Source organism: Andrographis paniculata, unplaced genomic scaffold (assembly GCF_009805555.1).
Source record: "Andrographis paniculata isolate CXL003 unplaced genomic scaffold, ASM980555v1 Contig82END, whole genome shotgun sequence".
NCBI lineage: Eukaryota > Viridiplantae > Streptophyta > Magnoliopsida > Lamiales > Acanthaceae > Andrographis > Andrographis paniculata.
The window spans coordinates 680,280-740,843 of record NW_026137620.1 but is presented as its reverse complement, the minus strand read 5'-3'; the positions used below and the strand labels follow the sequence as shown (position 1 = coordinate 740,843).

Here is a 60,564-nt window from a genome sequence, read left to right as displayed (position 1 = left end):
CTGAAAGTACTTGTAAGATATACTCACTCCGTCCAAGCTAAAAGTATACATTTATTTTTGGCGCGGAGATTAAGGAATAATAGTATTTTAATTATAGTGTGTAGGTAAAAGTAGTGAAATGACATTTTTGCCTTTACTTTTTTGGTATAAAAGTAACGATGTGATGTAAAGTAGGGTTATTTGTGGAAAAAATAGGGTATTTAATAAAATTGTTATTTTGTAATCGTATATCCCGAAATAGAAATATGTATAATTTCTAGTTGGACAGAGGGAGTATATACTAATATATATATATATATATATATATTTAAACAATAAAAATAGCAAAATATATAATTAGTAAATGAAGAGAGCAAATATTTAATTTTATTTTAAAGAAGCCTGATTTTTTATGTGGTAAGTTAGGACAATGATTGGATTTATGTTTTTATTTTTTCATGATGTTTTTTTGGAACATTACGATAATAATTAAATTTAGTCACGCATGGTTGAGTAACAGTTGTGTTTGTAGGCCCTAAATTCTGCATTACTTGAAACCTTACATTTATTTATTTATTTATTTTCTGTTACTTTAAGGTTTCTTTTTTATTTTTATTTTTATTATTTTCCAAAAGAAGGAATTAATATATAAATTCTTTTTGGGCTTCTAGAGATTTGTTTGCATGCTGACAAAGTATATGGAAAAATCTCCACCATCGATTCATTGCCTACAAACCTATGCATGTTATTAAAATCCTAACCTTGCTTCAACTTGAAGATACATATCTAATTTTAAGAAAATAAAAAATATATATATATATAAAATTTTAATTTTTAAAATAAAGAAAAATAAAAAGTGGTATTACCTTCGTCCGATTCTAAGGATCTCATTTACGTTTTGAATTATTAATTTTTAAATATTAATTATTATATTAAAATAAGTACAAATACTAATACAATGATATTTGTACAAAAATATAATAATATTTTTAATGTTAAGTATAATGACGCAATAGATAAATATGAAGCAGATGAATAAAATGCTTTTTTACTAAAAATGAAAAGAATTTAGATGATAATAAAAAGAAATTGAGAATAAATTTGAAAAATTGAAGGACTTATGTAATTATTCTTCTGCATGAGTCATATGTATTTGTTTGATTTTTATACACAAATTTAAATATATTAATATTTTTTATATATATAAGTATAAAGTTTTTTTTTTTTCTCTTGACATAATAATAACAAAAAAAAAAAAAAGAAGAAGGTATATTATGATATTTAATTGGAATATATTTTCAATAATATATATAAAAAAATACATTTAATTTGGATAAATGAAAATAAAAAATTAACATCTCATTTTAAATCAATTTTAAACACAATTAAAAAATTGTTGAATTTATTATTAAAATTTTTTGATATTGAATATTGGTTGAATGAATTTATATGTATATTATTTATTTATTTAATATTGATTATGATTACACAATATATTAAAGTAAATTAAAAAATTGCTGGATTTAATTATCATGTTATTAGTAAGTCATTATCATATCCCATTTGTATATATTGTACTCCCTCCGTCCCAAACACTCTGCAATATTTTCTTTTTTGTTGTCCCAAACTCGCTGCAATATTTTTAAATTTAGAAATAATTAATAATATTTATATACATATATTAATATATATTTCACTTTATTTCATCACATCACTCAAATAAAAAAATAAATAATCTTTTCTCTCTCCAGTCACATCATTTAATATCCAAATTATTTCAAATTACCATACTTAATACTTCCCACTTAAATTTCCGTGCTCAAACACAAATGTTACATGGTGTTTGAGACAGAGGGAGTAATTGTCATTTATTTTGTAGTGATGATTCGATTTATATTTTTGTATCAATACCAAAAATAGCACAAGTAGATATGTTCTATCTATATTTTTATATGGATTCTTAAATATTTTATACAAAAGTACTATATATAGTTAAATTTTATTTTATTCAAAACTTCATTGTCATATTTATATAATAGGAGTGAATTTATTTTGAAGAATTGAATTATAATATTATATTTATGAATTAAATAATTATGGGATTAATTAGTACAATATTTATTTTATTTAATTAAATATGAGATATAATAGATTTTTAGTATAAATATTACTTGAATAAATTAATCCTCATCGTCTAAATAGGATTTATTGTTCATAATTAGCATATTAGCGTAGCAGATTTTAATAAATATTGAGGTTTAATCCTTTATAGTAAAAACACCCTAAGATGACTAAAGACTTTTATACGAAGAAAAGGTCTTTGTTCGCTCTGTGTTTTAGGTAGAACAGTTCTTCATAAATATTATTAAAAATGCAATATAGACGCTAAATACAATATATAATATATTCTACATTTATTCACAAAATATTTTTTTATATTATTAATATAATTTTCTATATTTAACATAAAAAAATACATTCATCCAAATACACAAAATGAGCAAAACCTTTGTTTGTTCGTGAAGTTTATACTTTGTTTTTTTTTTTTTTTAATGAATAGCAAAATTTTAGATTGTAAGTTTCTTTTGATTGTTTGGAAAAAAGTTTTAATGTGAATTTAGTATTAAAATAATATTTAATATGATATTGTATGAGAAAAAAAAAATTTTTTTTTGAAATTACAAATTTCAAAAGTTACATATACATTTTTCTAAAAAATTAAAATATTATACTCCCTTCGTCCAAGAACTATAATCTGGGTTGTATTTGATACGAGATTTAAAAAATATTGATATTATATTGATAGTGGGTAAAAAAAATACAGGTAAAAGACTTTTTTGGCCTTATGAGTGTATTAGTGTAAAAAATAGTGACAATTGTGTAATAATAATGAAAATGTGAGTAGTTTTATAATGATATGGTTATTTATAAAAATGAGACTATTGTTTTAAAACAGACAAAAATAGTAAACAAGACTATTGTATTGAAACAGAAAAAATATATATTTATCATTTTCATATTATATACACAATTATTTATACCTCATATAAAAAAATATTTATTCAAACTATTTTACAAAACAAATAAACCTCCTGTTTACCTATGATTTCAAATTTATTGTTGTATTATTCACACAAAATTACTCTCTACAAAAAAAAAAAAAAAAATAGATTCAAATTATTTTTTTATTAAACTATTTTTTAACTTTAATTCTTTTATTCAAAATATCGTATTCAAACACATATATTCATATCATATTTTAAACACTTTTTTTTATTTAAAATTTTATTATTTACAAATCCAGCAGTAACAATTCAAAAATACTTTCAAAACATCACTAAATGTAAATATATTCCTTAAAAATATCAAATTAAACATACAAAACATGTTTAAAATACACATGCTCACTAAATATATATATATATATCATTATCATCTAAAATCGAATTGCTCATAAAATCTCGATAGGATATATCAAAATGCATACATTATTACATTATTCAATTCTGATTCTGATCGTGATATTGATTCTGATTATAATAGTCGAAATACTTGCCATAATCTTCTTCCCCTTCCCATCCTCCAAATTGATTATGCTCAATATTCTCCTTGTAATATTGTTGTTGATGAGACGAAGAATTAACCGAATAATCGTACCCGAACGACGGATTATTATTATTGTTCCCGTAAAGAGCCGTCGTCAAATAAGGTAACTCCGCATCGTTGCTCGAAGACAACAGCTGCGCGTATTGTTGAAGCCCCGGGAATGCGTCGTGCATCGAGCTAACACCCGGTCCGGAGCTTGCTCCCACGACCGGTGCACCTAAACAAGTTTTAAAAAAAAATTGAAATAATTTAATTTTTTTTTCTCAAAATAATATACTCCATTCTTCCAAATCTTATGTATTCATTTGATTTTTCGCATGAATTTAAATATATAAATATTTTATAGATAATAGTACAATAAAAAAAATATATATAAAGACAATATTAGCATTAAACAATAAACAATTTACCTTTAGTAACATTATTTATAATATTATGTAAAATATAGAAACATGTTTTTATTGAAATAAAAAAATATTTTTATTAAAAAAATGATATATTTAAATCGGACAAACAAAACTAACAAAATAATTATATATGACTCGAACGGATCAAAATACGTGATATAAAAATACTATTTAAATTAAAATAAAAATTAAAACCAAAACAAAACGAAGACGACAAAAAAAAAAAAAAGAACGAACTCCATATAATTTAACATTTCATTAAAATTAAAATTCGTGTCTAAAAAAATAAAATAAAAAATTAGGCAAACAAATTCTTAATATTTTAAATTATATAAAAATTATTCCATCTAACTACTCATTTTGATTTTATAAATTTAAATCCAAAGCATAACTAATACATCCATAATTCTTAAGAACGAACTAGCTAGTATATATTTTAAAATTAGAAATGTATCTATCTTTAGATAATTTTTTTCCCAATGTTTCATTATTAATTCAATTCTTATAAAAATAAATTTTTTTATATATAAAATATCATATTAAATAACTATTAGTAAGTATATACATATCAATTACAAAAAAAAATAATTAAAAAAATAAAAAAAAATTGTAGCAAAAATTTTGATAATTTAAATTTTAAAATTACCTTGATTATATATATCGATTTGGGGATGATCACTAATATAACGCAACTCGGGCGTGCCTTGGACACGCTCGGGAAAATTGAGTTTGGCCTTAGTTCCTTTGAATTTAAGAGCGGCGTCATCGTATGCTAAAGCGGCATCTTCAGCCGTATCGAATGTTCCGAGCCAAACGCGTGCTGCTTTTTTAGGATCGCGGATTTCCGCCGCCCATTTGCCCCACGGCCTTTGCCTTACGCCGCGATAGTGTTTTTTTATGGTTCCTAATTAAAATATATTAGATAAAAAAAAATTAAAATTAAAATAAGTACACATAAATTCAAGCACAAGTAGTATGTGATTTTTCAATTATTGCATAATTAAATACTAGTGTGCAATTATTTTTTTTAGTGAGAATTATTGTGTATATGGAATGAAATATTTGCGTTGAATGATTGAAAATGATGTTAAGGATGTTACTGGCAGAAAAAGTAATGATAAAATAATAAATTTCTGTAAAAATATATAAAAATATATAAGAAATTTTTATTTATTGAACATGAGAAAAATACATTTTTTAAAATTTCGATTTTGTTAGGTAGAATAGATTTGATATCTGACCAAAATACATATATATATATATATAATACTCCCAACGGTCTTGCTTTTCTATTTGGAATGTCCAAAAATTATTGTCCTCTTTTTATTTTTATACACAAAATTTACTCTTTTACCCTTACTTTATTTACTCTTTCATTTTCTATACACAAGATTAAGGATAAATTTGTTATTTTATAACAAAAACTCTAATTACCTGAAAATGCATAAAAATATCAAATAGGACATTGGAAACGGACATAGGGAGTATATATTTATATATAGATAGAAATAGATGAATGTGTTACAGATAGAGGGAAATTGAATTTCTTCATAAATTATACCTTGTCCAGATTTATTAGTTAGTTTTACTTTTGATATAATATTATATATATTAATTTATTTTTATATGAAATAAATTTTACATATTATATTTAAAAATATAATGATTCAAAAATTTTTATTTCAATTATATTTTAATATAATAATTTAAGCTGAAAGAAGGATGAAGAAAGAGAGAGAGAGAGAGAGAGAGAGAGGAAGTGAGATAGTTGTTTACGCAAAGTAACATAGACTATGCATACAACAAACACAATATATATATATATATTTAGAGAGAGAAACATATATATATATATATATCGAGAGAGAGAGAGAGAGAGAGACCTGGATCTTGGCTAGTTTCTTGATTAGCCTGCGGCGGCGGCAAGGCGGAAGGAGGGACAAAAGCTTCATCAAAGGTGGCGGCGGCGCCGCCGAGAATTCTAGTGAGGCCAGGGAACATTGCGGCGGAGCTAACACCGGCGCCGCCGCCTAGCTCCGCCGTGGCTGACCTCTTTCCATGCCGTGAATGATCCACTTTGCAAACACACTATTCAAGCTAATTAACACTACCCTCAAATAAACCCTAATTTTTCATTTAATCAAAAAACCCTATTTAAGAATAACTAAATAAATAAATTTAAGAAACAGTCGATGGGTTGCTTTCAAGATCGATGAACAAAGATTGGTCTGTCCCTTTTAATTGGAAAACAAATATTTGAAGGGAAAGAATTGGAAAGTAGGGTTGGGAATGAGGGTTTTTATGGGCATTTGGATATGTCTACATTTTTATTTTTATTATTATTATTATATTTGATATATAATCAAGAGTAAATTAATTTAAAAATAAATAAAGCAGAATTAAAGTAAGGGGAATATATATAATTGATGGGGGAATATTAAATAAGGGGAAAAAAAATATTAAAAGGGATATGTATAGAAGGTGATAATACAAAATCCATGCAGATAGATATGTATGAATTATGATCATATCTGACTGCCCACCTTTAATTTAAATTTTAAATTATAGAAAGGGACAAATAAATAAAATAAAAGTGAAATTCATGAGAACAAAGAAGACGACATAAATAAAATAAAAATTAAAATTATAAAAATAAAGATAAGAACTTAGCCAAGTAAAGGATAAGCATTAGCTAGATTTCATCATATCTTTCTGATTTCTTTTACTACAATTTCATAGATATACATATATATATATATCGGTTAGAGTGCTGATTTAAATTAGTCAATAATATGTCAAATATAAATTGTTGGCATGAAATCATTTTATATTTTAAAAATTTTTACTTTTATACCTTTTTTTTATTTAACGCAAATATTATCATTTATATTTTTATACTTAAAGTTTAATATTAGAATTTTATAAAATGAAAAATAAAATGACAATTTTTTTCTTAGACCCATTTAGTTTTTAATAACATTATTTGTAGTATATTTTTAATAAAATAAAAAGTATTTTTACTAAAAAATTAAATATATGTGTTAAATTTTTTCATGGCAAAATAGTTACATAAAGTATGTATTGTTGAATTATATTTTAGGGTAAACTGTTTTTTTAGTCTCGTAATTGGACTCATTTATCATTTTAATCCCGTAAGTGGAGCATGTCGCAAACTAGTCCCATAAGTGATAAATTTTTGCTGTTTTACGGCGCCGGAGACGCCTACGTGGCTCGCCGGAGATGATGTGTCCGCCAGGTGTCCCGCCAAGTCAGCGACACCTGGTAGACACGTGGATTTATTATTATTTTTTCATTTTTTAATTCTTTTTTTAATTGGACCAAATAAAAAAATACAAATAAAATTAAAAATAAGTTTTTAAAAAAATAAAAAAAAAATTCACGTGTCCGTCAGGTCAGCAACACCTGGCTGACACGTCACCTCCGGCGAGCCACGCAGGCATCTCCGGCGCCGGAGGACTAAAACAACGAAAATTTTTCACTTATGGGACTAGTTTGCGACAGGCTCCACTTACGGGACTAAAATGATAAGAGGGTTCAGTTACGGGACTAAAAAAACAGTTTACCCTATATTTTATGTATTGTGAAGGTCCCAGTGACTAATACCCTATCAACACTATAACATCAACTCTATGTATATTGAGTTTAATTAGTTGATGAATTAAGATGTAATATTTTAATTTGTATATAAATTAATATATTTAATAATATATCAATATTATAAAAGCACCGTATTTAATAATAAAAAATAATATGTAAAAAAATTGCGTTATTGAACTATTATTAATTTTTTGGGATTTGATATATAAAATATTGAATATGTTACATTACTACTTAAAATTTAATAGTAACAACGGGTGTGTTCTTTTAGTGAAAAAATTCTACACATTTCTCCAAAATTTAATATATTACATATATTTATTTTTTATAATTTTACACAATTATTTATATTTCACATAAAAAAATAAATTTTAAAATTATTTCACAAAATAAACACATAATATACTTTTATATATATGGTCTATGGTAATATTTATTTTCTCTGTTCTTCAATTTTATGCTTATTTTTTTTATAAAATTTACAAAAGTAAATATAAAAAAATTATAGTATATTAATTAAAAAAATAACTTAGAGCGAATAATATTATTTTATCAATGCTATATGGAACTATAACGACTACTAAATTATGAATATATCAATTTTAGATAATTCAAAATATGGTAAAAAATTAATATATTAATTAATTAATAGCGCCGAGTGAGTATAATAACTAAGACAATGTTCAATATTGTATTGATGTTTTAAACACATCGTTCAATTCATACTCCCTCAGTCCCAGATGTCTGCATATTTTAGGAGGGATGTAATTAGTAGATAATTAAGAATATATTAGTGAAAATTATTATTCTATAATATAAATAATTAAAAATTAAGATTAAGATAATTAATTAGTTTAATTAAAATTAAAAAAATAAAATTTAAAATGAGATTAAAGTGTGTAATCATTTTCCAAAAAAAAAAAGTGACATGGTACGTGAGACGGACAAAAACGGCAACATGGACATGGTATCTGGGACGGAGGGAGTATAATATATTACTCTCTCTGTCCCGAAACTATAGTCTTGGTTCTATTGGACACGAGATTTAAGGAATATTGATATTATATTGATAGTGACTAAAAAGTATAGGTAAAAGATATTTTTGCTCTTTGTGAGTGTATTAGTGTAAAAGGTAGTGGCAATTGTGTAATAATAATAAAAAAATAAGGGTAATTTTATAGTGATATGATTATTTATGAAAACTATTATTTTGAAAAGGACAAAAATATAAATTGCACCATGCCTAGTCTTATTAAATACATGAAAATCTTAGCAATATAAATAACAAAGTACATAAATACATTATATAAATTTATAATATATACTCCCTCCATCCTTTTTGAAACAGGTATTTTTGAATTTTTGTAGTAAATTAAAAAATAATAGTATTTTATTAGTTAGTAGAAATATATAAAAAAAAAGTTGATATTTTTTGTTTTTGACTTTATGTAAAAAAATATATGCACGTGTAATGATATGATTGTAATTTAAATAAAAAGTAATAATATTTTGATATTAGTGTATAATTACTTTTACTAAAAAAAATAAATACTTTAAAATTGGACTGACGAAAATAATAAAAAAGATATTTTGAATCGGAAGAAGTGAGTAATAATAATTGATACATACATATGAAAATATATTTAATTCCAAACGCACATGTGACATGTGACACTACTGATCTTATTCCACCAAATATATACTCCCTCCGTCCCAGGTACCATGTCCATGTTGCCGTTTCTGTCTGTCCTACATACCATGTCATTTTCATTTTTTGGAAAATGATTACATATTTTAATCTCATTTTAAATTTTTAAATTTTATTTTTTTAATTTTAATTAAACTAATTAGTTATCTTAATCTTAATTTATAATTATTTATATTATAGGATAATTATTTTCACTAATACATTCTTAATTATCTACTAATTACACCCCTCCTAAAATACCGTGTCTACAGTGTAGCAGACACGATATCTAAGACATAGGAGTATAATTTAATATCTGTGCTATTACTTAAAAAAAAATTGCAGTGCATCACTTAAAATTTAAAATTGTATCATCATCCAATAATTTAAGTTAACTATTTAAAATTTAAAATGTCATCAATATTCATATAATTAAATTCAATTCCATTAAATAATTAATTTTATATTTTAAAATATAAAACTATAAAAAATAATATTATTGTATTATTATTTTTTTATAAATTGTGTTTTTTTAATTTATTTTATTTTTAAGTTTATAAATTTTATGGAAAATTTTTATGGATTTGCCGCAACTTTTTGTCATATATTTGTATACATGCGAGTCTCTCATAATTTAAGTGGACTTTAAATATTACTTGCGATTTTAGTGATATAATTCGTGTAAAAAAAAAATTAATCAAAACCTTTAATAATTAAAAAAATAAATAAATTACATGATCAAATTATATGTAGCAAAAATACATTATTAAAAAAATAAAAATTTAATAAAAACTACAAATGAACTATAATTATTAAATTCTTTTTTGGACCGGCCCAGAAACAGAGTAGCCCATCTAAACGATCAAGTGGGCTGTAGTAAATGTGGGCCGAAGCATTATTGGGCCCAATTAAACTGTCTTGGATAAATAATAACAATAATAATAATAATAATCCCTTAGTCTCACGTTGCCGTCACTAATACATTCTTAATTATATACTAATTACACCTCTTGTAAAATACCGTGTCTACAGTGTATCAGACACAGATGTGGGATGAAGGGAGTAATAAGCAAGTATATAAATAAAGTTCTTACAAAATATTATTTGATTTTATTTTCCCATTGATAAAAATACTTGATGAAGTTTTTATATTTTAAATCCAATCGGATTTGGGTTGCGGGTTTTACTAAAAACTTGTCTCAGACCTACACTCGAATTCAGATGTTTAAAATTATTATTAATATATATTTTATATAATATAATTTATATTATATATTTATTTAAAAAATTAAATATAAAATAAAATTTTAATTCTTGAATCAAATTTGCCTTCGCGTTTGTTTCTTCCTTAATTTATTTCACAATTGGAACTATCGTCGTCGTCTCGCTTGCCATCAACTGCCATCGTTGTCCCTATAAATTTCTTTTCTCTGGAGCCGCTAGGGACTCTGAAGCCTCCGTACAGACTCCTTGGCCCCTGGATCATCTGGAGCCTCTGTCCTTGCATACTTCTTTTTATCTTGAGCTGCTAGGGCCTCTCGAGCTTACTCAGAAGCTTCTTTGTCTAACTCTGAATTTTATGCACCCAAAATAATACTAAACTTTTCCTTAAATTTTCTTGAAAGTGCCCTCTTAATGCAATCGCTGAGGACATCAATGTCTTAAATAGGTTTGGCCTCATGTTGATTTGGAGTTAGCGACTCCATTTTTGGAGCCTATCCTCCTTGTCCCCACGTTTGGACCGTCCTCATCCATTGGAGATAAGCCACATACGGATCGAGATATTTCCATGGTGGTGTCGGCACATTCCACACAGGTTGACCGTTTAATTGCCTTGGTGGAATCATTCCAAATGCTGGAAATTCACTTGTCTCTGCTAAAGGCTCGGTACTGCTCTCCAAGCCTTCAGCAGCTTGATGGCTCCAGCCTAGTCCTGCCCGTCCCGGCCCTGAGGCCGGAAGCATAGGATATTCTTTAACAATTACGTAGTTTTTTTCAAGCGGTACAAATGAACCCTATATAAGCCCTGACATCGTCACTCGTAAAATCCGACATTGGTCCCCCTGGGCGTGCCAATTGTTGGTTCCGAAAAATGAATTTTCATATGGCTTCAAAGTAGATTTTTCCGAAAGGGGCTTTGAGCCTTTTTTTGAATATGATGCGCACTGTGGTGGAGCCGCTGCACTATTGCGAGCCTTACCAGCTAAAATTTTAGAAATTTGACTCAAATTTATTGGAATTTGGATAGAACAAGTATGAAAACATAAATACATAAATTATAATGAAATCAACAAAAAGACAACGGAAATTAAGATATAATTGTATAAAACTAAGAACATATGGATAAAATACTAGGAAATTGAAAGGATAACGTGTAAGTTTGGATCAAATGTGTGTTCTTGTGGTTGTGTGAATTTTACTAAATATAATCCCAAGAAAGTGAAAGTGTAACTGCTTCCTAAATTCTAGAAAGTGGGTTAGTTATTCCTTCAAACCACTATCCCGAAGTGGTTTTGGACATGATCTCTGACGGTTCATCCTATGTCTCATGTCCCTTAATGACATTTGACTTTTCTAAACTCCCCTTGGTGGCTGGAATAGCCTGGTAGCAGGTGGCTCTGCGAACTAGGAGGCTTCTAAACTAGGGCAACTTTGAAGTGGCTCGGCAGACTAGGAAGCTTCACATTCGGAAGAATCTGGCCTTTTTTTAAGCGGCTCGACAAACTAGGAGACTTCACATTCGGAAGGCTTTGGCCTTCTTTGAAGCGGCTCGGCAGATTGGGAGGCTTCACCTTCTGGCCTGCTATAGAATTTTGGAGCCTCTTACTATTTATTCTTCTAGTCAAGCCTTCTTTATGTTCAGGTGCTTTTAGATTCATATGCAATAATATAATTTAATTATTTATCTAAAAACGAAAGTCAATCAACAGTTGGGACTGAACTATGTGTGATAGAAAGACATCGAATTTGAACTCGTTATATTACAATTACAAATTAATCCCGGCAGCATGTGCACTTACTTACCCATTTATTTATGGTTTGTTTCTTTTGATCTAAACCTCTGATCTTTTATTATTTGGACTATGTATTTTTCGAAAAATTATACTATTTTATCTCAACAAACATCCCATCAAATATTATTTTAATATCAAATTCATTTCAAATTTTTTTCCAAACCAATAAAAAAAAACACCATCCTAAGCATATGTAACTATTGGATAAAGAAAGTTGAAAAAGGAAAAAAATAAAAAGTCAGAGGGGTATTCTGCATTTACAAAGAAAGTGAAGGGCGTTTTTGCATTTATCCTTCTGTCATTAAACTTTCGTAATCAGCGACAGTGATTAATCGTCTCTGGTTCTCTGCTCCAGTCGGCTATGGCTGCTCGATTCATTTGTTGACGACACAGATCGCGATTCTCTCTCTATTTCCGGTTAGTTTTCACCTGCTTTAGAGTTTGAAGGAACGGAAGCATTTGGTGGCTGTTTGTTTTAAATTCTTCGTAATTTTCCTTATTATTAATTTTCTTTCTGAGTTTCTTCTCATCGGCTTTGATTTCGTTTTGTATGCAAGCTGTTACTTCTGATAGTTTGTTTGTAGTAATTTTTGTGCGGTTTAGTTTAAGTGCTCCGTTTGTGATGTTTCTGTGGATTCTTTTCATGAATCACCGTCATGTGGGTGTATGCGACACAATGATAATTGCTCCGTTCTGGAAGTAATCTTCTGAATTGCTTCTGCGTTTAATCCTTATGAGTGAGTTGAGTTGGAGAATTTGGTATTGGTTAGTGAGTGCTGAAGTGTAACGTAGGTTGAAAGGCAATGGAGAAGAAGTAATTGGCTTTCAAAGGCCATATTTTGGGCTGCTGAATCCTGATTTAGTTGATTTAATCCTTAGATTACTTGAGCCATGGGTAAATTTCTGTAGAGATCGGGTGCACACTGCGTTATGCTGCTTATAAATATCTCTTTAATTTGCTAACTTAAATTGAAGAGTTACAATTTTAATTAGAACATGTAATTGATGTAGCATATCACTAATGAGGAAATTCGAGATCACCTAGCCTCTGTTGATGGAGTTGTGATGTCAGGTTGCTGATTTGCTTGTTAGAACAGCTGAGGATTTTGATAGATGTGTGTTCTTTAGGCAGATTTTTCCAGATTTCTACTATTCACCAGATTTTTTTTACCCAAAAAACATTAAATCAAATACCTAATTTTTATTTGTTAATTGTTATATTATACTAAAAATTAATTTTACATTGGAGACATCACATCAACACCTATTTATATCAGATCATAACTAGTCTGACTCAAAATTTTTACTATACAAATCTCAACTTAATATCCAAACCCCGAAACAAACACGTATAAACGAATTGGATCATTAGATTGAAGGAGAGGGGGCATTAGAGGGGAGAAGATGGCAGCAACAAGAAACATTAGGAGATAGATTGGCCACACGCATCCTGTCCAGAAAAGAATTTTCTATTTTCAATTCGTATTTTTGTAATGAATCTTCAAAGAGTCCTTGGCACTGGGATTCAAACAATGGATGCTAATTACGAATCTCATCTTACTTGAAAGTTTGGCTAAAAATGGTAGGTTTACCGAGGGTTCACTTCTCAGTAAGACCAGTGTTTAACATGTTAGTGATTTATAGTGTGTTTAACATGATGACCGTGTCAAATATTTCTGATTAGAGTTGCAGTATGTTGTGTCGATATTTGCATTTGACACCAGTCATGATCCTTCATCATTCAAATGCACCAATACCATCCATGCTTTCCTTTATGCAGGGTGTTTTTCTGGACATAGCTTCTTAGCCATACTCCAAAATTAATCAGAGAAAAGTAGATTCTCTTCACTCACTGCTCCGAAGATGCAAAACCAGGATGGGAGCGTGGCAGATACCGAAACAGGAACTATCATGCAAGTTTCTGAAGTTAACAACTGTGGAAAGGTCAGGGATGAGGATATTATGCAGCAAAAATCTGCCATACAGGCTGAAGAAGCTGGGAAAATTCCATTTGTCGGTGACAAGGTAATGAAACCCTTAAATCGTTTGAACATACTGCTTTTTACTAGATATTCACATATGGCATGAAATGCTAGCAAAACTTAACCTTTTGATTTCAATCAATTTAGCATTTACAATATAATGACCAATCCAACATGCAATCATTTCTCTTTCTTTTTCAACAACAAAAAAAATGTTACTTCTGCATATCCTTCCAAGGTATGAAAATTATCATTGGCTATTATATGTTCATCTAATATTGCTATATAACGTCTGCAAAATTCATCTGTTTATGTAATGTGTTTCTGTAAAAGTGTCAACGCCCTCTCATGTACAACTGAGATAGTTTTGTTTAAAAAATATTGATCTTATATATAGGTTTAGATTTATATGGACACTGTTTGAGTTGCGAAAGATAATTTACATCCTGATCATCTTTGAAATTCCTAACTGAAATTTCTGCTTATGATATGGCATCCCCGTTCCATAATTTTCTGTAAAAATGTAGCTTTTAATATTCAATTTTTCCGTTTGTATTGTATATGATGTTGGCACCAAAAGTTTAGTCTTACTTTCTGAAGCATCCAAGTTCCTATAGTATACAAAAGCTGTTACAAGCCATTCACACAAGCCTTATGTGTTAGATACTCGTTGATTTTAATTTTTCCCACGAGTGATGGTTTTTGTTATGCTATTGCAGGAGCCTTTATCTTCATTAGCTGCGGAATACAAATCGGGAAATCCAATTTTGTTGGAGAAAATCAAGGTCGGCATATTTTATAACACTGTTTATTTTGGTGCTATTTTCCTAATTGGTATAATTCCCACAGGTTATTTCTGAAATATATGCTGCAATCCGACGAACTCGGGGAGATGGGAATTGCTTCTTCCGCAGCTTCATGTTTGCTTACCTTGTATGTCTCGTATATTTGCTTTCTTGACACCTTTAACATAATATCTCCACCTGAATTTGAGCATTTTGGGTACTTCTGATTCCGAAAATGTTCAACAATTCAAAAAATTCAGGAGTATATTCTGGAGTCACAAGATCGTACAGAGGTTGATCGAATCAAGAACAGTGTCGAGGAATGCAGAAAGACACTTCTCAGCTTGGGCTATGTAGAATTTACTTTCGAAGATTTTTTTGAGGTATTGTTATCGTAATTTATACATTTTTTTGTTCCGATGCATCATTATTGATTTTTATGTTACTTCAAAATGAAATTTTTGTTGTTGCTGGGATTTTTTAGCTCCATTAATTTAATTTATCTTAATTGCTCGATTTTTTAATCTGCTGAAGCTAAATTCCTCGATGCATCAACTTTATTTACAGCTATTCCTTGAGCAACTTGACAGTGTTCTTCCGGGAAATGAAGATTCAATTGAGTTCAGACTCTCACTTTATTTCTACTGCTCTTCGACATTTTCTTTTCTTCTTTACATCTCGTCGCCTGTATGCTAATTTATTTATTTTTCTGTTAATACGATCACAGCCATGACAAACTTGTACAAAGATGTAGAGATCCTTCAGTGTCCGACTATGGTGAGTTGTCCCTTTGGAACATTTCTCGAATATCAAAACACACATCCCGCACATGATCTTTCGGTAACCTTTAGATATACATTCATCTTTCGATTAATGCTTTTTTTGTTGTCCAGTTGTCATGTTCTTCAGATTTATCACCACCGGTGAAATAAGAAAGCGTTCGGAGTTTTTTGAACCCTTTATTCAAGGTTTAACAAATACCTCTGTCGAGCAGGTTAGTCGCATCGAAACTTTCTGCAACATCAAACCACCTAGATCATTAGTCACTACATGTCTTTTTTGCTGCAATTCACTTGTTTTTTAAACATGGATCTTATTAGAAATCGTATGATGCGTTTGGATGTGCTTTGAAGTGTTTTAAAATGTTTCGGGGTTTTCTGAATTTGAAATTTCTTTTACTTAAAAATAAGTTTTTGAAGTAATATCTCAATGAAAAATAGATTTTCATTGTTACATTTTGCACATCTTGTGTACTTGTATGATTCAATTTAGTACTCTCTCGCTTCCAACTAATTTGTCCGCTCTAGGTGGAGCATAGAGTTTTAAGCATTATGAAGTATATTAGTAAAAATAATTATAAATTAAAATTAAGATGACTGAATAATTTAATTAAAATAAAAAATATATTATAAATTATGAATTTTAAAATATGATTAAAGTGTATAATTATATTTTTTCTTTAAAAAAAATGACAAATTATGTGGAACAGTCGAAATAGAGAATATACAAATTATGTGGGACGGACCGAGTAATTTTCTTCTAAAAATATATATTATGTTTGTACTTAGAAACAGAGGTCCTATGCATATTTTATGCAATAAGGGTCTGTTTGGTTTTGTTGTCGATTGATGGGTTGTATTTGTATTATATTAACATAAAATTGTATGCACTATGTTATTATATTACTTGTTGTCTTGTGCAGTTTTGCAAGTCATCGGTGGAACCGATGGGCGAAGAGAGCGACCACGTCCACATAACAGCTTTGTCAGACGCATTGGGCGTCCCGATCCGAGTAGTGTACCTCGACCGAAGCCACGACGAGAAAGGTAACGTGAGCGCAAACCACCACGACTTCATCCCCACATCGGAAAATGCTAAAAATAATAGCGGAGAAAGCACGGCGGCGGCGGCGGTCGGAGTCGAACCGTTTGTGACGTTGCTATACCGGCCGGGTCACTACGACATCCTCTACTCCAAGTAAGTTCGAATTTCTTCCATTTCTCTAATGAACTTAGCTGAATTGAATTGGTGTTCTTGTTGAAGAATGGTTTATTATGCTTTTAACTTGTTAAATTTTTTATAATAAAAGATATAATTATGATCTTCCTCTTCAACAAATTAGGATGTGATTTTGTTTGTAGGTTTTTCTTTTTAAGTCAGATAACAATTTATCTGAAAAAAAATAAAAAAATTAAACTAATAATTAATCAATTATTTATTTATTTATTTATTTATAATATTATAAAATTTATGTAATTTAAGTCTTTTATTTAAAATTAAACATTAGTTTTGGACTAAATATGTTTGGTGCAAATTTTACATTAATATAAAGAAATTTTAACGCAATAAATAAAATATATGGTGTTTTGTGTATTTTTATTAAAATATAAGTCATATTCTATTGTTTATTTTATTTTGGTAAGATGTCATATTCAAAATTTATTCTCTTAAAATGTACAAGGACGAACAAATGCACGTAAGTTCAATGCAATTCTAGCGTGCATCACATCATAATAAATTTAAAGAGTACACGTATTTTCTACGCAAATTTAGTATGCCTCGTCACAATAAAATTACGGGTGTTTTTTAGTTTGTGTTTTTCAAGTGTATATTTTTTCATAAATATTAGTAAATTAAAAAATAATATTTTTTCCTTTCATATTGGATATTTGGGTCATTGGACACCAGGATTTAGTAGATAATTAAGAATAAATAATTATAAATTAAAATTAATATAACTAATTAGTTTAATTAAAATTTAAAGAATTTAAATTAAAAAATTTAAAATTAAATTAAAGTATATAATAATTTTTTAAAAAAAATGACATGGGATGTGAGATGTAACGTGGACATTGTAATATTTTATTGGTGTTTTTGTAGTAAATTAAAAAATAATAATATTTTAATATGTTATTAGTTAGTAAGAGTGTATAAGTGATTTTGATATTATTGGATTTGACTTTTTTATAAAATAATTATACATATAATGATATGCTTCTAATTTAAATAAAAATTAAAGGTATATTTTTATATTAGTGTATAATTGATTTTACTAAATAATAATAATAATAACAAATGTACTTTTGATATAAAAAAATAATAATAAAAAAAAAAAAAAAAAAAGGGAGCTTCTGAATCCAAGTGGAGTAAAGATTTAACGGCCTTCATAATGGTCCCTTCACACCAAAATTGTTCTAACAGCAAATCACATGTACTTTCCATCACCAAACTGCCTCAATCAAATACACAGCGCCCAAAGATACACGGGAAATATATCAAGCAGTATATCGTTTCCGTACAGCCAATTTTCGCCATAACCCGAAAACTCTACACATCCTCGATCTCCCGTCATGCAAAAATTTCTCAATGTCAGTAAAAATTCGCATGAAATTAGCATCCTTTCGATCTTCCGTTCACCATAAACTTACGAGACCATAATTACAAATCGCAAAATTTTTCCGGGCAATTTACTAGGCCGTTCGTTTAGTTCGATCAATCTTTTTTACGTTTTTTTTTTCTTCTCCCTAATAAGTTAGTAGAGATCACCAAAAAGAAGGCATCAAACTCAGTCTGAATCTTTGCCTGAACTCGACGACGAATCTCCGTTCGAATAATCCTCCCCGGTTAGAGCGTTTTGCGGGGCAATGTTGTTGTGGTTCTCCTCGGAGGTGTTGGCTCGGATTTTTCCGGGTCGGGGTCGAATGTGAGTGCCCATCGGGAAAGGAACCTGCGTCGATCGTAAAGAAAGATCAATATTAGAATTTGCAAACTATATACTTCCTCAATCCCTCAACTATCTAATTCATTTTTCTATTTTGATCTTTCTAAAAACAAAATATATATATTTTTTTTAGTAATGGTAATACTTACCTATTATTAAAATTACCTTTAGACTTACACTATATTTTACAAATATACCACTACAATAAATTTTTACTTTGAGGAAATTTTAGTCTTTTTACTTTCATTTTCTATACATTTCAATATAATATTAATATTCCTAAAATCTCGTGCAAAAAGCAAACCGATAGATAAATATAGGACGGAGTGAATATGTTAATATGGTATCAGAGCAGAAAGAAAACTCATAAAGTAAAATCCTCTGAACTAATCATTTGGGCATATTAAATACTCTCTTCATCCATTAAAATTAGTCAATTTTGGTCCGGCGAAAAAAATTAAGAAAAAATGATATTTTATTGAAAAAATAATACGTAAAAAAAATAGTTAAGAGATATTTTTGAAAATTTAGTAATAAAAAGATATAATGTAATAAAAATAGTGATATTTGTCATAAATAAGTTGAATGAATAGTAATAATTAAAAGTTGATTTGTTAACATTACCAAAATTAGTAATGACATAAATTTAACGGACGGACTAAAAAGAAAAATAGAAATAAATTCCGCGGACATAAGAAGTATATATTTGAAGTAATTCCAAATGTTGTTTCAAGAAAGATCGGAACTTCCGAAGTTAAAACGCTTCGATTTTTTATGATAAAGGCGGATAGACACGTACGTCCGAGTTCGATTTCGTCGAGGATGTAATAAAAGGTCGACATACCTGATCTCCGGCATTCGGGCCGTCAGTATGGAAGAGTATTGGCCGGCATCGCTTGTCCTCGTTCATCAGGCTCGAGTTTTGGAAGTGAGCGATGAGCGCAGCCCGGCCTTGTATTCGAGCGTACGCCAACGACGCTACTTTCTCGCTGTTGAATTTCTCCCATTTCTTCCCGTTGAACGTCTGCGTAAGCAAAATTGTATTATGCTCGATTCATCCTTACGACGTTACGACTATTTTTTTCATAAGGGAATGCGACGTACCTCATAGAATGAAACGATTAGGGACGGATCGATCATGTTTATGAAAGCGTATCCGACGTTGCACTTATTCTGCGACCGACATTAAAAAAATATGAAATAATCAAATTTTTACAGCTGGATGAAAGTATAAGTAGCCGTACCTTAAAATCGATGGGTAAATAAATGAAGTCGTAAGTCCCCTTATGGCGCTCGTCGATTGCAGCCAAAAGCATCTTCGAGGTATACCTATCACGGAAGCCGTAAAAAAATTCGGTAAAAAGTATCGAAAAAAGGAAATCGGAAAATAATCGCGACGTACTTGTTCGGGATGTTCTTGATCATAAGAGTCGTCCGCTTGTCTTCTCCACGAACGATACGCTCGACGTCGAGCTCGAACTGTTTCTTGTTCTCGCCTTGGGCCGAGCTGCTTTCGTTCCTGCGATTACGAGTCCGTTCGTTAGGAGAATCCAAAGAACCCATCATAGGATGATGCATTTGTCCTCTCGCCGCTGCCGCCGCCGCCGCTGCCGCTGCCGTCGTCGGGAAAATCACGGGCCTTGGGTTATGGGGGTGCATTGCAATGTTCTTCGACGGGACCGGCATGTCGGAATAGCTTCCGCCGGTGCACGGGTACATGTTGTGAGGGACGAACTCGATCGGGTGTGGCGGCAAATTACTCGAAAGCCTCAAGTTCATGTTCCCGAGCGAACCCGGGTGGAATACCGCCGAGGCATCGGGCGAGTCCGCGGCGTATGTAGCGTGCCGTCGGTCCCAAATAGATTGGTTGACGGATGGCGCAGACCCTACTTGATGGTCGTTTAGCGGCACAATCCCATTTAGCATATGCGACGGGGCTCTAGGAATCGCGCCGATTCCGTTGACGAACGACGGCGAATTGGGCCACATAACTGCCTGAGGCTGCTGCGGCTGTGGCGAATTGCTCCACATGTAGTGACGTCGGGGAGGACCGCTCCCGTTTCCTGGCGAACAAAAAGCTAAATCGAGTGCGTAAGCGTAATTTTAGATTCGATTCGGAATGTAAAGAAAAAATGAAATCTTTTTTCGCGTCGAGATTACCGTCGGTCATTTCGATGGCGAGTCCGTTGGAGTTAACTCGACGAAACTGCTGGGTATCGATCATCTGCGAAAGTCGGGGACTGATGTTCGAAGCGATGTTATTAGCCGAACCATAAGGAAGACCGTTGGCTAAGCCATCGTGATACTCGGGAAGCGAGTGAGGATGAAGATTCGGGATACCAGGGAGCTCGTATTTCAGGAGATTCGGAATGTGGGTCGGTTTGGTAATGCCAGGACGGGATACGGGTTCGACTCGGGCCTGAGACGGTAGGCTGTTGGAAGCACTCGACAACGCTGCGGGACGAACGACGATATCCAGGATTGGATTTATGTGGGTTCCGTTTGTGGTCACCGAGGAGAGCATCGTTCGGTTATCCGAACCGAGCGGGGTTTCGCCCAACGACAATGATCCTGATGATACAATCGTCGCAGTTTTATTAATTACTATCGACTAAAAACCGGCGAATTCTGTAAGGAAATGAAATTACCTGAAAATCGAGTCGACGAGCTTCGCTGTTGCAGATGAAGACCCGGTCGGAGAGGTTCGACTTTAATGTTCTTTCCCGCAATGTTGGTCGCGTTCATCGCACGGAGTGCGGCTTCCGCCGCTCTAACATCGTAAAATTCGATAAACTTGTGATGGGGTAACTGCGGCGCATCGCGAATCTACATATCCAATGCCAAATCCAAGAGTCAGCATTTCGGTTTATTGCGAAAGGTAAAAACTCGGAAATTTACCGGAAGAAAAGTTACCTCCTTGACTTCACCGTAGGCGGAGAAAATCTCACGGAGTTCGCCGTTTGAAACTTTAGAATTGAGGTTGAAAACCAAAACAGTGCTCTGATTTACACCCTTTTCCGGTCGATTCTCCTGGAAAATACAGATCAGGCGACGATTCAGACAACATAGTAGTTCCGGCGACGCGAAAAGAATCAAAGGTTGCAAGTACGGCGCGCACCTTAGGAACCGAGAAGTGTACATCGAGTTTCCGACCCATCAACAGTTTGTTCTGTAGCGCGTTCATAGCGTTGCAGGCGGATCTTACATCATAGTACAAGATCACGACGAAACCCCGCTGCTCGCCCGCTGTGTACATTGTCTGAATATCCCCATATTGCTACAGCCACGAAATTTATGAATACTACACGAAAAAGATGATCAAATCACAATTTTTAAAAAATCGGGGATGTTTTACCTCGAATAGCCGTTGGAGTTCGGAATCATCGACGTCGTGGCTTACATTTCCGACGAACAGCATTCGGGACGGTCGTTCGCCGTTCGAACTTGTCAGCTGATTAGTCCTCTGAGGGAATGCATCTTCTCCGAGTTCTAATCCTCCAACGCTGCTGAAAAGGTCGAGATCTTCAGCGTCTTCTCCGTTGTTTTGTAGGATGATTTTATTAAGCCCATCGGTCACGCTCGAAAGCAAGTCATCATCATCGGGGAGAAGATTACCGATAGTTTTAGCCTCGAGTTCTTCGAGCGACTCGAGGGCCTCCTCTTCTTCGACATAACGGGAATCGACGGTACCGTTAGCCGCAACAGAATGAGCATATGCAGCATTACTCGACGATAATCTCTCTGCATATAGGAAAATATGTAAGTAAAGCATTTAATTGAGAATGGTTTTAGGGAAAGGAAGCGCAACGTACGGTTCCGCGAAATTAAATCTGATAACGAGCTTGAAAAGAGACCGTTCTCGTGCTGGGCGCCGAGGAAATTCACTTTATCACCTTCGAAAAGATACGGCGCGGAGTCTCTATTCGAACTATTTCGAGCGCCGACGTCGTGGTCGGCGTTCGGCAAGGAACGACTAACGGATCTTTCAGCTCCCACGATTCGCTTCCCCAACGACATGTTAATGTTTTGATTCGGAATCACGTAATTGTTGGGGAGAGTGAAAGTATTCGTCATTGACGAATCGGGTGGCACTCTTGTTTCGAGCGGCGACGTTCCGTCAGATTTTAAACCTGCAAGCGACCACAAACGACAAATTAATCTTCGGAAAGACTAAGGAACGTCAAAAAATGCCAAACAACGATGCGAGATCGAAAAACATCGAAAAATGAACACGTGGAGAGCTAATCAAAACATAGCAACTTTACGACAAACAAAATGTCTATATCGAGATCGCATTAAATTTCAAGCTCGGACAGAGTTCTATACCGACAATTTCGATTCATGTCTATATCGAGATCGCATTAAATTTCAAGCTCAGACAAAAGTTGTATACCGACAATGTAAAGATTTAGCGCACCAAGATTCCATTTTTACGCTAAACGACACGCGATTAGACCATCAGCTCAAACTAAATTAAACTAAACTAAACAGCTTACCTAAATAACCATTCATGTGATCCATCCTCCTCGCACCGACCTGTCTCTACGGAAACATATCGAAAGATTAGTAACATCCTCATTTCCTGTAATAAAATTTCGAAATCGAACAATACCTCGTTGGAGTAACACACATCTTCGGAAAAGAACGATGAGGTAGAAAAGCCCCCAGAGTTCATCATCTCAAATAAGTTTCGAAGATCTTCTCAACGCAAATCGAGTTTCGATTTGAAAAGAATTGTTCAAGAAGACCTCACAAGATAAATAAACCTGATAGGAAACAGAAATTTCAGGACATCTATAATCCATTACATCAATACATTGGTATAACTTACAGAAATGCTACAATGTATCTTCAATTGAATCACAATCTTGTTCTGTTACAAGTAGTGTGGATAGAATTTAGGGTTATAATTTCGATTAATGGTTGCCAAATAAACAACAGGTCTGTTTCGAGAAAATTGACATAAATACAGCAGCAGCATTTAAACTCCCAGAGCTCGAATTGAAAATGGCAATTAATAGTTCGGAAAAACGAGCATTTACGATGTCTGAAATCTGGAAAAGAAATAACAAGAACAGTACTTAAAGAAATGCCATCAATTTCGATTTCCCCCAAATTAAAATTCTCGAGAATCAAACAGATCAGCAGAAATTCTGAGACGAAATTATACACAGAAACCCTAATTATCCGGAATTCAACACGATCCACAAAATCTGTTGCGAAACCACAAAATTCGCAGAAGATCGAAGCGGAAACAACTCAAATTCAACGAAATTCAACGCAGAATCACAGCAAAACACCAAAAAAAAAAAACATACCTCCGATATTACTGCATCTTCTCCCAGCGAAAAATAGCGGAAGGAAATTCAAAATTTCCGAAGCAGCAAACAAAATCAAACCGAAAACGAAGCTGGAGACGGCGGCGGCAGCAACAACACCACCACCAACAGCAGCAGCACCGCAATGATTGAGCAATTAATTAATCAATCAATCAATCAATCGATTGATTCTCTCCTTCGGAATTTAACACGAATAGAAAAGGGGAATAAATTGTTAGCAAAGGCAAGGAAGGGGGAAGGAGACGGAGGAAGGAGATTGAAGAAGAGATCTAGGTATCTGTGCCGTGCAAATAACCTCCTCCAACGCTTCTTCACCGATTGTGCCTTTCTCTCTCCTAATATTTTTCCCTCGCTGATTTTCCCTGCATTGCACGTTAATCACATTTACCATCGCCCATTTCTCTCTCCTTATTTCTCTCACACCTCATTCAAAAAATCAAAAATCACAAAAAAAAAAAAAAAAAGAGAGAGATAAAAGGCAAAGCAAAGGAAAGGATCGTATCCGTAACAATTCGGCTCCCAACTTCCACCTACCTACTGACCGGCAACGCCTCCGCCGCCGTCGCCGACGCCGACCGAACGACCGCCGGCGAGGAAATGAAAATTGAGAGAGAAAGAGGATGGAGCAAAAAAAGGAAGAAGATGAACAAAGATTTAGAGACGAAAGGGAATTGAAGGGGAGAGTTGCGATGTTTATTTATTTTGCGAATTTTTGGTTTCTAAAAAAAGGAACCTTTTCTTTTTTTTTTCCGACGAGTTAGGCGCTGTTGTGAAAATATGCATTTGTACTTTGTGTGACTCTTGTTATTACAAATGGGTTCAATTAAAATAATTTACTAATAATAATAATAATAATAATATTTTTAATATTAATATGTATGTATGCATTTGTGTATGTCTATCTGTATGTATATATCATACTATCCTCTGCGCCGAGCCTAAACCTAGGCCGTGGGGCCCATGCTATTTTGTTTTATTATTTTTATTTTATATATTTTTAAAAATTATTAAAATTAAATATTGATTTATTGATTTTATTAAAATTAATAATATAATAAATTTTTAAAATAAAGAAAGTGTTTTTTTTTATCTATTAAATTTATTCTTTTTTTTTTTTGCAAGTCTGTTGCTGATTTTTTTCACGTCAAATTAATAAATCAATAAATATTATTCTTTTCAATTGTCATATTTATTTTTTTCATCGTTATATTAACATTGAAAATATCTTTATATTTGTATAATTTTTTTTTGTACAAATGTCATTCTATTAGTATTATAAGACACTAATGAAAGTATTTTTGTAATTTTTTCTTAATTTGTATTACATTTTGATATAATAATTAATATTCAAATATCAACACGCAAAAAGTAAATGAAATCCTCTGGACGGAGATATTATTACATTTCATTCAACATTTATTTACAAACAAATATCACTAATGTTATTACATTCTCTTATTATTTTTTTTTTAATTCTAACTAAATTTTTGAAATATCATTTTGTTTTTGTCACTATCTCAATAAAATATTTATTTTTTTTAATAATCGCGTCAAACACAAATACTACCGTTGCAGTGAACGGAGAAAGTAATGTTTTTCATCTAACTAAATACTTTTATTTAAATTTCATTTTAAATTTACACATTGTATTTAATAAATACTAGAGTATCTCATTAAAAATGGGTTCAAACGGCAATTCAAATTATAATAATAATATAGACACATTATTAATTTTCATTAGAAAACATGTTATGCTAAATTAGGAAAATTAATTAATTGAATACTAACAAATTATTTAAAAAAAAAAAAACGAACACCATAATATATTTTATACATAATACTATTAACATAGAATTTTAACGACAAAATAAAGTTTTGAAATGTATATTACTGTAAAGAAAATATTTTACTATAAAATATATTATATTCGTTCCGGTGTAAGATTGTAGTTTACTTTTTACATGTAGATTTGTGAATATTAGTATAATAATAGATGGTAATGAAAAAAAAAAAAAACAAAAATATCCCTATTAATATTGTGTAATATAAAAGTAATGGTATTTGTATAATATAATGTAAATTGAAAAGGGTATTTATTATATTATGTAAGTAGTACAATTATTAAATTAAGAAATGGTAACCTTGTTTTGAGACGGACGCAAATAGAATGACAACTTTTCAATTGGACGAACGGAGTATTATAGTAAATAAAATTGAACATATTATTATTATTATTATTATTATTATTATTATTATTATTATTATTTTCAACAAATGCTAATTTATTTTATCATCACATTAATTTAGAATCTCACTTTCACAAATAGAAATTTTATATATTGGTTTCATACCAATTTCAAGTAGGCTATTTGAAGTTTTATAGTAAATTAAAAGATAATACTCTCTTCGTCTCATTTTATTCGTGGAATTTTTTCTATTTTCGTCAATTCCACTTAATTTGTCATTTTTTTAAATACAAACATACACTTTATTTTTAAAAATTTCATAATTCATAATTTTTATTTTAATTTATAATTATTTTTATTATATAGTAATTATTTTTACTAGCACATTTTTTTTATTACTTTCTAATTATTTTTTGCTTAAATTATTGTATCTATAGTAATAGACCCAAATTATCTATGAATGGGGGAGTATATTTTGTCTACTAACAAGATATACATTTGTTATTTGTACCGAAATTAAAAAAATATAATATTCCCTCCGTCCGCCTTAACGGTCACATTTATATTTTGTGTCATTATACTTAACATTAAAAATATATTTATATTTCTATAATTTTTGTACAAATATTCTCTATTAGTATTATAAGATATTAATTGAAGTATTTTTTGCATATTTTTTTTAATTTATACTATATTTTAATATAATACTTAATATTTAAAGATCAATACGACACAAAATAAATGAGATCGTTACCAAATGTAGTATATATTTAAATAATAGTTTATGGTATTTTAAATTTGTGTAATTCTTTTATCTATTTATTTTAATTTAATATATTAGTATAAATTTAGAAGTATTTATAGTATAGTCATAGTTACTAAAAAAATAAATATTTACAATTTATTTAAAATTCAAAAATTTCAAAATATGCAAAAAAATCATATCCAAACACATCCTAATCCGACGGTGGACGCCGGTAGCTTCACTGTGGACCCGATGTAGAGAATAATATACCTCGTTGGTAGGGAACCGGCCGGTCGCCGTTAAAAAAATAAACGGCGTTAAGTGAAATACCCAATGTAATCCTTAGGAAACACCCTGGCGTGTCGTTAGTTGGATTTAAGATCCGTCCCCGTTTGCCGATCTGTCGTGGTGAAAAGACGAAAAAGGACATAGAATTATTGAACGGACTTGCTGCTGTACACGTCATTGTTTGAGGGCATAAAGGAGAATTCACAGGTTGCTCAAAAACAGGTCAGAGTTCGGTGGGGCTTCGAAATATGTGAAGTTTGGATAATTATTTTTGTTATTGAAATATTATCCAATTATTTAATCAGACCATTATAATTGGTAACAATAAATTGCTGTTATGATTGAAAGAATATTCATTTTTAATAATTGTAAAAAAATAATAAAGAAATTTTTTTAGTAATACTTTTATGAAAATAGTCGTTATTAACACATTTATTTTGAAAAAGTATTTTAGAAAAATTTAAATTAATAAATTATAATATTATCTTATTGTTTTTTAAACGGTAATAGATGATTTAAAAATTATTTAAATATCTTTAAATTATATCTCAATAAAATATAAATTTTATTTTGTAGAGAATAAAATTTATATAATATAATTAAAAATAAAAAATATTTTATTTATTTATAATTAATATAAATTAATTTTATAAAAAAATCTAAATAAAAATATTTATTTATTAAGAACAAATTCAAACAAGGAAATTGTGAGTGAGTCATATATATAAAAAAATTTAATTAATTTGATTGGGGAAGAGATAATTAAAAAATAAAAATAAATTAATTGTCTACATGTAAACTGAAAAAAATTTAATTAGCTTGTTTTATATTTGTTAATTATATTTAAGATTGAATATTTAACTAATTGTAAAAATAAATCAATTATTATGAGACAAATTAAAATAAAAAATATGTTATTTTTTTGTGAAACGAGTTCAAGTCAAAATTTTTCATTTCATTTTTTATATAAAAAAAAGTTAACTAAATAGCAAATACTTTTATTATACTACATGTTTATAAAATACTAATTTATTTTAGTTCGCATAAAAAAAAACCAAATAAAAAGTCTATAATGAGGGAATATTTCTCACGTCTCTTAACAATCTATATATCTTTTATTATGATCAGTCTTATAACAAAGTATCTATTTGTTTAAGTAATTTTATTATATATTTAATATTATAAATATTATTTCAATTTACAATATAATATACAACTTTTATATCATGCAATACTAATAAAATTAGTTTAATATTTTTACTTTATTTTAATACTCCTTCCGTCCCTTAACAATATATTCATTTTTCCATTTTGGTCCATCTTATAGCAAAGTATCTGTTTCCTTTTTTTAGTAATTGTACTATTTACCTAACATTACAAATACCCTTATAATTTACAATATATTACACAAATGTCATTACATTTATATCATACAATACTAATAGGATTAATTTAGTCTTTTTACCTTTATTTCTACTTTATCCCAATATAATACTAATATTTCTAAAACTTTGTACAAAAAGCAAATGGATAGATAGATTGGGGACGAGTAATACTACCTCCGTCCAAACAATAAATATATATTTACTTTTGGCGCGAAGTTTAAGAAAGAATAGTATTTTAATTATAGTTGGTAGTTTAAAGTAATATAATGATATTTTTGTCTTTATTTTATTTTTAATAAAAGTAACGATATGATGTAAAGTAAGAGTATTTGTTAAAAAAATATAAGGAATTTAACGAAATAATTATTTTATAATTTGATGTCTTAAAATAGAAATATATATACCGGATGGAAGGACTATTAATATTTCTAAAATTTCGTATAAAAATAAAATACATAAATAAATACGAGTAGGATAAAGTATTTTTTTAAGTAACATAAATAATGTGAGGGAACAGAAAGGTAAGGGTCCCACGGGGACACGTGTCGACCTCTGATAGAATTCATAAATGTTTAGGTAGGACACTGTGGGTTTTGATAAGTTTAAGAAGAGCCGGGACTTTTGCGCCAGATGCATTGTACGTAGGATTGTGTGGGACCATTAAACTGCTTCGAAAAATCAACGGCTACGATGAAATCTGGGCCTCAAGTCCAACGACGTTCGAAATATTTCACTTGGCAGAAAATCGCGGGCCATGTCAGCCTAGATTCTTTACTTTTTATTTAATTACTGACACAGCAATCATTAATTAAGGTTTATTTTCATAAATATTCTTTATTTAAAAATATATTAGGATTTGAATTTGATTTTCTTTAAATCCCTTAGTCACATCTTTTACTTCATCCGTACTAGATAATTTGAGCATGTTATTGGGACACAAGAATTTAGGTAAAATATGATTAAAAAATAATTAAAAAATTATTAGTAAATTTAAGTACTTCCTTCGTCCCATATCTATATATCAATTTGTTTTTTTGCACAGAGTTTTAGAAATGTTACTATTATATTGGGATTAAGTAGAAATAAAGGTAAAAAACTAAATTATGGCTATTAATATTGTATGATATAAAGGTAATTGCATTTGTGTAATATATTGTAAATTGGAAGAATATTTATAATGTTAGGTAGATTGTATAATTACTTAAAAAAAAAAAGAAATTGATACTTTGTCATGAGACGAATCAAATGGAAAAATCGATAGATTGTTAAAGGACGAATGAAGTATTATATAATAAAAATAATTATAAATTAAAATTAAGATAACTAAATAGTTTAATAAGGATTAAAAAAATTATAAAATTTAAAATTTAAAATGTAATTAAAGTGTATAATTATATTTATAAAAAAGGAAATGACAAGTTATGTGTGACGGACGAAAATCGAAAATATGAACAAATTATGTGTGACGGAGAGAGTATGTCTCATTTAACGCAGATGCGAGAATCGAAATTAAGTACTTCATACGTCCCATAACAAAGTATTCATTTTTTCATTTTAGTTTATTCTATAATAAAGTATCTATTTTTTTTTTAATAATTTTATTATCTCATAACATTACAAATATTCTTACAACTTACAATACACGGAGTATTACACAAATATCATTACCTTTATATCACATAATACTAATAAGGTTATTTTAGTCATTTCTACTTTATTTCTACTACATCTCGATATAATCCTAATATTTTTAAAATTTCGTGCAAAAAGCAAACAAATACACAGTTATGGGACGAAATGAGTATAATTATTAAACAATTAAAAAATATTTTTTTCATCCATATAGAAACTAAACAATTATTTTTGGCACGGTATTTAAGAAATAATAGTATTTTAATTATAATTGGTAGTTAAAAATAGTGTAATGAGATTTTTGCCCTTGTTTTTTGGTATAAAAGTAATGATGTGATGTAAAGTAAAGGTATTTGTGGAAGAAATGAAGTATTTAATAAAATATTTATTTTGTAATTGAACTTAAAAAAATAGAAATATATATACTTTGTAGGTGGACCGAATGAATATATTAACAAAAATAATCATTGTAATCTAAAACTAATTATAAATTAACATCAAAATAATTAGCTAAATAATATAACCAAAATTATAAATTATGAAATTTAAAATATAATTATATTTAATAAAAATAAAATGACAAAAAAGGTAGAACGGATGGAAATAAAAATAATAGACAAAAAAGTGGGACAAATGAAGTATGAATTTTGATTTTAATATTTCCTCCTCCCAGTTAATTTGTCAATTTTAGTTAGGGCACGAAGTTTAGTATTATATAATTAGTAACTAATTAATAAGTATATTAATAAAAATAATTAAGATATGATAAATAATTATAAATTAAAATTAAAGTGATTAAATAATTTAATTACAGAGAGTTATAATATTATTTTTATATAAGTGGTGTTGTTGATAATATTAAAATAAAAATTAATACTATAATTAAAAGAAATTTGAAATATACGTTTAACTATTTTTAAAATTATATTTCAATAAAATATATATAATGAAGATATTATTTTTATAGAAAAAATATATTTTTATATAATATAAATAAATAAAAAATATATTTATTTATTTTATAATTATCATAAAATGACTTTATAAAAAATAAAGAGTTTTCAATGTAAATAATAATATTTTTTATTAAAGAAAGAGATAAAAATAAAAATATTTTGATTAAATCTTGCATAATATATGATGCTACATGTAATAAAATTAATTTATTTTTATTGAAAATATTTTGAATTATTAAGTTTTACTAAATACAAAAATAAAGTAAAAAAAAAGGTTAAAATGAAAAGTGTATAATTTGTTATAAACTAAAAAACTTTTATCTCCATCCATTTTAAAAGTATATTTTTACTTTTGACACAGATATAGGAAATAATAATATTTTCATTGTAGTAAGTAGTTATAAAAGTAGTGTAAAGACAAATTTATTTTTACTATTTCATGTAAAAGTAATAATGTGATAGAAAAATAAAAGTATTTGTAAAAAAAAATGTTATTAAAAAATTTTTTAAAATAAAAACATATATATTTTATAAATGGACAAAATAAATATTAAATTATTTTATTATACGATACTCTCTCCGTCCATTAAAATTAATTTACTTGGAACCGGAGATTAAGATAATAAATACTATTTTATTGAAAAAATAATTGACAGATTAAAATGAATTTTGAAATTTAGTTAGAAATTAAAATAAATGAAAAAAAAAATGTAATAAAATTAGTGGTATTTGTTGTAAATAAGTGTTGAATTGAATATAATAATTAAATGATGATTTGCTGATTTTGCGAAAACTAGTAATTTTTTAAATTTAGCGGACGGACTAAAAAGAAAAGTGAGAATAAATTTATTAAATGGAATAATATAAACCATCAAATTAAAATATTATGTATTATAACTCATCCTATCTATACACATTGCAAATAACATTTTAATTGGTAAATAAACTATGTATTATATATAAATATTACTCTTCTCCGTCCCTTAATAATTTATCTATTTTTCTATTTTGGTCCCTCCCATAACAAAGTATTCATTCACTTTTTAGTAATTGTACTATCTACCTAACATTATTTTCAATTTACAATATATTACACAAATACCATTACTTTTATATCATATTCACTCTGTCCCACATAATTTGTCCATATTTTTTATTTTCGTCCGTCTCACATAATTTATTTTTTCCTTTTTTGGAAAATTGATTATACACTTTAATCATATTTTAAAATTTAAAATTTAAATTTTTTTGATAATCTTAATTAAACTATTTAGTTATCTTAATCTTAATATATAATTATTTTTACTAAATAATAATTATTTTTTACTAATACACTTCTTAATTACTTACTAATTACACTTTACCTAAATTCTCGTATATACAGTAATGCGCTCATCTTATATAGGATGGAGGAAGTACAATACTAATAGGGTTAATTCACTCTTTTTACCTTTATTTCTATTTTATCCTAATATAATACTCATTTCATCGTTCAAATCTATACTCACTTTTTTTTTTGAGTTGTCATCGAAAAATATTCTCATTTCATTTTTTAAGTAAAAAATCATTCCATTTTTGTACTTTTTTTACTATAAAAAGAAAAATTAACAATTATTACTCATTTTTATTAAAACTCGTGCCCGGTCAAATGAACACACATTTGAATGTCGAAGGGAGTACTAATATTTCTAAAATTTCGTGCAAAAAGCAAATTGATATATAAATACGAGACAAATGGAGTAATATTTTGTATTCTATATATAATAAATACTCCATCCGTCCACTTACAATATTTACATATTTATATTTTGGGACGTCCAGTTACAAAGTTAATATTTCATTAAATACCCTACTTTTTTTCACAAATACTCTTACTTTACATCACATCATTACTTTTATACAAAAAAAGCAATGGCAAAAATGTCAGTATACTACTTTTAACTACTCACTATAATTAAAATACTATTATTTCTTAAATACCGCACAAAAAAATAAATATAAATTTTGTAAGTGAACGGACGGACTAATAAATAAATATATATTGGATGTACGAAGTGAATAATTTTTTAATTAGTACTAAATCGGCCCTATGTATAATATTATTATGTAGCCATGAGCATTCATAGAGATTAAAAAAATGTGACAGAAGAAGAAATATCGTATTTTATATTAATTAAAATCAAATCAGAGTTGAATAATGAAGGAAAATTGCGAAAAGGGTAAATTAATTAATTTGGAAGATCCAAAATAATGATTTTATTCTCACCACCACAACAAGATAATGCTAATTTATTTCCCTATCAATCCTAAGTCACGCCACATATATATATATATATGGATATATTTATTTTAATTATTAAGTGGTTGTATGTCTAAAATTTTAATTTTTAAAATATTGAATAATAAAATTTTTAAAAATTGAGTAAATATTTAATGTAATATTTTGAATGTAAAATTATTTTATTAATTTAATTGTTAGAAAACAGATTTTTTTTAATTTGAAATTTGAAATTTTTTTAAGTGTAGGGTGTGTTTGTTTGGAGTTTAGATTTGGGTTGAGATTTAAATAATAAAAATATTGCATTAAAATAATTCTATGATTAATACTTCATCCGTCCCAATACAATAATCTTGTTTATCATATTTGTTCGTCATAAAATAATAGTCTCATTTTTATAAATAATCATATCACCGTAAAACTATCTATGTTTTTTCATTATTATTATACAAATTGTCAATACTTTTTACACTAATATACTCACATGGGCAAAAAAGTCATTTATCCTTCCATTTTATCCACTCGTGCCCAATAAAATAAGACTATATTTTTGGGATGGAGGGAGTATAAATTAATTTTGATGTTATATTTTGATATTAAAATTAATAATTTGTGTTAAAAATGGGTAGTTTTAGTTCTTTTAAAATTGCATAAATGGCAGAATGAAATTAAAATTTTTGAATTTTGATTTGAGAAAAAACCAAACAAACATTAAAAATAAAAAAATAAAATAAAATAGAGAATGATTGGAAAGCATGTGGGGGTAATGATAGGATGGTTCAGGTGTTGTTGGACCGGGACCGTATAAATTACAAAAACAAATACTCCTTATTTATGTCATTCAAATTTATAAAAAAATAATAAAATGTTTTTTATTTTCAAAAAATACTAAATTTTTATTTATTTTTTTTTTTTACTATAAAAAGAATTTTTTTAAAATTTTTATCTGTTATTTTTTAAAACTGATATCCGATCAAGTAAATTTTGATAAAGGAGGTATTATAAAAAATACTTCATTCGTCCCCTAACAAAGTTTTTATTTTTCCATTTTAGTCCGTCTCATAATAAAATATTCATTTTTTTTTAGTAACTGTACTCTCTGCCTAACATTACAAATACCATTACAACTTACAGTATATTACACAAATGTCGTTACCTTTATATCACACATACTAATAAAGTTATTTTAGTCAAATCTACTTTATTTATACTACATTCAAATATAAAACTAATATTTCTAAAACTACACGCAAAAAGCAAATGAATATTTAGTTATGGGACGAAGATAATAGAATAATTTGTTTACACTATTTTTTTCAATACAATTCTCAATATATATATTTTATTTTTCCACAAAAATCATCATTCAACATAAAATATTATATTTATATTATATATAAAAAAAAATTCAAATTAAAATATTAAACAAATAGACCCGTAAAAATTAAAATATTTGTTTAATACTCCTTTAGTTTAGTCAAATCAGCATGATGTTGTTTTGAACAATCTAACATATTATAACATAACATATGCTATTTTATAACACAATATATGACGTATTATATTTTATCTGTCCGTCTCATATTTATCTTTTGTGTTATTGTACTTAACATTAAAAATATCTTTATATTTGTATAATTTTTTGCACAAATATCTTTATGATAATATTATAAGACACTAATTGAAGTATTTTTGTCATTTTTTCTTAATTTGTAATACATTTTCATATAATAATTAATATTCAAAGATCAACACGCAAAAAGTAAACAAGACTCTTAGAACCGGACGGAGGTAGTATTAAATTTTCCACAAATAATAATAATAATAATAATAATAATAATAATAATAATAATAATAATGCACTTCATTAAAAAAATGTATCAAAATTATTTGTAATTTTTCTACAAATATTACACATGGAATAAGTTGTGACATAATTTTGTTACAAAATTATTGTCGGTAACTTTTAATTGTGAATTATGTAAAAATTTTATTTATTTATTTTTTCCTGGCAGTGCAAATATATACCTATGTTTATTTTGTGCAAAAAAAAAATAACACATATATTACCTTTCTTATTATGTATTTTCTTTTTTTTAATTAAAATGTAAGATGTTTTATATTGAACCCTGAATTGGGCCTTGTCACAAATGGGCTTTTTTAGATTAATTGAATCGATAATATTTTTGTTACTTTCAAATTATTTTAGATATTTTTCAGTATCTTTTTAATAAAATTTGAATATATTGTTTTTTAGAAATAAAAATAACATGCTGTATACTTTTACATTAATAGAAAAAATGCAATACACATTTCTCTTATTCATTTATATTATATTAAAAAATATTGTTTTATATAATTTATGTATGTTGGGATTTGTTTGATTGGGATATTACTAGTATTATTATTATTTTATATTTAATTTGTATCATTTTCAATAAAAATAAAATACTTTTTTTATAACATAATGTTACAATACTAATAAAACCAAAATTGATATTAAAAATAAATAAATTTAAGTCAAGCACAAATTTTGGATGAAGACGTAATCGTGAATTCATGAATTTAAATTCTGACGCTAAGCGTAGCAACTCATGTAGGTGCTGTATTGAAGACTTTTTCCATTTCAATTATTTTTATGATTCAGTAAAATGAAGCATACTTTTAGTCTTTTTTTGACATTTTATTTTTTTAAAAAATATATATATTTATATACATTTAACTTTTTATTTTTCATAAATTATTTTGTATTAATATGTTTATTTAAAATATAAAACTATAGCATGACATCGACACTTAATATAATAAATAATACCTCATTAATTATTAAATTTTATAATCGAAATTTCAATTACAACTTGTAACCAAATTAACTCTTAAAATAATACTCCCTCCGTCCTATGTAATATAGGTCTATTACTGTAAACATAAGAATTTAGATAAAGTATAATTAGTAAACAATTAAGAAATGTACGAGTAAAAATACTTATTATTTTGTAAAAATAATTATAGATTAAGATTAAGATAACTAAATAGTTTAATTAAGATTAAAAAAATTTAAATTTTAAATTTTAAAATATGATTATAAGTGTATAATTAATTTTCCAAAAAGAAAAGAATAAATTATGTGGAACGGACGAAAATAAAAAATAGAGACAAATTATGTGGGACGGAGGGAGTAATAATAATAATAATAATAATAGCCTTAAATATTTAATTAAAAAAATAAAATCCCAAAAAAGAAAAATCTTACAGAAGCTGGCAAGAGGTTGGTCCCCACGAGGAGATTATGACATTGTACTAACCCTAAATATTTCAAATCACACCAATTAATCATCACATCATTACACTAATACTCGTTTTGTTTCTTTAATCAGACTGTATTTTTAAAATAATAATAATAATAATAATAATAATAATAATAATAATAATAATAATAATAATAATACTCCATTCGTCCTATAACAAAGTATCGATTTTTCTATTTTAGTCCGTTTCATAACAAAGTATTCATTTTTTTTAGTAACTGTATTATCTACCTAACATTACAAATACTCTTACAACTTACAATATATTACATAAATATTATTATTTTTATATCACATATACTTAATAAGGTTATTTTAGTCATTTATATTTTATTTTTACTATATCCCAATATAATACTAATATTTCTAAAAAACGTACAAAAAGCAAATGGATATCTAATTATAAAACGGAGGGAGTACATCGGTCCCATAAGAAGATAATATGAATTTTTGCGTTTAGATATTTTAATATTAATTATTATATCAATACATACTACAAATTAAGAGAAAATGAAAATATATATATATTAGTCTCTTATAATATAAATACAATGATATTTATGGAATAAATTATACAAATATAAAAATATTTTTAATGTTAAATATAATAATACAAAAGACAAATAATGTTATTCTTACGGAAAGGAGGTAGCAATAATTTTTCCTTAGGAATTAATCTATTTTCAGTTTATTATTTTAATTTATCCAAAATTAATCAATCTATTTTATTTTTCTAGTAACATACTTTCCATATATTTTCTTTATAAAAAAAAAAAAAACCTTTTAATTTACATATTACTCCTATTACAATAATATTGTCATAACTTTCTGATTATTTTACAATATTACATTATATCACTCCCTCCGTCCGCGAACTAATGCCCTACTTTTTTATTTGGGACGTCCAACAACTATTGTCCTATTTCATTTTTTAAACACAAATTTTACATTTTTACCATTCATTTATTTATTATTTTTAATTTCTACCATTCAATTAAGGGCAAATTTGTCAATTCATAACAAAAAGACAATCATCTAAAGAAATCATGTAAATATACTTTAGGACAATAGAAATTGAATGGAGAGAGAATTATTCTATTGTACTATTTAGTCTATTTATATATAAAATGTTGATTTTATAAAATTTAATACAAAACTGAACACGAATTTAATACTTTCTTTATCTCACCTAAAAAAGAAGAGGGAGAATGATAAATGACATATTTAAATGATAAATGAAATAATACAAATATGATATATATAGTCATATTTATTTAATTTTTTTTTTTATAAAAATCAAATTCAAATATATATATTCGAGAAGGATCTAGTGAGGTTGACCATATGTTATTGCAATGCCCTAAAATGCAACTTTTAAGACTCATTTGGGAGAGATTTGGATTAAAAATATTTTAAATTACTTAATTAAATAAATTATTGATACAAACTAATATAATATAAAATTTAATTAATAGATCATCTAAACACAATATATACATTTTAAGAAAATATATATTTATTATATAATTTCACTAATCTTTATAAATAAAAATATGTTACTTTATATTACAAAATATAATAAAAAAATCACTCGTAAAAAAATAAAGGCATTTGTTTTTAGTTAAGGCCTATTATCATTTTAGTATAATAAAAAATTTGATAAAAATAGTCTTCTGTCATTGGAATAGTCTAGGATGTCAAAGCGGGTTAGTCCGGATCCGTTTTTAATGGGACGAGTTCGGGTCTAAATAATATGTTTCGGAGTAGGTTGTGGATTTAAAATTTTAAACTCGGTCGGATTCGGGGCGGGTTACGGGTTTTACTAAAAACCCGCCCGGATCCGGATCCGAACCTGGATATTTTTTAAAATTATTATAACTAATATATATGTATATTTATATAATAAAAATATATTATTTATTTACTTAAATAATTTTAAATATAAATTCAATTAGTCACCTGCTCCAAATAATTTTTTAAAATTATTATACCTAATATATGTATATTTATATAATAAAAATATATTATTTATTTATTTATCTTATTTTTATGGATCAATATTTGATTGTTTTTAGATTTTTTTTTGTGCTTTTAATGCTATTTGTGTTGATGTAATTTTTCAACAAAAATAAAGTAAAATTCAAAGATATAGAAAATATCTTTAAACTTGATTAATTAGTGCCTGAGATTAGCAATCTCTAAACACTGTATGGTACAGAAAATAAACTGGAAAATGACTGAAATTTAAAGTGGTGATCCCCAAATCTGACTTTGCTTTGTTGAAGTTGATTGAAGATGCCTTGCCAAATGATGATCCAAATCCTTAAATATTCTTTGAAGAAAACGTTCAGAACCGTCGCACTGTTTCACCAACCGTTCCCACCAGTTACAGAACTCAGAACTGCCTCTTTCATTGACACATGTCTTTAACCGCCTCGCCAACCGCATAACCCAACGACCGACCAACCGACCAATCTAGATACATAATTGGTCGCCAGATCAAAAGACTCACTGGTCGCCCCATCAAACGACCACTATTTGGTCTCTTCAATCGTCTGACCTATCAACAGACCTTTCTTCGTCCGACTTCCTTTTTCGACCGACCCCCATAGCAGCCAACCTTTGTATCAACCGACCCATTTATCCGACTGCGGATAATCCGACCTACTTGCCCGACCGCGGACCATCTGACTTGCTTATCTGATTGAGAACCAACCGACTGAGAACCCACCGACTGACTCTGGATACCTTATTATTATTATTATTATTATTATTATTATTATTATTATTATTATTATTATTATTTTTTGTGCGTAACAATTTGTTTTTTAGTATTCGATTGTTAAAAAAAGATTTATTATTATATGTTTTTAAAAAAAACGGGTTTGCCGGGTTGGCCCCGGGTTCGGGGCGGAGCGGGTCCTGGGACCGGGTGGAAGCGGAGCGGGGCGGGTCTCGGAGCCTAATATTTTCTAGCGGGGCGGGTCTCAGGGCTTGCAGAATCCAGTCCCGAACCCGCCCCGTTGACATCCCTAAAATCGTCTTTAAAAAAATAATTTATAAAAAAAAAAAAACATAAAATTAAACAAACCCCTATTGTAGAATTGTCCAACAATTTATATATATAATTCAACAACTTTCCCTTATTTATAATATTGTTACGTGTGTGAATATATAAAAAATTTCGATTGATAAATAGTTAAATTTTTACATTTGAAGCAATGGAAAACGACACTTAGTTCAATTTATATGTATTCTTTAAATTTTTTTTTTTTATTATATATCAACAATAAAATTTTAAATATACCATTAAATCATTTTTTCTAATCTCATAAAAAATAATACTATTAAATACTCATTGTATCATTTAATTTGTCAATTCTTTATATTTTCGTATATTCTATATGGTTTTTTTTTTTAAATATAATTATATACTTTAATTATATTTTAAAATTCGTAATATATAATTTTCTTTTATATTTAGTAAACTATTTAGTCATTTATAATTATTTTTATTAAATCATAATTATTTTTATTAATACACTTTCTAATTACTAATTATTCAATATTTAAAATTTCGTGTCTAAGCAAAAGTAAACGATTTAAGTGGGACGGAGGAAGTACTTCATATTCTCTTCGTCCCACATAAAATGTTTATATTTTATATTTCGTCCGTCCCATATAATTTGTTATTTTTTAAAAATATAATTATACATTTTAAATAAATTCTAAAATTTACAATTTATTCTTTTTTAAAATATTTTTTAAACTATTTATTAATTTTAATTTTAATTTATAATTATTTTTATTAATATATTTTAAAATTATTTATTAATTATATTTTATTTAAATTTAATATAAAAAATTCATGTTAGATGAAGAAGATAGTTTTTTATTATTCCAAAAAAAATACTAGTACTATAATGAAAAAATAAAATCCTCTCAACATAGTGACAGAAAAAAGAAATGATTTTGTGAATAAATTATTTAGTTGGACCAAATTGTAAAGGGGTAAGATAAGGGAGCCTAAGCCTAATCTCAATCATTATCACTAATACCAATTCAAACACCCTTAATTACACTCATCATTATCCTCTTCTTTTAGGTTCCTCTTCTCATTTCTGTCCTAAAAATATTTATAATATAAATATTTAAAATAATAAATACATTTATTTAACTTTTTTTAATTTTCTTTTTCTCTCTCTCGTTATCTTCTTTAGTTCTTCCATCACAAAGGGGATAATAACGCCGTTAAAACAAACGCCGTTTCCGTTTAGTAGTTGCAGCTGCTCACGTGACTTTCGAGTGGCTCACGTGACGCGCGACCCTTCGTAATGGCGTTGGAACAGCTGAGTCTGGGTGCGGGTCCCGTTGACGGCGGAGCAGACGGCCGTCAACCCTCCGGCGACGGCGGGGCGGCGGTCGGAGAAGGGAGCAAGGCGGCGCGGCTGCCGCGGTGGACCAGGCAGGAGATTCTGGTGCTCATCCGTGGGAAAAGAGCGGCGGAGAGTCGAGTTCGGAGAGGGAGGGCCGCCGCCGGTTCTTCTGCTTCCGGGCCGGTCCAGGCCGAGCCGAAGTGGGAGGCGGTTTCGTCGTACTGCAGGCGGTTCGGCGTGAACCGGGGGCCGGTCCAGTGCCGGAAGAGGTGGAGCAATCTCGCCGCCGATTACAAGAAGATAAAGGAGTGGGAATCGAGGGCGACGGCGACGGCGACGGACGACACGGAGTCGTTTTGGGCGATGAGGAATGATCTGAGGAGGGAGAGGAAATTGCCGGGGTTTTTCGACCGGGAGGTTTTCAACATCCTCGACGGCGGCGAGGAGGAAGCCGGCGGCGGGCTGTCCTTGGCGCTGCGGCCCGCGGCGGAGGAAGAGGCGGAGCCGGTGTTCGACAGCGGACGTAGCGCGGCGGCGGACGATGGATTGTTCTCGGATTCCGAGCACCCGGATCCGAACCCGATTAGAGAGGATCCGGGCAAGGGTATACCCGATCCGGATGTGATTTCAGGTTAGGTTTGTTTATATATTCATTCATGTTCAGTTTTTGAATTCGATCGGGAACGACAGGTTTTGGTGGTGTTGATTTTTTGTTAAGGTTTGGTTTTTTCTGCAGTTTCGGAGGAGCAGGAGGAGACGATTCGTCAAGAGGCTTCTGGTAAAGGTAAATTCCTCGTTGAATTTCGACCTAATTCGTATTGATTTGTGATCCGTCTCGAATGTGGGATCTGATCGAATAGTTCTGCTGCATAAAGCGTCGATACTTTTTTCGTGTTCTTAATCATTGCACTGATTGCTGAAGTTATTTTGCTTGGATTCACAATTAGGCATTCTCGCAATCATTCCTCGATTTCTTCAACACAAAATTACAAAGCAATCACCATTACCGTTGAATTTGTTCAGGAAAAACATGTTCCTGAACAGCCAAAATCTCAGTCATTTGGCATTACAGTAACGATTTTAGATTCTGTATTTCTGTGCTACCAGTGATTTGACAACATCAGTTGAATGAAACGAACCATTTGCTTCAGTCGAACACACAGTTCTTCTGTGCAAATCTTTTGAATATTGCTGGCTTCATCTGCAGGCAAAGACAGCGAGAAACAGGCCGAACCTGAAGCCGACGATCATGGCAGTCAAGAAGGAAGGAAAAGAAAGCGAGACGCAACCGATCAAGGCGGCGCGGGGACTGCAAACCTTGAGCATCAATTGATCGATGTGTTGGTCAAAAATGGCGAAGTACTTAGCTCAATGCTCGAATCTCAAAACGTGCAACACCGGCTGGAAAGAGAGCAGCGTAACGACCACGCCAATGGCTTGTTAACCGTCCTCAACAAACTTGCCGATGCTCTGGGAAGAATTGCTGATAAGTTGTAGCCAACACCCATGATTGTGTTGGATCAGGTCTATAGATTTTTACAGCGAGTGCTACAACAACTGATGAATTTGGTAAACTGCTGTAATTATTCATTACAGGCGACATTCAAGGGAATCCCTTTTCTGAGCTTTGGTAACAATGATCGATCAATCGACACTTTCCAAAAGTAGGTTCAAGTTTTTGTTGTTGAATTGGGCCAGCAGCCCAAATCCAGAAGGAAAGCCCTAAATGCTTGATGGGATTTAAATTGATGTTTATCCGCTCCATTACCATTGACCACAGACTGATCATCGATTCCATTTCTCTGCCCCTGCCTTCAGACAAGTGCTCAACCAGTGTCGGAAATCAGGTTCGGCAGATTGTTGATTCTCGATTTTAGTTTGATCAATACCGTTATCCGATATTCCGATTTGTATACTTCTATTTGACATGGGGTTCAGTTCGATTGCTGAATTTTCATTGAACTCGTTTTCAATCTAAATTATGGAGGTTTTTTAAAAAATGTTATGATTACTTTGCTGATACTTTGTTCAAACTTGTTCGATGATTTCATTCAATCTGCGTCTGTGGTATGATGATTAGATGATTTATTTCGATCAACTGTTCCATTGCTTGTCAATGAGAAGTAACTTTGGCTTTTGAGTAGTTCTATTGAAGTAAAATTGAGTTTACTCTTAACCTATCAGATCATCGTGCAGAGCTCGGAATTAGAAGTTCTGCCATGGAAGTTGGGAGCAACATTGTCCGGGTGCAGGCCTTACTAAGAGATGGTAAAACTGAAGTGCCACAGCAGTATGTGCAGCCATTGGAAACCAGGCCAGTGCAAACTTTCAAAAATGTAGATGATCTTGACATGCCACCACCACCGGTCATTGATCTTGGCAACACAGCGTCTCTCCACGAACAATTGGAACGAGCTTGTAGGGATTGGGGAGCGTTCCATGTGATCAACCATGGAGTTCCAATAAACTTGTTGGATGAAATGAGGAGGGTCAGCCGTTCGTTCTTCGAGGATTGCTCTATGGATCAGAAGCTCAAATATTCCTGCGATCCTAATTCCCCAGCTTCCGAGGGGTATGGTAGCCGAATGCTGGTGGCATCGAACGACACTGTTTTGGATTGGAGGGATTACTTAGATCACCATACTTTGCCTCTAGCTCGACAAAATCCATCCAAATGGCCGCACTTCTCTTCCAACTACAGGTGAGTAATAATACTTTAAGGTGATCTTGCTTGTGTCTTTGTTCGATTTTGTTAAATTTGAAATGACTTGATTGAAAGTAGAGCTAGCAATGGGGCGACTCGTATCGGGTACGTGTCGGGTTGAATATATTAAACGGGTTAAATTACTCAATCCTAATCTGACCTATTTATTGTCGTGTTGGCCCGCGACTGATGTTGACCTGTATACACAATTAAGTCAAAATTATTGATTAAAATTAAATTATTTTTTATTATACATATACAATGAATTATGTTGAATTATTTAAAACTGAACTTAGTTTAGATTAATGTATGGACAAATTATTAAATTATAAGTATCTTACATATATAATAGATATATTAATAAATATTAATATATTATAATCAGGTTGTCTGTCTTGTCGCATTGGAGTTGAGAGCTTCAACCGTAACCCGACCGTTTATATCATGTTGGGTTCGTATCAACCTGTATACATAATCGGGTTAAAATCTTTGACGCAAATCCAATTATTTCATATCGTATTGTCTTGTTTGGTCAATTTTTGCCAGCTTTAATTGAAAGAGCTAATTAACAGGGAAGTCGTGGCGGAGTATAGCGATCGAATGAACTCTCTTGCCGAAAAACTGTTAGGTTTGATCTCCGAGACCTTAGGACTACCATCTCCATGTATCAAAGACGCCGTCGGTGAATTCTACCAGAACATCACTGTGAGTTACTACCCTCCATGTCCCCAACCCGAGCTGACGCTCGGTTTACAATCCCATTCCGACATGGGCGCCATCACACTTCTCATCCAAGACCATGTCGGCGGCCTCGAGGTCTTAAAGGACGGTAAATGGAGCCTCGTTAAGCCATTACATAACGGTATATTCGTGATTTTATCCGATCAAACCGAGGTACAACTCATCGACTCAACTTCTCTTTCAATTCATTAATTACGCGAATTCTTGACAAAGCACAATTGTGTCGACGTTTTGCAGATCATAACAAACGGAAGGTACAAGAGCGCGCAACACCGAGCCATAACCAACGCCGAGGCTGCGCGCCTTTCGGTCGCTACTTTCCATGACCCTGCAAAGACAAAGATTATATCCCCGGCCTTCGATCCCCCTAAATATCGCCCGGTCAAGTACGGGGACTACGTTTCGTCGTGGTACACAAAAGGGCCCGAGGGAAAACGCAACATCGACGCTCTTCTCCTTTGACCGATGCTCTATATCGACAAAAAAACAAAAGGTAACATTTCTTACCTTTTTCTTGAGTCTTGAAATCTGCCTCAATAATAATGAACACACATTTGTTTGGCCTAAAGTTTTTAGACATTGTTGGAGATCCATTTTCTTTTGTTGTTTAGAAACTAAATTAGACAAGAAATGATGATTATGATCTTTGCATTTGTCATTATGTTATTTGTCAATTTGCTTTTTGTGTTTATTTCTGAATTGGGATTTTTATTTTTATTTTTATTTTTTTCTTGGAAGTAAAAATTGTTTGTTGTAAAATAAAAAGGGGGAGGTTAGGTGAAATAAAAAGTATTGTAATGTCTTTGTTTTGGTGTCTCATTGTTGTGAAGTGTCCCTATCTGTCAATGAACTTTTGCTTTATCTTTATATTAATTCTAATGGAAAAGGAACTGCTTTTCTTTCTAATTCCTGTTTTATTTTTTTGGAAATGATTTTATTGGAAGTGTTACGTTAAATAATAGTCTAATTTAATTTATTATTTTAGTTTAGAGAATAAAAATAAACATGGCATGTGCATAAAATAGATAAATTGAAAAAAATATATATATAGTTGAAAATGATGGTTTTAAGTTGCTCCATATCCATCATTTTTATGGGATTTGTTTATTTTGCCTTAGCCCTTTAGCCTGTCAAAAGCATAATGACAAAACCACATTAGTCCCACTTGTTCTCTACATTAACCGATTTATTATTTCCATTATTTATTTATTTTTTATTATTAATTTTTTTTTAGTCCATGTATATATTGGTGTTGGGGCTGTTAATGGAATTTTGTTTATTTTTTTTTAAAAAAAAATATAATAAAATAGTGGAATATATTCCTTAAGTCAGATTTGTTGATTAATCCTTTTGTTTTGGCCTCTTTTGAACAAGTTTAGTGTGAATGAAAGAATTGAGATTTTTTGGCCTTTTCATTTTCATTAATTTTTATTGTTTGATTCTGTTATATATATATATATAACTCACAATTGATTAATTCGTGTCGGGTTGAATACTTTAAACGGGTTAAATTTCACAACTCTAATCCAATCCGTTTATTATCGTGTCGGGTTCGTGTTGACCCGTTTATTATTGCGTCGGGTTCGGGTTGACTCGTGTTGATCCGTATACATAATTAGTCGAATTTCTTGATTCAAATTAAATAATTTTTTGTTGTGTTGTGGTGTTATGTTAGTTTTTATTGGTTTGAGCATAAATTAGGTTGAATTATTTAAAATTGAACTTAGTTTATGGTGTGTTTGTTTGGGGGTTTGGATTTTGGATTAGGATTTGAATAGTAAAAATTTTGAATTTGAATAGTTGTATGATGTGATATAAATAGGTGTTGATGTGATGTTGTGAATGTAAAATTGATTTTTAGTATAATATAAAAAATGAAATATAGGTGTTTGATTTGATATTTTTAGGGGAAAAATTTTGGATAAATAGTAGGATTTTGACAAAATTCTACAAACGAACAAACCCTTGTAAGAAACTTAATAAATTATGATTATTTTACATATATAATAAATATATTAATCAATATTAATATATTATAATCGGATTGTTGTGTCGGGTTTGATTTGAGAGTCTCAACTCTAACCCGACCCGTTTATTATAGTGTCAGGTTTGTGTCAATTCGTATACATAATCGGATTGAAATATTTGACTCAAACTCAATTATTTTGTGTCGTGTCGGGTTAGTTTTTGCTGGCTATATATATATATATATATATGTACTTTTTCTTCTTAATTTATATTAATGATTACAGTTGATAATTTTTATTTATATGTTTTTTTTCCTTGAAAAATAAAAATAAAAATAAATAAAAATACTGCAAGTAGTCAAAAAGCACACAATGCCTTGGCCATACTTGCTGTTTTAAAAATAATCAAAGTTCCCTTTTCTCTTTTGATTTATTCTAAAATTCCTTTGTTTTTTATCACTTTCACAAAACTGGAACTAATATATATCAATTCAATGTCCCTTTGTTTCTACTTTATAGACCGAAAATTTATATACTGATATTAACGATATAACATAATATTATTGACATGCCGAAAAATTTTTAAAAAAAAAAACTAAAAATGTTAATAATAAAAAATTCCGTCAAATTCCGGAAATATTTCATTTATAAATTACAAATAAAATATGATAAATTTGGAGACAGAATAAGTATTTTTTATTTACTTTTGATATCTAATTATTTTATTTATTCGGTATTATGATATATACAATAATATTTATATGTATTGAAAGTTAATATATTTATATCGGTATTATAATAAATAGTGAATTTTTGTATGCTAACAATATATTCCTTCCGTCCCACATAATTTGTTCTTATTTTTTATTTTCGTCCGTCCCACATAACTTGTCCTTTCTATTTAAATATAATTATGCACTTTAATCACATTTTAAATTTTAAATTTTATAATTTTTTCAATTTTAATTAAACTATTTGCTTATCTTAATCTTAAACTATAATTATTTTTACTAATATATTTTTTGATTACATACTGATTAAATTTTACATAAATTATTGTATTTGCAGTAATAAGCCCAAAATATTTGAGAAAGAGAGAGTACGAAAATATGCATAAGTTATTGACTACAAATCCACAAGATCATTCATCATCATAGTACAATATTAGGTGGTCTAAGGTGGCTCTAGTGATTTTTAGAGACAATTAGAGAAAATATATATTTTTTTGTCAATTTAAAAGATATATATATACTTTTTTTTTTTTTTTTGACGAAGTTTAAAAATATTTATATTTAAATGATAGTTGATGATTAATCTTTATGATTACCATTTATTTTTTTCGTTTGTATTTTAAAATAATGTAATAATATGTATAAATAACAAATATTTTAATGTATAGTAAATGAAATTTACTAAAATGAAAATGTATAATTTATCTTTTAACATTTTTAATAGTTCCGGTTAGGTAATTTTAACGGGTTCTGAACATATGATTTCGAAATTACAAGTTCACTTGTTACAGTAATTTGGTTATCCTCTAACCGTCACAAGCATTGGATTTTGTCGCTGCACGTGTTCGATATTTAAGTAAATAACAATACTAAACAACAATTAACTAATATTATGAGTGTAATAATTTTGATTGTGAAATCAAAATTATTATTATTTAGTGCATAAATTTCAATTGACATATAGTGTGTTATTTATATTGTTTTTTAAATAAAAATTCAATTAAAAACCAAAGAAATTCTCAAAATATGTATATATACATTATATATATATATATGTGTGTGTTGAGAGTGGGAAGACATTCCTATTTAATTCAGGACAATGACAAGATGAAAAAATACAATTTTATGTTGGAAGCACAATGGGGTCAGCTAATTAAATTTGTCCTTCCTAAAAACCTTAATATTATTGCAATATAAATATTTTCAATTGAAGGAATAAATCAATCACATAAATCCAAAAAAACCCTCAGAATAAAATGTCCATGCGAATGAATACAATTTTATTTAAAATAATAACAAGAAATATTTAAAACAATCACAATAGTTTTTTTTTTTTTTTTTTTTTTTTTTAATGATGTGATAACTCGCAGCCGCTACCTCAAAATGTGCACTGAGAATCACAATAGTTGTTTTCATAAGGCGAAAGTTTACCTTAGCTTTCATTAAAAAAAAAAAAAAAAAAAAAACTTTGCTTCAAATAATGTTGGAAAAAAAATATCTAAATTGAGATAGAATTTCTATTACAAAAATGTTATATAAAATTTTTTATTTTTATTTAAAGTATTAAGTTTAATAATGATTATTTTTTAAATAATAATAATGTATATAAACATTAAAATGAAAGAACACTTAGCCAGACAAGCATGACGTAATTTTTGGATCCTCTAAAATTTTTACTTTAAAAAATATTATATAAAAAAAAAATAGTTTTCAATACATATATATTTATAATTATAAATTATATGGATTAAAAAAAAAAAAAAACAAATAACATACCCCAAATATTTATAAATTTTCTTTTCATATATATATTTATACCATTACCTAATAATATTATTATTATTTTTAAGATAATGTGAGAACTCGCAACGGTACTTGTCGAGTGAGCTTTGATAAATTTTCGATCAAACTTAATATCCTGCAAATTAGGTTTGACAAGACAAGTATTATTATTATTATTATTATTATTATTATTATTATTATTATTTTTTTTTTTTTTTTTTTATATATATGTAGTGAACAGTGAATATTTTTATACTTCATCCGTATTTTAACAATCTATCTATTTTTTCATTTTGGTTCGTCCCATAACAAAGTATCTATTTTTTTTTTTAGTAATTGTACTATCTACCTAACATTACAAATATCTTTATAATTTACGATATATTACACAAACGTAATTACCTTTATATCATACAATATTAATAGGGTTAATTTAGTCTTTTTACATTTATTTTTACTTTATTCAAATATAATACTTATATTTATAAAACTATGTGCAAAAAGCAAATGAATATATACATATAAGACAGAGAGAGTATAACACAGTACAATATTAATATCATATAGAAGTATAAACTGTATATTTTATATACTTCTTCCGTCCAAATAAAAAGTATACGTTTATTTTTGGCGCATAATTTAAAAGATAATAGTATTTTAATTATAGTGGAAATGTAAAAGCGGTGTAATGATATTTTTGTCTTTATTTTACTTTTTTTTTTTTTTGTATAAAAGTAATGATGCGATATAAAATAAAAATATTTGTGAAAAAAATAGGATATTTAATTAAATAGTTAGTTTATAATTGTACATTTAAAAATAAAAATATGTATATTTTTAAGTAGACAAAGAGAGTATTCTATTATTTAAATATAGTTTAAAATTAATAATATATTATGTTAAAATATAAATTGTACATTATATTATTACATTATTGTACTTCTTTATGAATTGTTAATTTGACAGTAAAAGTTTTAGCACAATTTTAAGAGATTGAAGGTAGGTTTGTTTTGTATTTTTATTATTCTTATATTACTTATTTATTTTGTATTTTATTTTATTATTATTTTTTTAAAAAAATGTACTCATTCTGTCCCATATCTATATATATATTTATTTTTTTTATAGAGTTTTAAAAATATTAGTATTATATTGAGATAAAATATAAATAAAGATAAAAAGATTAAATTATCCTAATAATATTTGTGTAATATATGATAAATTAAAAGAGTATATGTAATATTATGTAGATGATACAATTATTAAAAAAAAAATAATATTTTATTATTAGACGAAAAAATAAAAAATAGATATATTGTTAAAGTGCCGGAGTATAATCAAAAAATTTCACATGGAAGGTAATAAAAATTAAAATGAGACAAAAGGAGAAATATGACTGTAGTCTTTCCTGTAGCCATTGCTGACAGATCCCAGGATCTCAACACCAGACAGATCCACACAGCCAATACCGTGGGATCCACACGAGGCCCACAGATCCCGGGACCTCCAACCAATCAATGGTCCTTTCCTTCTCAAAACACGCAGTCTGTCAAAACTCTGAAACAGGCAACTTTCAGGTTCCAGTAATAGCATCCAACATCAATTATAAAATTAACGAATTTATTGAACTTTTAATTCAAGAATAATAAAAATTCCATTAATTTCATCTACTAATTGCAAACCCAACTTATTTATTTATTATTTAAAATAAAGGGCTCTCAAAATTGACAACTTTTCTTGATTCTTCAACAAAACATTCATCGATTCCCAAGACTTGCTCCATTTCCTGCAGATTATCACAATACACAATCATCCATCTCACTTGCTCTCCACTCTCACTCTACCCACCACTTTTCTCTCTTTCTCACTCCTCCTTTGCCTTTGCCTTTGCCCTAGGGTTTGCAATCATAACCACCCCCCCCCCCTCTCTCTCTCTACCTCTTCTAGATTCAATTTTTTGATTTCAATTTCATCCCAGCTTCTAATGGAAAAGCATTGAATTGGACTCTAACCCTAGCAAACCCTGGTATTTTTCCTTTTTTTGTTTTTTGGTTCTTTTTTGGTTTTTGCCTATAAATTTATATTTATAATTTTTCTTCCTGTGATTTGGGGGTGGAGTTGGATCAGTGAAATTCTGGATCGGGGATAGAATGGGAAGGTGTATAAAACTTGGATTAAGCTTGAATTGGGGAAAGATCCGCCAGTTTTTATCTGTCAATGGAAGTGTATTGCTGATTTGAGAATCTCCCAAGCTGATAAACAGCAAAATTCGATATCGACAAGATGCATTTTGCTAAGCTCGATGATTCTCCTATGTTCCGCAAACAGGTTTGGTTTCTTCACTTTTTCGAATATTAGTTTTGTTCCTTTTTTTGTTTGTTTGTTTGTTTAATTTCATTTTGCACAAGTGATGATTTGATTGAAATTATTCCCCTTAGCTTGAAACTGCTTTGTAGTTTGTTCGAAAAGTTAATTTGCTGCGATTCTGATTCATGTCTGCTGAATTCCTGATGGGAGAATTCGATGCTTAGCATATTTTGTTATCAGAAACTTGCGATTCATAGTAATTGGAAGCTGAATTGTCGTGAATTTGCACTGTTTTTGCCACTGTGATTTGTGATTCCAGAAGAATGTAATTGAGAATGCCAAGAGCTCTATTAAGTCGTTAATGGCGTCGTCTAGATAATTCTATAATTGAATTTTCGGGATTAGTGATATACCTTTGATCTATGATGCCAATACTTATTCTTGGTGTTTTTAAATTTTTTCGGCCAAATTGCGATTTGATTTCGAATTTTGATGTAATAGCTTCGAGGTAGTTCGAGTAGCCCTGAGCATTTCTTCGTGGTAGTTCAAACTAGGGTGATTTGAGTTCCCTGTGTTGACAGATTCAGACATTGGAGGAAAGTTCCGAATCGTTAGGGGAGAGATGTCTCAAATTTTACAAGGGGTGTCGGAAATACACGTAAGAACAGAGTTTTTGTATCACATTTTCGTTGATTAAAAGTTAAAAAACTCGAGGATCAATTTTATTTCGAAGCGTTGATTTTTTGAACCAACCGATCGTTCTCATTTTTTTGTGAGGTTTGAATTGTCTTGTTCAATGTGTAGTGAAGGGCTCGGCGAGGGATACGACGGGGACATAGCTTTCTCGAGCGCGCTCGAAACTTTTGGCGGAGGGCACAATGATCCCATTAGTGTTGCCTTTGGAGGTATAACATTTTCCCGAGTTTTTTGCGTTGTTTCGATAAAAGTTTTGGAAATCGTGAAAAAAAAATTATTGTAGATGAATAGTATCAAAAGTTTCAGAAGTACGGGTAAACAGAGTTTTTCTTATATTTGTCTATAAGTTTGGATCGATACTCATCGATGAAGCGTTTTCTAAAGATGGATTCTTGATAATTCGAAAGCCATAAGTAGATACAAAATTCGATTCGATGATATTAACAAGTACCGTTATGGACGTAGGTCCTGTCATGACGAAGTTTACCATTGCATTGAGGGAAATCGGAACGTATAAAGAGGTTCTTCGGTCTCAGGTGAATTTATTTTTTTCCCTTACACCATTTTATCGAATACGAGGCTTATATTTGACTGATTTTCAAATTTTCCGACTCAGGTTGAGCATACTTTGAATGATCGTTTACTGCAATTTGTGAATATAGATTTGCAGGATGTTAAGGTACTAAACTTTGCGATTTTTAAAATCCTTTACGATCTTTTCAAGTGTTTTATTCGTTTAATTAATGGATACATTATTATACAGGAAGCACGGAAACGATTCGACAAGGCTAGTCTTCTTTACGACCAGGTAAGATACGCTTTCACAGCCTCGAGTTTCATCTTTTCGGCAGTTTGCATATTAATCCGCTTCAACGTAATTTCATCGTCCTGGATTGTTAGACCAAGTCAATTTTTTGAATAGTTCACCCCTCGTCCGGACTATAGTGGAAGATTAGAATTATTTGCATACATCCGGTAGTGTAAGCATAAAGAGTTCTAATGTGCCGAATGTCGCCGCAGGCTCGTGAGAAGTTTTTATCGCTTAGGAAAGGCACGAGAAGTGACGTAGCAAACACGTTGGAGGAGGTAAAATACCAGCTTGACATTGAAAAAAACGTTAAATTCACGACGGCGGTTTAGCGTATTCTAATCTCATCTTTGACGTTTCCAGGAACTTCACCATGCTCGGTCGACTTTTGAGCAAGCACGCTTTAATCTGGTAATCTTTTTATGACGCCTCTATTTGCTTAAACTCTTAGATATTACACCGAACAAAGTGCAGGTTCAACGAAATCGAATTGTTTGTTTTTTAATGAAAATCATGTTCTATAAGCGCATCGTCGCATACTCATTTGAGTCTTTTAATTCTTCAGGTGACTGCACTTTCCAACGTCGAAGCGAAGAAAAGGTTTGAGTTCTTGGAAGCGGTCAGCGAAACAATGGCAGCTCATCTTCGGTATTTCAAACAGGTAAAAATTGAACCATACGATTCATCGACGCCATGTTTCTCGACCCGCTTGATTCATTTGTTCTTCGTAGGGTTACGAACTCCTGCATCAAATGGAACCGTACATTAACCAGGTTCGTCTAGCTTAAAAATATATGCCGCTACGATGCCAATGTTACTTTTCCCGAGCTGTTTCTATTTTCTACTCCGTAGGTGTTAGATGCGATGTTTTGAATGTAAAATTGATTTTTAGTGTAATATAAAAAATGAAAATTAGGTGTTTGATTAGACGTTTTGAGGAGAAATTGTTTTTGATGTAGTAAATTTTCGGGAAGGGTGTGTTTATTTGTGGTTTTAGCTTTTTAGTTTGGATTTTTGAATAGTAAAAAATTGAATTTGAATAGTTGTTTGATGTGATATTTTGAATGTAAAATAAATTTATAATATAATATAAAAAAAGAAAAGCAAGTGTACCATGTGATATAGTAAAAATTCTTATATAAAACCCACAAAAGAACACAACCTTAGCATCTAATCGAAAAGGCACTTGTGTCTGTAGGTCTCAACTTATGCGAAGCAATCGAAAGAGAGATCTAACTACGAGCAGGCCGCACTTAACGAGAGGATGCAAGAATACAAAAGACAGATCGATAGAGAGAGCCGATGGTCTTCGAATGGCGCCAACGGCTCTCCGAACGGAGACGGAATCCAAGCCATCGGGAGGAGTTCGCATAAGATGATCGAGGCCGTCATGCAATCCGCCGCCAAAGGAAAGGTCGAACGGCATTAACATATATTCGATTTTTTCTTCTTCCTATGCTTTTATGCGCGTTTCTGAAGTATCGAACGTTTCTCAGGTTCAAACTATACGTCAAGGCTATCTCTCGAAACGATCGTCAAACCTCAGAGGTGATTGGAAAAGACGATTCTTTGTTCTCGACAGCAGAGGAATGCTTTATTATTACCGCAAGCGAAGCAGCAAACCTTCCGTGAGTTCCTATTCCGACGATATTTACGATAATCTAACACGGCTTATTATTTATTTTTTTTCTCATGGAATTTCATTATGCTGCAGGGATCGAGCACCCAACTTTCTAGCCAAAGGAATAGCTCTGAACTCGGCTCTGGACTGCTCAGCCGATGGCTATCGTCGTCTCATCACCATCACGGCGGAGTACACGACGAGAAGTCCGTCGCTCATCACACTGTAAACCTGTTGACGTCGACGATAAAAGTCGATGCCGATCAGTCCGATTTAAGATTCTGCTTCCGGATCATTTCCCCGACGAAGAACTACACACTGCAGGTCAGCTGCTTTATCCATCGAACATATATTCGGTATCCGATTTTAGTGATTGATTTGGGTAAAAAAAACGTAGTCTTCGATTTACTTGTCAGTGCAGGCGGAGAGTGCCTTGGATCAAATGGATTGGATCGAAAAAATTACCGGCGTAATTGCATCTCTACTGAGTTCTCAGGCTCCCGAGAGGGTAATTTTTCGAGGGTCGAACGTGAATTGTTTTGAAGTTTCTAAACGGTTAAAGTATCGATTTTTTTGTTTCAGTGTTTACCTGTGAGTCCAATGGGAAGCGGCCATCACCGATCGACCAGCGAGAGCAGTTCGTTCGAGAGCGCCGATTTCGATCACGGAGCCGTCGACGAATATGCGGCGGAGAGATTCGCCTCTTTGCATATGGACCGTCCTATGCGAAGCTCGATGCAGCAAAGAACGGGTCCGAAAAGCGAGAAGCCAATCGACATTCTGAGGAAAGTATGCGGCAACGAAAAATGTTCGGATTGTGGCGCTCCCGAACCCGACTGGGCGTCGTTAAATTTGGGCGTGCTCATTTGCATCGAATGCTCGGGCGTCCACCGTAATCTCGGCGTGCACATCTCTAAGGTAAGAAAACCGAAAACTATTACGAAGTGTCCCGAGATGTCCTAACCTATGACTTGCTTACCGTATTCGATGCAGGTAAGATCGCTGACTCTCGACGTTAAAGTTTGGGAGCCGTCTGTCATCAATCTATTTCAGTCTCTCGGGAACACATTTGCGAATTCCGTTTGGGAAGAATTGCTGACGCAGTCGAAAGACGTGTTTGAAGGAGATCTCGGCAAGACGGGGTAATAATTCTTCGTATGATATAAATCTTTTTAGTACATCCTTAAAGTTAGCGTCTTCGATGTAAGAAGTTTATGAAATGCAAAATTCAGGAAACCCGGCCCCGACGACTCGATTTCTACCAAGGAGAAGTTTATTCACGCGAAGGTAAACGACTACATACTTTCGATTTCTTTTTACGGTTTTTAAACGACGAAATATTCCCGATTTCTTGCAGTACGCCGACAAGCTCTTCATCCGGAAGCCCGCCGACGTTTATTCGGTGGCACAACAAATGTGGGACGCCATTCGCGGGAACGATAAGAAAGGATTATATGGGTTAATAGTCGGCTCGGAGATCGACATAAACGGAATCTACGTACACGGATCGTCGGGGAATAATTCTTCTCTCACCCTCGCCCGAGCGATGCTATTGCAAGAGCACACGGCGATCGATCCGTACTCCGGTTGCTTGGATCCCGACATATTGCGCAAGACGTTCTCGGGTTCTTCGAATTTTCCGGGCGAAGGTATCGTCGGCGATTTTGATCTCGATGGGTGCTCGTTGCTTCACCTAGCTTGCGAGATCGCCGATATTGGTATGATCGAGCTTCTTTTGCAATACGGAGCGAACATAAATGCTTCGGATTCGAGATCCCGCACGCCTCTTCATCGTTGTATCGTCAGACGTAGAGGCGCGTTAGCTAAGCTTCTCTTGACGAGGTAAGATCGTCGTCGTTTAATATCCCGGTCAGGGGTAGGAAAATATACCAAAATACCACATATATCGTACCGAAAATATGTCGAAAATACCGAATTTTTGGTATACTGTAAATTTCGATACGGTATGTACTTCGAATTTTTCGGTATATACTGAGATATCGAAAATTTTTCAGTATTTCGGTATTTTGGTATACATCGAAAAAATCGACATACCGAATTATTTTTTATATATTTACCGAAATACCGAAATGATTATCTTTTTATATTTAATATATGGTAATATATTCTTAATAATTCTAAATAGTAAAAAGAAAATAATAACTCGGTATTTCTGTGTTATGGTATAATGCGTTATATATCGATTGTTTAGATTTAGATATTTTGGTATAATATTATATATGCCAATACCGTTTAAATTTCGGTATAATACGGTATATATCTACCATTTAAATTTCGATATTTGATATAATACGGTATAAATCGATTTTGTTTAAATTTCGTTGTAAATTCGAAGATTGATCTCGAGACTGAGTTTCTTTTACAGTTACGAATATTTTGCATTGGTTTTTCAGGGGGGCCGATCCTCGGGCAGTCGATGGCCAAGGCAAAACCCCGCTACAGCTGGCGGTGGAGTCGAATTTCGACGACGGTGAGGTTCTCGCATTACTTTCGGATTCGCACGAATAACGACGATCGATTAAGGGCCGGCATTGTGTATCGGTAATCTTCGATGTGCTACGAACCGAACCCGGTGTAAATTACGCGTATCGAATGTAGCTTTTGCAACGGAGAGTCTACACGGCCGTGTTGCGAATTTGCTTAGCGGCGTGCAACGGAGATGTGCCGTCGTCGTCGTCGTGTTCTTCGAGTCTTCTCTCTCTTTTATTATATATATATTTTGTATGTATTTATGTATGTATGTATGTATACATAAGTGTTGAGGTTGTGATGGGAGTGAGGCATTGTTGGTGTTTTTTTTTTGTGTGTCGTTTGTAAATGTTCTTTTTTTGGGCTGTTTAGTGATGATTTTGAGGATTGGTGAGTTTGAAAACTGTTCTGTTTTATTTGATTTGATTTGATTTTTATTTTTTTTTTTTCAATATTTAGGCTTTTTTAATATATAATTTTTTGGCGTTATTTATGTATTGTTTGTTTTGTGTTTTGGTTTGAAATAATTTTTTTTTTTTCGGGGTAATAGGAAATTATGTTTATAATATAAAAATAATATTAAAAAAGTGTTTCTGTAATATTTTAAAATTTAAAATCCATTTTTTAACACATAAATTTCTCTTCTACATATGCATAAATACATGCTATATGTGTGTGCGTAAGTGTACTTTTCTACTGTGAGTTGGATTAGGTTTTGCATTCGATTTATGTGATGTTTTATTATTATTTAATTGATTTCGAAATATTGAAAAACGAAAATAAATAAATAAATAAATAAATATGATTCCATGTCGACCACGTACCCCAAGAAAAAACATTATGATTAAAATCGTACAAATTGCACAAAAAGATAAATTGGGGAATTAAAAAAAGCGGGAATGTGACAGTAAAAAACACTGCAAATAGGAGTATATATATATATATATCTACATCATCATATATAATGGCACAAATTTTATTTTATTTTTCTAATTTTATTGTTTATATTAATTTTTTTAACAAAATTATTATATTAATTATATTTAACAATATTTACTAAAACTAATTTTCATAAAAATAGTAGTATTAATTATTTTTTTAAAAAAAATTATAATTATTTTTAAATCATTGAAAGTTTTATCTAAATACTATAGTGATATTTATAATAAATAATTTTATTTATATATAGTTCTATTCTTTTACTTTAATAAATAAAAAAAAAATTTATTTTTATTAATGATCCAATAAAAATTTTATAATATTTTTATCTTATTTTCATATTAAAATACTCTTTCGGTCTTATGTACTATGTTATTTTTCTTTTTTGGAAAATGATTACACATTTTAATTTTATTTTAAATTTTAAATTTTATTTTTTTAAATTTTAATTAAATTAATTAATTATCTTAATCTTAATTTATAATTATTTATATTATTAAATAATTATTTTTACTAATATATTTTTAATTATCTATTAATTACGCTCTTTTTAAAATACGGTGTGTAGAGTGTAGCAGATACGTTAAGGAGTATTTTATTTTTTAATATATGTCGAAAGAAAGTGTGATAATTAACCGAAACACGGATAAAATAGTAAAGTAATAATAAGAATGCATGAATTATCGTGTAGGTAGATCAACGGTGAGGAAAGGCGGGTCAGAAAATGGAGGGTTGAGATTGATTGGAGCACAAGGTTCGATGTTCCGCTTTCGGCTTTGAGACAGCGACGCCAGCTAAGGCTATGTCCTTTGTGGGTCCCGGAGCTCTCCCCTGTCTCTTCATCAAATCTTTTTCGTGTTTAACTGTTTTTTTTAAGGTTTTTTCTCTTTTTTCTTTTTTTTCTCGTATACTCTCTCGATCTTATTTTTTATTTTCGGCCGTCTCAAAATAAGATTATCGTTTGTAATTTAGTAATTGTATTATCTAATATAATAAATATAAGATTATTGTTTGTAATTTAGTAATTGTATTATCTAATATAATAAATATCTTTATAATTTACAATATACTCTTTTCGTTCCATCATAATCGACGCTATTTTCATTTTTGTCTCTGTCGTAACAATTGATATATTTTTATTTTTGGTAAAAATTATTAAATCAAAACATATTTAACAAATATAAATCAACTTAATTAAGTACATAACATACAATATCATAAATAATATAGGACCCACTCAAAATCTTTTTTATTTCTACATCTCTCTTAGAAAAGATAAATATTTTTATCTATATTTAAAACTACACATCTTCTATAAAATTGATTTATATTAATTATAAATAAACAAAAATATTTTTATTTACTTGTATTATATAAAATTTTATTATCTACAAAATGATATTCATATTGCATATATTTTTAATTACTATATAATTTTTAAATATTTAAACATATATTTTAATTTTTTTAATTATATATATTAATTTACTTTATAAATATAAATATTATTAATTATAAACAAATAATATAATAATATCATAACTAATAATTATTAATTAATTAAACATCCTAAACTTAAATATCGTATCCCTAATCAAAATGCTCAATTCCAATGGAAAGGATAAAGTATTAAACAAATGTTATTACTTTTATATTGTATAGATATTTTTATCTTTTTTACTATAATTCAATATAATATTAATATTAAAAAATTTACGTGTAAAAAGTAAACGTCATCCTTCTAATGGAAGGAATGAAGTAATTTGAATGTGTTACGTAGATACGGGAATTTAGGTAAATTATAATTAGTAAATAATTAAAAAATATATTAGTAAAAATAATTATATATTGAGATTAAAATAACTAAATAGTTTAATTAAAATTTAAAAATTAAAATGTGATTAAAGTGTATAATTAAATTTTCAAAAAATGAAATTACAAGTTATGTCGAATGAACAAAAATATAAAATAAGAATAAATGATGTGGGATTCAGGAAATAATACTCCCTCCGTCCCAAAAGAATTGTGTTGTTTTTCCATTTTCGTCCGTCCTAAAACAACTATTCTGTTTCCTTATTTAGTATTTGTGGTCATCACTTTACAACAAAATTATTCGTACTTTTTCAAACTACCCATGATTATTATTCTAATTTACTTTTAAAAATTCTTAAAAAAAGTAAGGACATTTTAGTCTTTTACATTATATTTTATACTAATTTTCAATTAAATACTATTATTCCTTAATTTTCGTGCCAACTCCCAACAAGACACTTCTTCCGGGACGCATGAGTATGAAACAAGTTGAAAATAGCTAATCAGTATTCTATAATTCTTTTTCATTTATTTTTCCTTTTATTATTAGAATTAATTATAGAGATCAGTAAACTTTAATATATAGAAAAAAAAAAAAAAAAAAAAAAAAAAAAAACAATTAATAACTTAATTTTGAACACTAAGACAAGAAGGTGTTAAGTTTAACATATTTT

General features: G+C 29.7%; 6 protein-coding genes across 10 annotated transcripts; 4 read left to right on the top strand and 2 right to left on the bottom strand.

Moving 5' to 3' along the window:
- Positions 1–3,311: 3,311 nt before the first annotated feature.
- Positions 3,312–6,370, bottom strand: LOC127241485 (ethylene-responsive transcription factor ERF113-like). The gene is made up of 3 exons (XM_051260565.1): positions 5,876–6,370; positions 4,639–4,896; positions 3,312–3,802 (listed from the first exon to the last, which is right to left on the bottom strand). The coding sequence occupies exons 1-3, from the start codon at positions 5,991–5,993 to the stop codon at positions 3,480–3,482; spliced, it is 699 nt and encodes a 232-aa protein (XP_051116522.1). The 5' UTR covers positions 5,994–6,370; the 3' UTR covers positions 3,312–3,479.
- Positions 6,371–12,574: 6,204 nt separating this feature from the next.
- On the top strand, positions 12,575–17,197 carry LOC127241554 (OVARIAN TUMOR DOMAIN-containing deubiquitinating enzyme 1-like). The gene is made up of 9 exons (XM_051260674.1): positions 12,575–12,728; positions 14,092–14,336; positions 15,013–15,078; positions 15,143–15,226; positions 15,339–15,461; positions 15,646–15,698; positions 15,806–15,855; positions 15,972–16,072; positions 16,781–17,197. The coding sequence occupies exons 2-9, from the start codon at positions 14,175–14,177 to the stop codon at positions 17,057–17,059; spliced, it is 918 nt and encodes a 305-aa protein (XP_051116631.1). The 5' UTR covers positions 12,575–12,728; positions 14,092–14,174; the 3' UTR covers positions 17,060–17,197.
- A 1,141-nt stretch (positions 17,198–18,338) lies between these two features.
- LOC127241316 (protein MEI2-like 4) lies at positions 18,339–24,905 on the bottom strand. 4 transcript variants are annotated; one of them, XM_051260295.1, is made up of 15 exons: positions 24,673–24,905; positions 24,118–24,500; positions 23,412–23,565; positions 23,296–23,341; positions 22,612–22,929; positions 22,155–22,540; positions 21,918–22,076; positions 21,713–21,829; positions 21,448–21,625; positions 20,960–21,370; positions 20,202–20,877; positions 20,044–20,128; positions 19,904–19,972; positions 19,644–19,823; positions 18,339–18,805 (listed from the first exon to the last, which is right to left on the bottom strand). In XM_051260295.1, exons 3-15 carry the CDS (start codon positions 23,475–23,477, stop codon positions 18,644–18,646), a joined length of 2,853 nt encoding a protein of 950 aa, XP_051116252.1. In that variant the 5' UTR covers positions 23,478–23,565; positions 24,118–24,500; positions 24,673–24,905; the 3' UTR covers positions 18,339–18,643. The 4 variants fall into 4 exon arrangements, with proteins under 4 accessions (XP_051116252.1, XP_051116254.1, XP_051116255.1 ...); XM_051260297.1 differs by having other exon boundaries at positions 23,296–23,335; XM_051260298.1 differs by having other exon boundaries at positions 20,202–20,862; positions 24,673–24,904.
- A 16,130-nt stretch (positions 24,906–41,035) lies between these two features.
- On the top strand, positions 41,036–42,789 carry LOC127241374 (trihelix transcription factor ASR3). Its single transcript, XM_051260385.1, has 3 exons — positions 41,036–41,923; positions 42,029–42,076; positions 42,500–42,789. Exons 1-3 carry the CDS (start codon positions 41,251–41,253, stop codon positions 42,787–42,789), a joined length of 1,011 nt encoding a protein of 336 aa, XP_051116342.1. The 5' UTR covers positions 41,036–41,250.
- A 722-nt stretch (positions 42,790–43,511) lies between these two features.
- LOC127241373 (jasmonate-induced oxygenase 4) lies at positions 43,512–45,604 on the top strand. The gene is made up of 3 exons (XM_051260383.1): positions 43,512–43,993; positions 44,569–44,890; positions 44,975–45,604. Exons 1-3 carry the CDS (start codon positions 43,512–43,514, stop codon positions 45,197–45,199), a joined length of 1,029 nt encoding a protein of 342 aa, XP_051116340.1. The 3' UTR covers positions 45,200–45,604.
- Positions 45,605–50,955: 5,351 nt separating this feature from the next.
- On the top strand, positions 50,956–57,465 carry LOC127241476 (ADP-ribosylation factor GTPase-activating protein AGD3). Of its 2 annotated transcripts, none has more exons than XM_051260543.1 (20): positions 50,956–51,243; positions 51,345–51,545; positions 52,106–52,182; positions 52,329–52,429; positions 52,686–52,756; positions 52,837–52,899; positions 52,984–53,028; positions 53,241–53,306; positions 53,392–53,439; positions 53,594–53,689; positions 53,760–53,801; positions 54,227–54,442; positions 54,525–54,656; positions 54,743–54,973; positions 55,071–55,157; positions 55,232–55,567; positions 55,643–55,791; positions 55,882–55,936; positions 56,007–56,491; positions 57,064–57,465. In XM_051260543.1, the coding sequence occupies exons 2-20, from the start codon at positions 51,501–51,503 to the stop codon at positions 57,176–57,178; spliced, it is 2,460 nt and encodes an 819-aa protein (XP_051116500.1). In that variant the 5' UTR covers positions 50,956–51,243; positions 51,345–51,500; the 3' UTR covers positions 57,179–57,465. The 2 variants fall into 2 exon arrangements, with proteins under 2 accessions (XP_051116500.1, XP_051116501.1); XM_051260544.1 differs by having other exon boundaries at positions 51,336–51,545.
- Positions 57,466–60,564: the final 3,099 nt, after the last annotated feature.

What these genes read in the sequence shown, in the direction of transcription:
- LOC127241374 (XM_051260385.1), top strand. Translation starts at nt 41,251, where the DNA reads ATGGCGTTGGAACAGCTGAGTCTGGGTGCGGGTCCCGTTGACGGCGGA. An exon ending in CGATCCGGATGTGATTTCAG is followed by an intron (nt 41,924 to 42,028) that starts GTTAGGTTTGTT and finishes TTTTTTCTGCAG; the next exon opens with TTTCGGAGGAGCAGGAGGAG. An exon ending in TCAAGAGGCTTCTGGTAAAG is followed by an intron (nt 42,077 to 42,499) that starts GTAAATTCCTCG and finishes CTTCATCTGCAG; the next exon opens with GCAAAGACAGCGAGAAACAG.
- LOC127241476 (XM_051260543.1), top strand. Translation starts at nt 51,501, where the DNA reads ATGCATTTTGCTAAGCTCGATGATTCTCCTATGTTCCGCAAACAG. An exon ending in AGCGAAGCAGCAAACCTTCC is followed by an intron (nt 54,657 to 54,742) that starts GTGAGTTCCTAT and finishes ATTATGCTGCAG; the next exon opens with GGATCGAGCACCCAACTTTC. An exon ending in GGAGATCTCGGCAAGACGGG is followed by an intron (nt 55,792 to 55,881) that starts GTAATAATTCTT and finishes TGCAAAATTCAG; the next exon opens with GAAACCCGGCCCCGACGACT.
- LOC127241485 (XM_051260565.1), bottom strand. Translation starts at nt 5,993, where the DNA reads ATGTTCCCTGGCCTCACTAGAATTCTCGGCGGCGCCGCCGCCACCTTT. An exon ending in AGAAACTAGCCAAGATCCAG is followed by an intron (nt 4,897 to 5,875) that starts GTCTCTCTCTCT and finishes TATTTTAATTAG; the next exon opens with GAACCATAAAAAAACACTAT. An exon ending in AATCGATATATATAATCAAG is followed by an intron (nt 3,803 to 4,638) that starts GTAATTTTAAAA and finishes AAACTTGTTTAG; the next exon opens with GTGCACCGGTCGTGGGAGCA.
- LOC127241316 (XM_051260296.1), bottom strand. Translation starts at nt 23,477, where the DNA reads ATGATGAACTCTGGGGGCTTTTCTACCTCATCGTTCTTTTCCGAAGAT. An exon ending in ATGTGTGTTACTCCAACGAG is followed by an intron (nt 23,342 to 23,411) that starts GTATTGTTCGAT and finishes ATGTTTCCGTAG; the next exon opens with AGACAGGTCGGTGCGAGGAG. An exon ending in CTCGTCGACTCGATTTTCAG is followed by an intron (nt 21,371 to 21,447) that starts GTAATTTCATTT and finishes TTGTATCATCAG; the next exon opens with GATCATTGTCGTTGGGCGAA.
- LOC127241554 (XM_051260674.1), top strand. Translation starts at nt 14,175, where the DNA reads ATGCAAAACCAGGATGGGAGCGTGGCAGATACCGAAACAGGAACTATC. An exon ending in TTCCATTTGTCGGTGACAAG is followed by an intron (nt 14,337 to 15,012) that starts GTAATGAAACCC and finishes ATGCTATTGCAG; the next exon opens with GAGCCTTTATCTTCATTAGC. An exon ending in GGAAATGAAGATTCAATTGA is followed by an intron (nt 15,699 to 15,805) that starts GTTCAGACTCTC and finishes ATACGATCACAG; the next exon opens with CCATGACAAACTTGTACAAA.
- LOC127241373 (XM_051260383.1), top strand. Translation starts at nt 43,512, where the DNA reads ATGGAAGTTGGGAGCAACATTGTCCGGGTGCAGGCCTTACTAAGAGAT. An exon ending in CACTTCTCTTCCAACTACAG is followed by an intron (nt 43,994 to 44,568) that starts GTGAGTAATAAT and finishes GCTAATTAACAG; the next exon opens with GGAAGTCGTGGCGGAGTATA. An exon ending in TTTTATCCGATCAAACCGAG is followed by an intron (nt 44,891 to 44,974) that starts GTACAACTCATC and finishes GACGTTTTGCAG; the next exon opens with ATCATAACAAACGGAAGGTA.